This window comes from Macaca mulatta, chromosome 1 (assembly GCF_049350105.2).
Source record: "Macaca mulatta isolate MMU2019108-1 chromosome 1, T2T-MMU8v2.0, whole genome shotgun sequence".
In the NCBI taxonomy this organism is placed as follows: Eukaryota; Metazoa; Chordata; class Mammalia; order Primates; family Cercopithecidae; genus Macaca; species Macaca mulatta.
Window position 1 is genome coordinate 209,321,583 of NC_133406.1, and position 72,089 is coordinate 209,393,671.

The 72,089-nt window shown below is 45.1% G+C and overlaps 2 protein-coding genes, 1 long non-coding RNA gene and 1 pseudogene across 3 annotated transcripts; 1 reads left to right on the plus strand and 3 right to left on the minus strand.

The window, feature by feature from the left end:
• Positions 1–43,624: 43,624 nt before the first annotated feature.
• LOC144334611 (uncharacterized) lies at positions 43,625–49,037 on the minus strand. Its single transcript, XR_013404591.1, has 2 exons — positions 48,908–49,037; positions 43,625–43,872 (listed from the first exon to the last, which is right to left on the minus strand). It is a non-coding gene; the product is annotated as an uncharacterized LOC144334611 (long non-coding RNA).
• A 225-nt stretch (positions 49,038–49,262) lies between these two features.
• LOC705256 (antizyme inhibitor 2-like) lies at positions 49,263–55,082 on the minus strand. The gene is given in 8 exon segments (XM_077983268.1): positions 49,263–49,532; positions 50,753–50,853; positions 50,989–51,348; positions 52,003–52,042; positions 52,146–52,311; positions 52,955–53,089; positions 54,216–54,388; positions 55,068–55,082. Coding segments are annotated over 8 exon segments (1,260 nt in total).
• A 158-nt stretch (positions 55,083–55,240) lies between these two features.
• On the minus strand, positions 55,241–57,156 carry LOC144337595 (ornithine decarboxylase-like). The gene is made up of 2 exons (XM_077983275.1): positions 56,986–57,156; positions 55,241–55,492 (listed from the first exon to the last, which is right to left on the minus strand). Exons 1-2 carry the CDS (start codon positions 57,112–57,114, stop codon positions 55,241–55,243), a joined length of 381 nt encoding a protein of 126 aa, XP_077839401.1. The 5' UTR covers positions 57,115–57,156.
• Positions 57,157–63,890: 6,734 nt separating this feature from the next.
• Positions 63,891–67,308, plus strand: LOC705129 (elongation factor 1-alpha 1-like; annotated as a pseudogene).
• Positions 67,309–72,089: the final 4,781 nt, after the last annotated feature.

Consider the following 72,089-nt stretch of genomic DNA (forward strand, 5'->3'; position numbering starts at 1 on the left):
GCGCCCGCCACCACGCCCGGCTAATTTTTTGTATTTTTAGTAGAGACGGGGTTTCACCATGTTAGCCAGGATGGTCTCCATCTCCTGACCTCGTGATCCGCCCGCCTTGGCCTCCCAATGTGCTGGGATTACAAGCATGAGCCACCACGCCTGGCCTCTTTTCTTTTTTTTTAAATTTTACTTTAAGTCCTGGGATACATGTGCTGAACGTGCAGGTTTGTTACATAGGTATACATGTGCCATGGTGGTTTGCTGCACCTATCAGCCTGTCATCTAGGTTTTAAGCTTCACATGCATTAGATATTTGTTCTAATGCTCTCCCTCCTCTTTCCCCACACCCCCAACAGGCCCCGGTGTGTGATGTTCCCCTTCCTGTGTCCATGTGTTCTCATTGTTTAGCTCCCACTTATGAGTGAGAATATGCAGTGTTTGGTTTTCTGCTCCTGTGTTAGTTTGCTGAGGATGATGGTTTTCAGCTTCATCTGGGTCCCTGCAAAGGACATGAACTCATTCTTTTTTATGGCTGCATAGTATTCCATGGTGTATATGTGCCACATTTTCTTTATCCAGTCTATCATTGATGGGCATTTGGGTTGGTTCCAAGTCTTTGCTATTGTAAATAGTGCTGCAATAAACATATGTATGCATGTGTCTTTATAGTAGAATGATTGGTAATCCTTTGGGTATATACCCAGTAATGGGATTGCTGGGTCAAATGGTATTTCTAGTTCTAGATCTTTGAGGAGTTGTCACACTGTCTTCCACAATGGTTGAACTAATTTACACTCCCACCGACAGTATAAAATTGTTCCTATTTCTCCACATCCTCTTCAGCACCTGTTATTTCCAGACTTTTTAATGATTGCCATTCTAACTGGTGTGAGATGGTATCTCATTGTGGTTTTGATTTGCATTTCTCAGCTCACTGCAACCTCTGCCTCCCGGGTTCACGCGATTCTCCTGCCTCAGCCTCCAGAGTAGTTGGGATTACAGGTGCACGCCACCAAGCCCAGCTAGTTTTTGTATTTCTAGCAGAAACAGGGTTTTACCATGTTGACCAGGCTGGTCTCAAACTCCTGATCTCAAGTGATCCAGCCATCTCAGCCTCCCAAAGTGCTGGGATTATAGGCGTGAGCCACCACGCCTGGCCATTCTCCTATGTTTTCTTCTGGGGCTTTTATACTTTCATTTTTAAAAATCCATAGTTTCTTGGAGCTGGAGGCTTCCCTTGTCATTTTCTCATCAGCGAGTGCAAAGCAGGATCCCAAAAGGACTGTAGTCCAGAGTAGAGAAAGGAGCTGTCACAATGGAGTCTGTTCAGTGCTGGCTCTGACCTCCTTCAGCCCTGCCAGGAATCCCAGCTAGCAGATCTTCTTCCAGCTTCCCTTTCTCCAGCACTCTTGATCTTCTGGGCTGGCACAGGGGTCCAGGATTGATGGGGATCCTAGCTGCCTGAGGAGCTTCCAGTCTAGAGGGTGATACAAGCATGTGGCCAGACATGAATTCAAGCCATGAGAGAGATTCAGAGCCTGGGCTGGGAGTGCAGGGGAGGAGGGGGGTGCTGATGGGGGTGGATGGGAGGCTCCAGGGAGGAGGCCAGAAACCTGGCCTGGAGAGGTTTAGTGGACCATGGGTCCTCGAGGGTAGAGACGCGACATGACTTATCTCTGTGCCCCATCCTCTGTGCCAGAGGCGGCATCAACCAGAGTTGCACAAATGAAGCAGAAGGGACAGGGGACTTAGAATACTAGGCTGCATCATTTTCGTTTTACTCTGACAGTGAGAAGCAAAGACCTCCATGAAGAAATAAGCCCTTGGCTGTTCCATAATTTTAGAATCTGGGCACTTTCTGCACACCACTGCCCCCTTATGGGTGATCTAGGAATTCTCTCTAAATCCCAGACTGAAGGTGAGGAGGAGGCTGAGTGAGTCTTACAGATTTGAAAAGCCATGAAATCCTGATCGGAGAACATCTGAGTCCAAAGGGCCCTCAGAGACCATCTGACGTCTTCATTACATATGAAGAAATCAAGAGGGTGCTGCCAGAGAGTGGGGAAGAGAACACTGAATTTAGTGTCAAACGGCCCTCGGCTTGCAGCCTGGCTCTGTTTCTTACTGGCTGCAAGGCCCCAGGCCAGTGGCCTCACCTCTCTAAGCCATAGTTTCCATCTCTTTCAAATGGAGTCTGCCATCTGGCCGGCTTCCGTTTTCCGGGAATGCCATGCCAAGTTCCTCAGATCAATTCTCCTATTGAAAACAACTAAAGGCCAGGCGCGGTGACTCAGGCCAGTAATCCCAGCACTTTGTGAGACCAAGGTGGGCAGGTGACTTGAGGTCAGGAGTTCAAGATCAGCCTGTCCAACATGGGGAAAGCCAGTCTCTACTAGAAATACAAAAATTATCTGGGCATGGTGGCGAGTGCCTGTAATCCCGGCTACTCAGGAGGCCAAGGCACAAGAATCGCTTGAACCTGGGAGGCAGAGGTTGCAGTGAGTAATCAGGTCACTGCACTCCAGCCTGGGTGCCAGAGCAAGACTTGTCAAAAAAAAAAAAAAAAAAGAAAGAAAGAGAAAACAACTAAAAACACTAACATATTGGTACAACCACAGGGTAAGGCATTACCAGAACAAAGCTAAAGGGAAAACAGAAACTTAGGTAAACCATGCAGGAAACTCACATTTACTCTGGGGGCACTTCCTGATTTGGGGCAGTTTGAACTGCTGTTTGGATAACTCCTCTAGGCAAGGAACACAAATAAAAGTCCAGAGCACATGGTGGAAGATCAAATAGAAAATCCTCCCTCAAATTAGTTGGGATCCCAAAGAGCCATACTCTCAGAAGTAAACCAGCCCCAGTATGGACTTGTCAGAGGAGTTTGAATCAGAGGAAGAGCAACCGCATCTTGAATAGGGGCTGGGTAAGATAAGGCTGAGACCTACCGGGCTGCATTCCTGGGAAGTTAGGCATTCTTGGTCACAGTATGAGATAGGAGGTCAGCACAACACATGGGTCATAAAGCCCTTGCTGGTAAAACAGGTTGCAGTAAAAAAGCCGGCCAAAACCCACCAAAACCAACATGGCAATAAGAGTGACCTCTGGTCATCCTCACTACTCACTATATGATAATTATAATACATTAGCCTGCTTCTATTTCTTACTGGTTGTAAGGTGAGGAGGAGACTAAAAGACACCCCCATCAGCACCATGACAGCTTACAAATGCCATGGCAACATCTGGAAGTTACCCTATATGGTCTGAAAAGGGGAGGAACCCTCAGCTCCTGGGATTGTCCACACCTTTCCCTGGAAATTCATAAGTAATCTACCCCTTGTTTAGTGTATAATCAAGAAATAACCATAAAACCGGACAACCAGGGGCCATGCTACTGCTCTACCTGTGGAGCAGCCATTCTTTCATTCCTTTACTTTCCTTATAAACTTGCTTTCGCTTTACTCTCTGGACTCGCCCCGAATTTTTTCTTGCATGACCTCTAAAAACCCTCTCTTGGGGTCTGGATTGGGACTCCTTTCAGACTTGCAGCTCTCATTTGTATCTCCTGGGTAATCGGTAACCTCAAGCCTTGAACTTAGATTGAGGTGACCCCACACTATTTGTGCCAAAGGCTTCTGGAAGAAGCAAATGAAAATCTTCTGTGGAGGGAGATCCTTCAGTCAAGGCTCCAAATTAGTCACACAAAGAAATGTTTAAGTATGACGGCCAGCACATAGTAAGAGATAATCAGGTCTGGGTGTGGTGGCTCACACCTGTAATCTCAGCACTTTGGGAGGCCGAGGTGGATGGATCACTTGAGGTCAGGAGTTCGAGACCAGCCTGGCCAACATGGTGAAACCCCGTCTCTACTAAAAATACCAAAAAAATTAGCTGGGCGTGGTGGCAGGCACCTGTAGTTCTAGCTACTCAGGAGGCTGAGGCAGAAGAATTGCTTGAACCCAGGAGGTGGAGGCTGCAGTGAACCGAGATCGCGCCACTGAACTACAGCTTGGGTGACAGAGTGAGACTCCATCTCAAAAAAATAAAAATAAAAAGATAATCAGGCACATAAGGAAATGAGACTACACTGCAAGAACCAGAAGAAACAAGAAACAATAGAAACATATCCATAAATAATTTAAGCACTGGAATTATTTTACATAGAATATAAAACAACCACACTTAAGTAAACAATAGAGTAGCTTGAAAATATTTGCCTGGAACAGGATGGAAAGGGACAGTAGGTTTGAAAAGAGACAAATTGAACTTCTAGAAATGAATAATATGATTAACTAAAATTTAAAAATCAATAGCAAATTTAAAGCATTTTGGACATAGCAAAAAAGACAATTGGTGAATTGGAAGAAAGGTCAGAAGAAATCATCCAAAATGAGCATGGGGAGACATAAAGATTAAAAATAATAGCAAGAAATAGTAAAAGACACGAAGAATAAACGAGAAATGGATCTAATACTCATGTAATTGGAACTTCAGGAGAGAAGAGAGAGAGTAATGAAGATGTGATATTTGAAAAGTCAGTGGCTGAAAATTTCCCAGAACTGATCAAAGCCATTAATCTACAGATACAAAAAGCCCGACAAATCCCAGGTGAGATAAATTTTTTTTTTTTGAGACAGAGTCTCGCTCGGTTGCCCAGGCTGGAGTGCAGTGGCATGATCTCAAATCACTACAACCTCCGCCTCCTGGGTTCAAGCGATTCCCTCGCCTCAGCCTCCCAAGTAGCTGGGATTATAGGCACCCGCCATCATGCCCGGCTAATTTTTTTATTTTTGTAGAGAAGGGGTTTCACCATGTTGGCCAGGCTGGTCTTGAACTCCTGACCTCAGGTAATCAGCCCGCCTTGGCCTCCCAAAGTGCTGGGATTACAGGCATGAGCCACTGTGCCTGGCCAGATAAAAATTTTTTTAATTTGCCGGGCGCGGTGGCTCACGCCTGTAATCCCAGCACTTTGGGAAGCCAAGGTCGACAGATCACGAGGTCAGGAGATCGAGACCAGCCTGACCAACATGCAAAACCCTGTCTCTACTAAAAATACAAAAAGTAGCCAAGCATGGTGGTGCATGCCTGTAGCCCCAGCTACTTGGGAGGCTAAGGCAGAAGAATCACTTGAACCCAGAAGGTGGAGGTTGCAGTGAGCTGAGATCGTGCCATTGCACTCCAGCCTGGCGACAGGGCAAGACTGTCAAAAAAAAAAAAAAAAAAGAAAGAAAGAAAGAAAAAAGAAAAAAAAGAAACGAAAAAATTTTAATTTACACCTAGAAAAGCTTACATAGTGTAGGATTCCAACTATGTAACATTCTGGAAAAGACAAGGCCATGGAGACAGTAAAAAGATCAGTGGCTGCCAGGGGTTTGGGGTGAGAGAGGATGAATAGGTGAGAACAGAAAATTTTTAGAACAGTGAAACTGTTTTGTATGATGCTGTAATAATATATACATTTCATTATAAGTTTGTCAAAACCCATAGAATTTACGATACTGAGAGTGAATCCTAATGTAAACTATGGACTTCGATTGATAATGATAATGTTGGTTTATTGATTGTAACAAATGTACAACACCCATGGAGGATGTTAATGTTGAGGGGTGCTGTGTGTGGAAATGGAGGGAGGTGCATGTTGAAACTCTCTGTACTTTGATTTTTTAAATTTTTCTTTTTTCTTTTTTTTAATTTTGAGACAGGGTCTCACTCTGTCGCCCAGGATGGAGTGTAATGGTGCAATCACAGCTCACTGCAGCCTCGACCTCCTAAGCTCAAATATCCTTCTAATAGCTTTCCTAGTAGCTAGGACTATATACATGCACCACCACGCCTGGCTATTCATTTTTGTATTTTTTTGTAGAGATGGGGTTTGCCATGTTACCCAGGCTGATCTCAAATTCTGGGATCAAGTGATCCTTCTGCCTTGGCTGGAATTACAGGCATGGACCACTGCATCTGGCCAACTCTACTTTCTACTTGATTTTGCTGTGAACCTAAAACTGCTATAAAAAAATGAAGTCTATTAATTCAAAAAGGATTTGCACCTAGACCTATGTGGTGAAATAGCAGAATACCAAAGACAAAGAGAAAATCTTAAAAACTGCCAGGAAAAAATGTCAGATTATCTTCAACGGAGTAAGGTAAGCTGAGAGCTAACTTCTCAAAAGCAACATTAAAAGACAGAGGATAGCAGAAGGATCATCTTCAATGTGCTAAAAGAAAATAATTGCAGGCTAAGAATTCTATACCCAGTGAAAACATCCTTTAAGAATTAATATGAAATAAAGACATTTTCAGACAAACAAAAGCTGTAAGTGTATATCACCAATGGACTTCAAGTAGAAAGAAAAAAAAAGCTCAAATGGAAGGTCAAAAATGCTAGAAAGAATGAAGAAAATTCAAATGGCAAATACATGGCAAATCTAAACGAACTTCAACCATATAAAATGTTAATAATAGTCATTAAAATGAAATTAAACTGTTGTAAGTTCCTTACATTGTCTTGGAGTAAATGTATTAATTAACTCTAGACTTGAACAAGTTAAATGTTCAGATTATAACTTCTAGGTTACTGGATAATGAATAGGACAGTGTAATTTCCAAATTAGTTGAAGAAAGAAGTCTTTTTTGGATGAGATCTATTAAAAACAACAACAACAACAAAAATTAATATCAGACAAAATGGACTTTAAGGCAAGAAGTACTGTTAGGAATAGAGAAGATGACTGTATAATATAAATGGGGCTGAGCACAGTGGCTCATGCCTGGAATCCTAGCACTTTGGGAGGCACAGGCGAGCAGATCTCTTGAGCCCAAGAGTTTGAGACCAGCCTGGGCAACATGGCTAAATCTCATCTCTACAAAAAATACAAAAATTAGCTGGGTGTGGTGGTGCATGCCTGTAGCCCCAGCTACTCGGGAGGCTGAAGTGGGAGGATCACTGGAGCCCTGGAGGTGGAGGCTGCAGTGAACCATGGATCGCATTACTACACTGCAGCCAAGACAACAGAGTGAGACCCTGTTTCCAAAAAATAGTAATAATAATAAATGGATCAAGTCATCAGGAAGATATATCAATTTACATATACCTGAAAATCAATGAGAAAAAAGATAACCAAATCAAATGGTGGACAAATACTTGAACAGGCATTTAACAAAAAGGAAAACCAAATTATGAATAAACATATGAAAAGACGCTCAACCTCACTAGTAATCAGAGTACAAATTAAGACCACAATAAGATATCACTACACACTTACCATATTGGGATAATTTACAGTTTTAACCATATCATTGGAAATTTCTAGACCTACAGAAAAATGTGACTGTTAAGAGAAAAAATAGGTAGTAGTATCAGAACCACAGTGACCCACATAAATTTTTTGTTAGCAGACAAAAAATTTAAGATAACCAATTAATATGTTAAATAAAATAGATGAAAATATTGGCAAAGTAGATAAAAATTGTCAGCAGAGGAAGTGGGATATATTTCAAAAATAAAATGTTCTAGAACTGAGAAATACAACATCTGAAATTAAGAATTTATTGAATGTGTTTAGCAGAAGGACAAAGGACAGGGTTAGCAAATGAAGACAGGTCAACAAAAAATATTCAAGCCAGAAACACAGAAAAAAAAAAATAGAAGGAACAGAGCATACGATATGTGGGACACAGAAGATCTAACATTTGTGTAACTGTAATTCCAGAAGGCAAGAAAAAACTGGGGAAGAAGCAATATTTGAAGTAATGTGGCTGATAATTTCCCAAAACTGTTGAAATATATCAACCCTTAAATTTAAGAAGTTTAGTAAATCCAGGCAGAATAAAAACAAAGAAAAGCACACAAACATATCATTGTTAACAGCTGAAAACTAAGACAAAGAGAAAACCTTAAAAGCAGTTAGATAAGCTACGTGATGCCTACATTTCAACGGACACTATAGAATCCAAAAGGTAATTTTTTAAGTTCAGAAAGAAGAAAAAAACCAAAAATTCTGCTAACCTAGAATTCTATACTGAAAAAAAAAAAAAAGAAAAGAAAAGAAAAGCGTAAGAATTAAGGTAAAACAGGCCAGGCGCGGTGGCTCACACCTGTAATCCCAGAACTTTGGGAGGCGGAGGCGGGTGGATCACGAGATCAGGAGATAGAGACCACCCCAGCTAACATGGTAAAACCCCGTCTTTACTAAAAATACAAACAAACAAACAAAAAAATTAGCCGGGCATGTAGTCCCAGCTACTCGGGAGACTGAGGCAGGAGAATCGCTTGAACCTGGGAGATAGAGGTTGCAGTGAGCCGAGATTGCGCCACTGCACTCCAGCTTGGGCAACAGAGCTAGACTCCGTCTCAAAAAAAAAAAGAATAAAGGTAAAACAAAGACATTTTAATATTTTTATACAAAGAAAAGGCTGAGAAAGTGCATTGCTAACAAACCTTAATATTGTTACCAGAAATATTAAAGGAAATTCTTCATGCTGAAGTAAAATGATCTCAGATGAAAGCACAAACTTTACAAAGCCTGGCCAGCGTGGTGGCACACGCCTGTGATCCCAGCTACTTGTAGGGCTCAGGCCGGAGGATCGCTTGAGGCCAGGAACTCAAGACCAGTCTAAGCAACACAGCAAGAGCCCGGTCGCTTAAAAAAAAAAATTGTCAAAAAAGAGGGGAATAATTACTTTTTTAAAAGCACAGCCGGGCGCGGTGGCTCACGCCTGTAATCCCAGCACTTTGGGAGGCCGAGGCGGGCGGATCACAAGCTCAGGAGATCGAGACCACGGTGAAACCCCGTCTCTACTAAAAATACAAAAAATTAGCCGGGCGCGGTGGCGGGCGCCTGTAGTCCCAGCTACTCAGGAGGCTGAGGCAGGAGAATGGCGTAAACCCAGGAGGCGGAGCTTGCAGTGAGCCGAGATCGCGCCACTGCACTCCAGCCTGGGCGACAGAGCGAGACTCCGTCTCAAAAAAAAAACAAAAAAACAAAACAAAACAAAACAAAAAAAATAAAAGCACAAATCTTCTGGAAGTAATACAGGACACCAAAAAAGACAAATATACGGACAAAAAGGAAATAATTAACTAATAAAACAATAATAGGAATGCCTTGTAGAGCTTACAACAGGTATAGAAGTAAAATACACAATAATAGCATGTAGGGTGGAAGGCAGGTAAATGGAGTTGAACAGCTGTAAAGTTCTTGCATTGTTCTTTTCCTTCCTTCCTTCCTTCCTTCCTTCCTTCCTTCCTTCCTTCCTTCCTTCCTTCCTTTCTTTCTTTCTTTCTTTCTTTCTTTCTTTCTTTCTTTCTTTCTTTCTTTCTTTTCTTTCTTTCTTCCTTCCTTCCTTCCTTCCTTCCTTCCTTCCTTCCTTCCTTTTCCTCTTCTTCCTTTCCTAGACAAAGTCTCACTGTCAGCCAGACTGGTCTCAAACTTCTGACCTCAAGTGATATGCCCGCCTTAGCCTCCCAAAGTCCAAAGTGCTGGGATTACAGGTGTGAGGCACCACACCCAGCCAGTTCTTGCATGTTAAAACCATGGGAAACATTAATTTAATATGACAATATATCTGTAATAGGTCAAAGATGCATATTTAAATATCTAGAGTTAAAACTTTTTGTAAAAATGTATGAATAGAAATAGTGAAAGCAAATTGATTATCCAAAAGAAGAAAATAAGGAAGGAATAAATGAGCAAAGAACAAATGAGACAGAAAAACAAATAGCAAGATGGTAGCTCTAAATCCATCTATATCAGTAATTACATTAAATGTACATGATGTAAACAAACTGAACGACACATATTGTTAGAATGGATTTTTTAAAACCCCAATTACATTTTATTTTTAAGCAACACAATTTTAATGTAAAAACACAGACAGGTGAAACAAAAAGATGAAAAAGTATATGCCATTCAAATACTAATTTTTAGTAAGTTGGTATTACTACATTAATATCAAATAAAACAGGCTTAAGACAAACGGTATTACTAGAGGTAAGATGGACATTAAATAATGGTAACAGATCCTTCCAACAGGAAAATATAACAATTCTAAACTTGTGTGCACCAAATAACACAGCTTAAAAACATCCAAAGTAAGAATTATTGAGACTGAAAGGAAAAAATAGACAAATGTGCAGCCACCGCTGGAGATTTTAACACACTTTTTTTTTTTTTTTTGAGACGGAGTCTTGCCCTGTCGTCCAGGCTGGAGTGCAGCGGCAGTGGTGTGATCTTGGCTCACTGCAACCTCCGTTTCCTGGGTTCAAATGATTCTTCTGCCTCAGCCTCCTGAGTAGCTGGGATTACAGGTGCCCGCCACCACGCCCAGCTAATTGTTGTATTTTTAGTAGAGACAGGGTTTCATCATGTTGGCCGGGCTGGTTTAACACACTTTTTTAAAGAAACTCAAACAAAAAATCAGTGAGGAAATGTATTATTTGAATAAAGTGGTTAGCCAACTTAACTCAATTGACACATATAGAATATATATGGAGAATACACATAATTTTTAAGTTCATATGGATGATTTACAAAAATTGACCCTATGCTGGGCCATAAAGCAAGTTTCAACAAATTCCAAAGGATTGAAATCATACAGACTATGTTACTGATCACAATTAAACCAAAAAACAATAAAAGAGAGATACTAAAAAATCACTAAATGCTTGGAAATTAAGGAACATGCTGCTAAATAATCCACAAGTCAATGAAGTCAGAAGAGAAATTGGAAAATGTATTGAATTGAATAAGAGGAAATGTATTAAAATGTATGAATACAGCTAAAACAGAACTTGTAGAGAATTGTTTAGGTTTACATTATATTAGGAAACAATAAATATTTTAAAAATTAACGAAAAGGCTAAAGCAAAGAACAAATTAAAGAACAAATTAAACCCAGCGTAGGTAGTAAAAAGGAAGTAATAAAAATAGAAAACAAACAGTAGAGAATAATAAAAAGTCTAAAGGTGGTTCTTTAAAAAGATTAAGAAAATAAATACACCTCTAACAAGAATGAAGAGAGAGAAAACTATCACCAATATCTGGATGTACAAGAGAACATCACTTCAGATTCTGCACATAAAAAGGATAATAAATATTATGGGCTGGGCATGGTGGCTCATGCCTCTAATCCCATCACTTTGGGAGGCTGAGGTGGGTGGATCACTTGAGGCCAGGAGTTTGAGACCAGTCTGGCCAACATGGTGAAACCCTGTTGCTATTAAAAACACAACAATTAGCCGGGTGTGGTAGCGCATGCCTGTAATCCCAGCTACTTGGGAAACTGAGGCAGGAGACTCGCTTGAACCCAGGAGGTAGAGGTTGCAGTGAGCTGAGATCGTGCTACTGCACTCCAGCTTGGGCAACAAAGCGAGACTCTGTCTAAAAAAAAAAAAATAAAACAAAACAGAAGAAATATTATGAACTACTTTATGTTAACAGTTTCAACAACCTAGATAAAATGACCAAATTCCTTGAAATAAACAATTTAGCAAAACTAATGCAGAAAGAAATAGGAAATCTAAATAGCCCTGTATCAACAACAACAAAAAATCCAGAATATGAAGTAAAAAAAAAAAAAAAAAAGTTCTAACAAAGATTATTCCAGTTCAACTCAAATGGCTTTACTGGTAAATACTAGCTAACATTTAAGGAAAAAAATAACAACAGTCTTACACAAACTGTTTCAGGAAATGAAAGAAGAAAGACTTCCCAACATATTTTGTAAGGCGAGCATAAACTTAATACCGAAATCAGATAAAGACATTACCAAAAAACCACAGACCAATTAACATAGTCACAGAAATTCTTAACAAAATATTAGCAAATGGATGTAGCAACATATAAAAAAGATAAAACCTAATGACAAAATGAGGTTTATCCCAGAAATATAAGACTGATTTAACATTCAAAAATAAATTATGATTCACTATGTTAACAAAGAGAACTACAAAAATCACAAAATAACCTCAAGCAAATCCAGAAAAAAAATTTTACAAAAATTAACACCCATTCTTTATTTCAAAAGGAAAACCAAACAACACACACACACACACACACACACACACACACACACACAACCTTAGTCATCTAAGAATAGAAGATAACTTATTCATTAAAGGCATTTATAAAAAAAATCTACAGCTCACATCATACTTAATGGAGAAACATTTAATAGGTTTTTGTTAAGATTCTCTACAGCAAATATTTTGCTCTTACCACTTCTATTCAACATTGTACTAGAAAGTTCCAGCCAGTTCCATAAAGCAAGAAAGGGCATAAAGAGTTGGGGGGGGGTGGAGGGAGTAAAATTGTCATTGTTCCATACCACATGATTGTGTACATGGTGAACCCTATGGGATCTACCCTCTCCACCTCACCACCCCCTCCAAAATCCTACTAAAATTAAAAGTGAAGTTATCAAGGTTGCAGGCTATAAAATTAATAGGTGAAAGTTCATTTTTGATACATTAGTCACAATCAATTGGAAAATGAAATAAAAATACTATTTACAACAGTAAATATAGAGTCGATTTTTTTTTTCTAAGATGCGAAGTTAATTCAATGGAGGAAGAACAGACTTTTAATATATGGTGCTGAAACCACTGGCTATCCATATGGAAAACAATGAACCTCAATCCCTGTCCTTTTCCATAAATAGAAATTAATTTGTCATGGATGATAAACCCAAATGAAGAAAACTAGAACCATGAAGTCTAGGAGAAAATAGATAGAATATTTTTATGACAGAATATCTTTATAACCTTGGGGTTAGCAAAAGTTCATTAGAACACAAAAAGCACTACCCACAGAAGAGAAAAATACACATACTGGACTTCATCAAAATTAAACATTTCTTCTCCCAAGAGACACATTTAAGAAAACAAATAGGCAAGACATGGATTTGGAAAAAAAATTTCCACAACACTTGTGTCTAACAAAAGACTTGTATTCAGAGCATAAAGAGCTAAGGAAGGCCGGGTGCAGTAGCTCACGCCTGGAATCCCAACATTTTGGGAGACTGAGGTGGGCGGATCACCTGAGGTCAGGAGTTCAAGACCATCCTGGCCAATGTGGTGAAACACTGTCTCTACTAAAAAATACAAAAATTAGCCAGGCATGGAGGCAGGCTTCTGTAATCCCAGTTACTCAGGAGGCCAAGCCAAGAGAACTGCTTGAACCTGAGAGGCGGAGGTTGCCGTGAGTCGAGATCGTGCCATTACACTCTAGCCTGGGCTTTTTGTCTCAAAAAAAAACAAACAAAAACAAACAAACAAACAAACAAAAAAAAAAACAGGAAGAGCTAAAGCAATTTGGAAAAGACAGTGCAATTGGAAATGGACAAAAGATTGTGGTAAGCTTATGTGGGTGGTCCGCAATGAGCTATGCCTCCTAGTATTCATGCTTCTGTATGGTCCCTTCCCACCTTGCCTTTGGGCTCAGACATGTGATTTATCTCGGCCTGTGGAGCATTAGCTTGCATGATGCAAGAAGAGAAAGCGTTGCCATTGGGTATCATCCTCTTTGAAGGCTCTATTTTGGAACCCTGCACCACCGTGTAAAGTGACCTGGCTACCTTGATGGGGGACCATGAGGAGAGAGATGCCTGGCCAGCCTCCAGCTGCTTCAGCCATCCCAGCAGAGGCACCAGACGTGTGTGTTAGGCCATCTGGATGCTAAGTCACTGGAGCCACAGACCTTCCAGATGATCACAGTCAATATCACGTGGAGCAAAAGACCTGCCCAGATATGGCCCAGCCAGATCGTAGAAGAATGAGCAAATAAATGGTTTTGTCTTACGTCACTAATTTTTGTGGTGGTGTGTTACATAGTAATGGAGAATTTAAATAAGATATGGAAAACATTTCACAAAAGAAGATATGCAAACGGCCAATAAGCACATGAAAAGGTGTTCGACATCATTAGTTATTAGGAAATTTCAAATTAAATTCAAATTAAAAGCACAATGAAATAGCATTTCATGCCACTAGAATGGCTAAAATTTTTCTAAAAAAAAAGATTAACAATGCTAAATGTTGGTGAAGACTTGGAGCAGTTGGAACTTTTCTGCATTGCTGGTGGGAGTGTAAGTAAGTACACCACTCAGAAAACTGTTTAACAGATTCTTAGTAAGTTAAACATTTATCTGCCTTAGGAACTAGCAATTCTACTCCTAGGTATTTCCCCAAGAAATCTGAGCTGATTTTTGATCTGGTTTCACTAACGAATGAATTATAAGAGTGAAAAAGATGGAAAGGGAACCAAAGATAAAACAATATTTAAAGACACATCAAGACAAACAAAAAACAGGCAAAACAAAGCCATATGTAAAAAAACCATACAAAAAATAACAATAATAATAATACAGCCAAGCCCGGTGGCTCATGCCTGTAATCCCAGCACTTTGGGAGGCTGAGGCAGGAGGATTGCTTGAGCCCAGGAGTTTCAGACCAGCCTGGTGAAATCCCGTCTCTACAAAACCCACAAAAATTAGCCAGGCGGGGTGGCATGCACCTGTAGTCCCAGCTACTTGGGAGGCTGAGATGGGAGGATCACCTGAACCCCAGGAGATCGAGGCTGCCATGACCTGTGATTGAGCCACTGCACTCCAGCCTGGACAACAGAGTGAAATCCTTCCTGAACAGAAAGAAAAAAAAAAAAAAAAAGCCTAAAAGACACCAATCTTTGGGATTTGAGTACAAGAAATCAGAATCCCAGGAAATTCCAAGAATTCCTAAAAATTACACACTATTCTGTATTTTTCCCAGCAGCTTATGTGTTTTGAAAAGATAATGACTGACCATAAAAACAAATAGTGAACATTTTTCTGTGACAGGGATACACTAAAACTGTCAGAGGTTTTCTGTTTAGTGCATGGTTTTTATTTGTTTTATTATTTTGTTTTAATATACTATGACTCGATGATGTATTTCAAGGACATACAGAAATGAGCTCTACCTTATGCATTTAATAATAGAAAACATTAAAAGAAGGCGACACTAACTCAAAGTAAATGCCAAATAAAAGTTATTTTTAAAAATGGAACAATAGTATCACAAATGTTTACTTTTGTTGTTGTTGTTGTTTTTGAGACGGAGTCTCGCTGTTGTCACCCAGGCTGGAGTGCAATGGCGCGATCTTGGCTCACTGCAACATCCGCCTCCTGGGTTCAAGCGATTCTCCTGCCTCAGCCTCCCGTGTAGCTGGGATTACAGGCACCTGCCACCACATCCGGCTAATATTTCTATTTTTAGTAGGGACAGGGTTTCACCATGTTATCCAGGCTGGTCTCAAACTCCTGACCTCAGGTGATCACCCGCCCTGGCCTCCCAAAGTGCTGGGATTACAGGCGTGAGCCACCGCACCTGGCACTTTTTTTTTTTTTTTAAGTTACTCTTTTTTGAACACCTATCAGAAAAAAGTATTATTCTTGCAATGAAAATTTAAAACACTCAAAGTATTAACTGCCCCATCCAATAGTCTTGATCTTTGTTTTTATGACAAATAATTCAAACATAGGAAATTTTATTTCATTTTGCATTGATGTTAGTTGAATTCGTAAGACTGTGTCTAATCACAACTTCAGGGTACATGTTGCTTCATATAACTTTCTCTCTCTCTCTCTCCTTTTATTTTTTTTTGGAGACACGGTCATGCTCTGTTACCCAGGCTGGAGTGCAGTGGAGCAATCATGGCTCCCCCCAACCTCTGAACTTTCAGGATCACGATGTTGCTGCCTCAGCCTCCTGAGTAGTTGGGGTTACAGGCATGCGTGACTATGCCAGGCTAATTTTTTCTTATTTTTTGTACAAATGGGGTCTCACTATGTTGTCCAGGCTTAACTTTCTCCTTTTTAAAGATAAAAATATTTTGCATTACAAAGAACCATAGCCTATAGCAAATATTTACACACTGGAAAATACCAGCTAATTGCATAGCATTTGAGTAACATGTGGGAATTGCCAATGGACTTACTGAATCATAGACTTATTTTACTTTCACAACTTATTTCTTGAACACTACTCATAGGATTTGAACAAAGCATACTCCTACCATATCTATATATCTATATATCTATACACCGTATCTATAAACTTAAAAATAGTCACTTTATTTGCAAGAATGACTCACCACTAGCAGCAGACAGGGCCATCATCACGTTTATAACATGGCGACAGCTGCAAGCAAGACTGACTCTGTCCTGACCTACCTTCCCTGCCCCAGTCTGAGAAATGTTGACTTTGACCTTTGACACTGCATGCCACTGTTTTCTGCTCTAGCCTTTGACACAGTGTCAATGGCTTCCGTCAAATCAGTAACAGCTCTATGTTGATGGTTAAGTTTGAATTTTCACAAGAGAATAATAATAGTTTTTCCTGCCACCGGAGGTTGGTGTTGCACAAGCTGAGAGAGGAGAGAATTTCAAGGAGGGAGTGGTCAGCTGTCTGGGGACTGGCAGGAGGCTGTGGGCTGACTGACAGGTCAGTGGCATGGCCCTCTGAGAGAACGTTCTACACGGATCTACACGGATCGCTCCACGTTCTTCACGGGTAGCCGTGTGTTGAGGTGTGGGCTCCACCTCCCTGGCCGCCTGTGTTCCTGGAACCCGCCCAAACCTTTCAGCTTCTCAAGGCCTTTGTGACGCTGCTCCCTCTTCCCAGGGCGTCTTTCCCCGTTGCTCTCACCCTTCAGGTCTCCTCTCCACTGGCAACTCCTGACCACCCTCTCCAGTAGTTCTCTCCTTGTTCCTTTCCGGCACCCATCGCCATCGTTCATCCTCTCACGGATTTACTTGTTAATGGTGTGTCCCTCCCTCCCACTCCCCCACAGGGCATGTCAGCTATACAGAGCTGTGCTCTCTGCTGTCTCATTCCCTGCAGAGCCCCAGCGCCTAGCACATAGTAGGTTTCCAAGAAATATTTATTGAATGAATGAACAACTGAAGAGATGGCGTAAGCAAGTGCAAAAAAAGCTTAAAAAAAAAAAAAAGTGCAAAAAAAAAAAAAAGCTTAAAAAAAAAGCTTAAAAAAAAGCAAAAAAAAAAAAAAAAAAAAAAAAAAAAAAAAGCTTAAACTCGCCTCTGTGGACCTCTATTTCCTGGTTTGTCTGATTTGTCAAAGAGCTAAGAGCTCCCGTCCTCCCCTTTGAACCATGGTTAGACACAGACCGTGAGCAAATACTACGTGGGTGCAACACTGAGAATGGCCAGTAGGTGGCAGTAAGTCACTGTGGTCGAACCGGGACAAAGCCTGGCCCAACCAGGACGCAAAATACCTAAAGTTTAATCCACCAAAGTTTATTTCCACCACTAGGGATGCAAGTCTTTTTTCTTAAACACAGCACGCGTGCCCCTGCTGCCCTGAATGGAGAACAATGAACCTCCATTTGGATTCAAATCCCAGCTCTGCCACCGACTGCTAGGTGGCCAGGGTACATGGCCTCTATAAAGTGGGATCATTATGAGCACGCAGTGGGTAACGGATATGGAAGGACAGCATGCCGGGGCAGGCGAGGCTCCGAGGACAGCAGGAAGCTGGCCATAGGTAGAGCCTGGGCCCGCAGGGAGCCCACGGCCACCTTATACTCCAAGCCACGCCCCGCGCCCCCGTTGGCTCTTCCCCAAAGCCCTCCACCCACTCTGCTCCTGCACCCACGCAGCTGCATGTGGCTGAGGACAAGGTACATCAGATGACTGGCCTCACTCCAAGGTGACCCCGCAAACCTGGAATGGGCCCCTGTGCTTCCGGCAACCCAACCAGGCTTCACCGGCCCGTTAACTCTCCCACGCCCATGCCTCTTCTTCTCCAGTCATCACCAAGACCCCCTCCTGCCCCGTGGCTATTGGCTGTGATTGGTTCTTATCTCACTGAGAAAAGAGAATCAGACGAAAATGCCGCATTCTGACCATGCCAAATCTTCCACCAGCCAGCATCACTCAGGTACCATAGAGGCACCCACTGAGAGCATGCCCTCCCTCATGCAGAGGGTGCCAAGCCCTCTCACCACTCTGGGTTTTGCCCTGGCAATTCTCACCTCTCTGTTCTGCATCTTTTTTTTTTTTTTTTTTTTTTTAGATGGAGTCTCAATTTGTTGTCCAGGCTGGGGTGCAGTGGCACAATCTCAGCTTACTGAAGCCTCCGCCTTCAGGATTCAAGCGATTCTGTTACCTCAGCCTCCTGAGGAGCTGGGGCTACAGGTGCCCGCCACCACACCCGGCTAATTTTTTAATTTTTATTTTTAGTAGAGGCGTGGTTTCACCATGTTGGCCAGGCTGGTCTCGAACTCCTGTCCTCAAATAATCCACCCACCTCGGCCTCCCAAAATGCTGGGATTACAGGCATGAGCCACCACACCCAGCCTCTCTTCTGCATCTTAATTACTTTCCCCTCTATGGATCATTCCCATCAGCCTAAAAACAAACTGTGATCTCTCTCATTCAGAATAAACTCTCCCTTGGCCCTACGTTCCCTCCCTTTAGCTGCACTCCCGTGTGTCTGCCCTCTTTTACAGCACAACTCTCTGGGAGAGGGGCCCATGCTCCCCCGATCCCCACTGGGCCCCACTGCAGTCCACCTGCCCTTGCCACTGAAACCCTCAGGTTAAGATCACCAGTGACGTCGGTTCTTCCCAATTCCATTCTCAGCCCTCAGCTCACTTCTCAGTAACATTTGAGAGTTGAGTGTTCCCTCCTTCTTGCAACATTTCTTCTCTTAGTTTCTGTGACTTTGTCTCTTCTCTATCCCTGGTCACTTCCTAGCTGTCTCATCGGCCTAGGGAATATAAAGTCCACCCAATGCCAATCACTCCCACGGGTGTCTCTCTCATCCTGACCTCTCTCTGGAAACCAGATTCTTCTATCTGGCCCCAGTTGGAGGTCTAATAGGCTGCTCAAACTTAACTTGAACTCTTGATTTTAATCCCACCTAACCTGCTTCTCGCCCAGTGTCCCTGTCTGTTCTGGCCCCAAATCCTGAAGTTGCCCTTGACTCCTCTCTGCCTTACACCCCACATCTGATTCTGCAGCAAATTCTCTGGGTCCAACCTTTAAAATCTGTGCTGAACCTGACTGCTTTCACCATCTCCACCACAACCAGCCTACTCCTTGCCCCCTTATTTTTGCCAGGAGTGACATAAGTGGCACAGCCTCCTCCTTGGTCCGGCCACATTCTCTCTCTCTCTCTCTTGCATGCACCGCATTCACCTGCTTAGAATAAAGTTCAAGTCCTGACACCACAAGGCTTGACAGGAGCAGCGGGGACCCTTCTCCTGCCTCATCTCCTTACACTTCCCTCTGACTCACTCTGCTCACCCACTCAGGACTCTTGGACTCGCACCCCCCCTTTTTTGGGTACAGTCTCCATTCCAGCCTTGGAACTTGCTGTTTCAATGTCTGTAACTGCGACCCAGCCAACCGCACAGCCCCTCCCTCTTCCCTTCAAGTCTCTGCTCCTCAGAGAAGCCTCCCAGACCCCTCCACCTAAAGTAGCCCTGCCCTCTACCATTCACTATCCCCTCATCCTGTTTCATTTCTCTTCACAGCACCAATGCTTCCACTTCATTTCATCATTTTCTTACATGTTTTTTATGCCATCTTCTCCCAACTGGAAGGCAAGTTGCACACGTGTGAGTTCTCACCCATCTTGTTCACCATGTGTCACCTGTGTCTGGAACAGTGCCAGGAAGACTAGGACCTCACACTTTTATCGAGTAGATGGATGGATGGATGAATAGATGTATGCATGAATGGATGGATGGATGATGGATGGATTCACGGATGGATGGGTGGATGCATGGATGGATGGATGAATGCATGCATGGATGGATAGATGCATGGATGGATAAATGGATACATGGATGGATGGATGGATGGATGGATGGATGGATAGATAGATGAATGCATGCATGCACAGATGAATGGATAGATAGATGGATGCATGGATACGTGGATGAATGAATGGATGTATGGATGGACAGATAGATGGATGGATGCATGTATGGATGGATTGATGGATGCATGGATATATGTATGAATGGATGGATGGATGGATGGATGGATGCATGGATGGATAAATGGATGCATGAATGCATGGATGGATAAATGGATGCATGGATGGATAAATGAATGGATAAATGGATGCATGGCTGGCTGGCTGGCTGGCTGGCTGGATGGATGGATGGATGGATGCATGTGTGGATGGATGAATGGGTGGATGGATGCATGGGTGGATGGATGGATGCATGGATGGATAAATGGATGCATGGAGGTATGTATGTATGTGTGTATGGATGGATGGATGGATGGATGAATGCATGCATGGAGGTATGTATGTATGTGTGTATGGATGGATGGATGAATGCATGCATGCATAGATGAATGGATGGATGGATAAATGGATGGATGGATGGATGGGTGGATGCATGCAGACATGGATGGATGGATGGATGGATGGATGGATGGATGGATGGATAGATGAATGCATGCATGCATAGATGAATGGATAGATGGATGGATGCATGGATACATGGATGGATGAATGGATGCATGGATGGACAGATGGATGGATGGATGGATTGATGGATACATGGATATATGTATGAATGGATGGATGGATGGATGCATGGATGGATAAATGGATGCATGGATGGATAAATGAATGGATGGATGGATGGATGGATGGATGGATGGATGGATGCATGCATGCAAAGATGAATGGATAATGCATGGATCCACGGATGGATGCATGGATGTATGTGTGGATGGATAAATGGATGCATGGCTGGCTGGCTGGCTGGATGGATGGATGGATGAATGCATGCATGCATAGATGAATGGATGGATGGATAAATGGATGCATGGATGGATGGGTGGATGGATGGATGGATGGATGAATGAATGGATATCCACAGTCTCATAAGACAGTACCCATAGGGCAAACAAAACACACCAGAATCTCTTGCATCTGAATAAAACATTATGTTTTCCCTTGAGTCCACTCATATCTGTACTTCCAAACACTTCTGAGGGGGTAAGGGTGGATGTTTCTACCTGTAATTTGCAGGCTCTGGGAGGATACAGATGAGTAATTGACCTAAAGGCCCCTCTGGCTTCTATGGGTGGTATCTGCAGTTCACCCCTGCTCCTAAGATGTCTGAGGGAGAATTCTCTTCATCCCAAGGGTGCTGGATGATTCCTTCTGGCCTTGACTCAGCTAAGGAGGTAGCGGCAAGATTGGTGGGGCTGACTCTGGCAGATGGGGAGGACTGCTTGCAGAGGCTGTCATTCAGATAACTCCTTCAGCAGGTGAAGTTTATAAAGGGGACAGGTTGGAGGTGGTCTTGGCCTCCAGGGCCTACTGCCCTCCCCGCACTGCAGGGATGTGGCTGGTCATCCTAATGTGCACCTACCCCCATCTCTGTCAATGTCCATCCTTGTAGGACGTTCTCTTTCTGAGCTCAGAACTCACCAACATAGTGGTTTTGAAGTTTTAAAGCACCTGGGAGACATACAGTAGCATCTGCTCTATTTTAGAGTTGGCCGGATCCACACCTCATTCATGCCACCTTCCAACCTGGGGACTTCTCAAGGCCAAGGTGAGTTCTGAGGCACACTCTGCACCTGGCCCATTGGCTATGGCCAGATCCTGTGTGTGCTCTCTGAGGACAGCCAGACCATGGGGCAGTGGCGGCCAGGTCAGGCCAGGATCAGGACCAGCCAGAGGCAGGGCCCTGGACACGGACTGACGTTCAGCAAGGATTTGCATTATCTGCATTACCCTCTCAACAACCTGGGAGGGGGATACTCACATCATCCTCACTTCATGGGGGGGAAAAGTGAGGCTCTGACTGCACTGCTAGTTTGTGGCAGAGCCTGGATTTATTCCAGGTCTGTCTGACTACCAAAAGCCAGAGCTCTCACCACCAGAACAAGCACTGTTCAACAGATAACATACTTGGCAGAATTCCAGCAGTATCTGCAGACAACTAGAACTCATTCTTGGCACTTGGTGCTTGATATCAGCACAAACTGACTGTGTTCAAATGGACTCCGGAGGAGCCACTGAGTGCACGGCGTGAGTTACCTGGAGTCCAAAGCTCCCTCTCTTCTGTAGAGGTCCAGATCCACTGTATTCTGAGCTGTTTCTAGGACCACAAAAGGGAGAAATAAAGTCTGAGTTTGCTAGATTCTTCCTATGGTTGTTCTTGCCTGTTGTTCTCAACCGCTAGAAAGGAAGGAAAAGGTCAACCAAGCATTGCCATGGTTAGAGCGGTGGTTTCTTTCATCAGCTGAGTGTTTCTCTTTTTAAAAGCTTTTTTTGGGGCCCAGCACGGTGGCTCACGCCTATAATCCCAGCACTTTGGAGGCTGAGGCGGGCGGATCACGAGGTCAGGAGATCGAGGCCATCCTGGCTAACATGGTGAAACCCTGTCTCTACTAAAAATACAAAAAAATTAGCCGGGAGTGGGAGGCTGAGGCAGGAGAATGGCGTGAACCTGGGAGGCGGAGCTTGCAGTGAGCCGAGATGGCGCCACTGCACTGCAGCCTGTGCGGCAAAAAAGCTTTTTTGTCTGCAGCAACCCTTGACCTTCTATATGAGGGCAATTGAGATAGAATTGCTCCCTCCAGCCCAAATCTCAGGTATTCTTAGGTGACTCAGAACCTTGTGGAGGTGTTGGAGGAAATCCCTCATGGCTTGCAGCAGTCCCAAAGGACGTCACCATCAACACTCAAATTGCAATAGTTCCTCTGGGAACCTCTCATAAAGGTTAGTCACCTAGTGCTTGGAATAGCACGCGGCTTTAGCAGCAGAGCTTCTCCTGAGACATGCAAGAGAGCAGACCCCCTCGGGGGTAAGAGCCCGAAGAGTGAGGCTCATATGCAGCACCCTTTTATTTTTGAGACAGGGTCTCACTCTGCCACTCAGGCTGGAGTGCAGTGGTGTGATCATGGCTCACTCCAGCCTCAACCTCCTGGGCCCAAGTGATCCTCCCACCTCAGCCTCCTGAGTAGCTGGAACTACAAGCACACGCCACCATGCCCGGCTCATTTCTTTCTTCTTTTTTGTAGAGATAGGGTTTCACTATTTGTCTGTCTTCTTTCAGATTGGCCTTGAACTCCTGGGCTCAATTAATTCTCCTGACTCAGCCTCACGATGTGCTGGGATTACAGGCATGAACCACTGCACCCCAGCCCACAGCACACTTTTGACCCTGAATACAACCTTAGTTTGGTGCAGACAAGGGAGAAGTGGGAAGAAACAAGGGAAACAAGACATCTAAAGTTGACACAGGGTCACCACCTTCCAAGACACCAGTTGGATTTATAATTAAAAGTTATGGTGCCTTATTTTGTAAATTTCTGACTCATTAGACCAACATCACTAAAAACGAAATTAACTTAACTTGGCCAAAATGGGGCTCATTCAAGATTCTGAAGTTGGTTTATTTATATGCACAATTGGAAGGAGCCAGCTGAAAAATTAAACAGAAAGAATGAGATAGTTATTTCAAATGGTATTTAGATGCTTCTAAAAGAGGGAATGATAAAGTTGCTTCCTCTCAGGAGGTGAACCACAAGATCTTGGAAACTGTTTCTTGGCTGGAAACATCATCTGAAGTCTCTACCGTCTCACCACCTCCACTTACCACTCCTTCTCCTATTGCCCCAGAACCCTTGTACCCTTTGCTTTCAGAACTGCCTTCCCCAGATCTTCCTTTACTCCTTTCTCCACCACCCACAGAAGTTTTGACAGCATCTTTTTAAAATAAAAAGCCTAACCCAAGGGGAGAACCTTTAGTGGCTTATACTCCTGGACCAAGGCAGAACTTATAGCTCTTACTAAGAAATTTCCAGATCCTACCCAGGATCCTATAGGTTTCACTAAGGGGTTTAGTCTAAATTGTAAGAACTTATGAACCTGGCAATTCAGATGTGTATCAGCTGGTTCACATGTTAGTATCTGAAAAAAAAAAAAAAGTGAGGGAATCATTATCAAAGGCTGACTGGAAAGAGTCATCAAGCAATTTTCCATAAAGAAAAAGCCAAAGACCAAGAAAGAACTCAGGAACTAGCAAATCGTTTAGCACAAGTAATTTCCCAGATATTTCCTAAGACCACTGACTCGTCTAAAGACCAGCAATGTAAACAAAGAGCAAATGAGACTGTGCTAGACTATTCTGAAATATGTGAGAGGGATTTTAAATAATATTTGGGAATGAATAAAGAAGTCTAAGGGATTATCTGAATGATTCTTTCTTAAATTCAATCTTCTTTCATGGACTGGATGAGCAATTGGCCAAGATGATCAAATTGCATCAAATAAATTGGGATTCTGTGCACACTTCAGAACTAGTGAATCTTGCTGATAAGTTGGCCAGAGCTATACAGCAGAAGAAAGATTAGAAAGCCACTAAAATCACGAATTTACAGCATCAACAACTTACCGGTCAATTTATCCGATCTAAACAGAAGTCTCCCTTTCAAAAGGGAGTCCCATAGACCTCTAAAGATGTCTACTATTATTGCAAGAAAATAAGACGTCTAAAGAAAACTTGCAGAAAGTTGAAATGGGTACAGAAACAAAAAGAAAAAGAGAAAGGAGACGAGGAATAGGAGGGCTCTGAGGAGATAAAGAGGGCTTTCCCCTGTCTTTTAAGCAGCACTCTGGGGGAAGTGGAGCTACACGTAAATGGAGAAAAAACAGAGGCATTAGTTGACACAGGATCTACCCTTTCTGTTCTAAACCCTACCTTTGTAAAGAGCCCTCTTCCTTGGAGTAATCAAACCGTTCAAATGATAGGGGTATCTAATCAACCAATGACTATATACGAATAAAAACTTTTCCCTTTCCAATTACGTCATATAGATGGACATTCTTTACCTTTCTTTCTTTCTTTCTTTTTTTTTTTTTTTTTTTGTGACAGAGTCTCACTCTGTGGCCCAGGCTGGAGTGCAGTGGCACAATCTCGGCTCACTGCAAGCTCCGCCTCCCAGGTTTACGTCATTCTCTTGCCTCAGCCTCCCGAGTTAGCTGGGACTACAGGTGCCCGCCACCACGCCCGGCTAATTTTTTGAATTTTTAGTACAGACAGGGTTTCACCTGGTTAGCCAGGACGGTATCAATCTGACCTCGTGATCCACCCGCCTCGGTCTCTCAAAGTGCTGGGATTACAGGCGTGAGCCACTGCACCTGGTTGGACATTCTTTTCTTTTGGTGCCTTCTGCACCAGTACATCTTATAGGGAGAGATTTTCTGGAGCTTTATAATGTTCATATTTCCTTCTCAAAAAGAGGATAAATGTTTTTGAAAATGGCTGAAAGAGCATTGACTGAAAATGATAAATCATGAAGTTTAGATCAAATGATCATCAAAATTCAATAAAGCAGTAAGACAAAAAAGAACTTGATGCTTTATTACACCAAATCCCTGACTGTTTATGATCCCAGCTGTCTACTGACATAGGGAAAAATTTAACAGCGACTCCAATATGGATACAGGTGGATCCGAATAAGCCACTTCCCAATATTAAATCATATTCATTAAAACAGGAAACCATAATAGGAATAAAACCAATAATCAAAGACTTCATTGATTAAAAAAATGATTATTCTTTGAACCAGTCCTTCTTTGCACTCCCATCCTTCTAGTGCCAAAACCTAATGGGAAAGGATGGAGATTCATACAAGATTTGAGAGCCATTAAAAATATTGTCATTCCTTGTCACCCAGTAGTTGCAAACCCCCACACTCTTTTATCTAATATATGTGTAAGCAGTAAATATTTCACTGCAATTGATTTATGCAGTGCTTTTAAAAATATCAGTTGATCCTGACAGTCAATATTTTTTTGCCTTTACCTGGGACACCAGTACATCTAGACTGTTATGCCTCAAGGTGATACTAAAAGCCCAACTTACTTTCCACAAATGTTAAGGGCTGGCCTGGATGAGCTAAATGTTTAAGGAAATGCCACTCTCCTTCAGTGTGTGGATAAGCTCTTGTTATGCTCCTCTAGTCTGCATGATTGTAAAAACAACTCCCTTCACTCGCTGAAACAATTCGCAAACAGAGAACACAAGGTGTGTACAGAAAAGCTCCACTTGTGCTTAATGGAAGTAAAATGTTTGGGACATTTAATTTCTAAAGAGGGACAACATATAAATCTGGATTGAGTTACTGGAATTCTTGCATACCTCCCTCCAAAAACTAAAAGGTAGCTCTGGGATTCTTAAGCTTAACTGGCTACTGCTGTAGGTGGATCCCCAATTTTTCTCTCATGGCACAGCCTTTGTATACATTGTTAAAAGAAGACCAACTTGATTCTATACAGTGGACATCAGAAGGAGAAATAGCAATTCAAGAAATAAAGGAAAATTTTACAAGGGCCCCTGCTTTGAGCCATCCAAATTATCAGCTGTCATTTTTCCTTTTTGTTTATAAAAAACATGATAGCACCCTGGGTATTCTGACCCCAAAACACAAGATATTCTATCTTGTCTATCTGACAAGATAGACCTATTGACCACTCTAGTCAGCAGTGACACACCGTAGCGCATGTGCTGCCCCCTTGTCTGAGGTCTATTTCCGTAGCTGCCAGCTCCTGAAGGCCACTCAGGCAATTGTAATGCAGGCTCCTTTGACTGTATATGTACCTCATTCTGTAGAACCTCTTTTAAATTCACAATATATGCAACACTTTTCTGTTAACAGGTTAGCTTCTTATAAAGTACTTTTACTCTCTGCTCCACATATTATCCTCCCTTACTGTAATACTCTTAATCTCACAACATTACTTCCTGAAACAACTGATGAGATGCCTCATGACTGTATTTTACTAACAGAATAGCTTTTGATGCCCAGACAGGATTTACAGGAGACACTGCTGTAAAATGCTGATGTTATCTTGTTCACAGATGGATTGTATCTAAAGGATGAATTTGGAAAATAATGAGCAGGCTGGGCCACTGTGTCTCTTGTGGACATTATAGACAGCAATCCCTTGCCTAAAGTAGAATCAGCACAGTTAGCTGAGTTAATAGTGCTTGCCAGAGCTTGTCAAGTGGCCAAAAATCAAATGGCTAATGTTTACATTGACAGCTATTCCGCTTTGGGTGTAGCTCATGATTTTGGAATGTTGTGGAAATAGTAACCTCCTCCAGACATCCATATTAACATGACTCTCAAGTTTCTGATCATTTAGAAGCCATCCAATTAATAACAACAACAAAAATAATGGACTATTATCAAGCCCTTTTACAATAGCCCTGGACATTTCCAACTTCACTCTCCGGAGAGTAAAGGAAATCGTTTTGCTGCTTCAACAGCAAAAAAGTCTGCATTAACACTGATATCAAATAAAACTAGAGAGGTGGCTATATTTAAAATGCACTCCATTGAAAAGGAACTCCAAGGGGCTCAAGAAAAGGCTTCAGAGAGGGAAAAGCAAATATAACTAACAAAAATGGGGGTGCCTTTTCTCCACTTGCAAATTATGGTATGGACCCAAGGACAGACCAGTTTTGCCTTTGGGATTTCAGTTTTCTATGTCACAACATGTCTATGAGGTCACTCACTGGGGGACTGAAAACATGATTGCCCAGGAAAAACAATTATCATTGGGAATTCTCACCCACAGTAGCTCATAGACTTTATGGTTGAATGTCCAGTTTATCCTAAACCTAATCCAGGAAAGTGTCCTCACAGATTTCAAGGGCATTTCCCTTTGCCCACTGGCAATACTTGGCAAATGAATTTTATCCAATTACCTCCAGCACAGGGTTATAAATATGTGCTGGTTATGATTTGTATGTTCACTCATCAGATTGAAGCATTTCCTTGCAGAAGAGTCATGGCACAAGCAGTAGAAAAATATGTGTTGCAGTGGATAATTCCCTCTTGGGAAATTCCTTCCAAATTACATCACAATAGGGGAACTCATTTTACTGGAAAGAGAGTCCACTCCATTTGTAAAATCTGGCTCATTTTTCAACATTTTCATTTTGCATACCCTCCATAGTCTTCTGAATTGGTGGAATGAAGAAATGAAATAATAATAACCCAGATGGCAAAATTAATGAAAGCTTTTCATATTATGTGGCCCAAGGCTCTTCCATTGGTTTCACTCAACCTAAAAGCAACTCCTTTCAGAAAACATCAATTATCTCATAAAATAATTACAGGGTGACCTATGAAATTGGATGGTGGTTTATATAAACCAACTTTACTGAAAGGAGATATACTTCATTATTGTCAAGGCTTAACTAAACGTCTTTTCAAAAAAAAAAAAAATCAATAAAACTTATTTTAACAGTGTGCTCTCAGGTGCTGAAGATCTCAAATACCACCATCTCCAGCCAGGTGACTCTGTTTATTGAAAAAGACATCAACTAAAAGTCTCACTTCAACTTCATTGGAAAGGAGCTTATCAGGTATTGTTGACTAATCACTGTGAAGCTAAACTTGAAGGAGTTAACTCCTGGATTCACATTTCTCAGTTAAGAAAAGCTCCAACAGCTAAATGGACTTCTAAGTCCACCAGAGACTTCCAATTAAAGATCTCTAAGATTTCCGACTCCTCCAAAGGTGGGAAGGAGACGACATCTGAATAGACAGCATTTCCCAAGATACCAGACCAGGTCTGTGTTCACGATGATTTTCCTCTGCATATACCTTTTGTTTCTGCATTTTCCTGTCATGATGATGAGTATCTAGTAACATCCTCTCCTTTGTTTGATCCCTATTTCTCTTACTGGGAAATCACTCATCTAACTTATATGGAAGTAGAACAAACCTTTCTTTTTTAACATCAGGAGGATATTGGAATGCTGATATTGACTTCTTGGAATCAGATCCTATAGTCTATGGCACCTTCTTTTCAGGCATAATATACTATTAGGAACCCTATTTAAAGTAATACTTCCAGAAAATTCTTCTCAATTCGATGCCTGGTTGGACAGTTTTTAATACTTTACTAATAGCTCACTGTATGACTATGAATCTAGATGATCAATTACTACCCGACGTCCTTGAGATAATTGAAAACAGCTGCAGCTTGTGTGCCTTGCCGCAGTATCTCTTGCCCTAGAGGTCAGAGGCTTTGTTTTTGTGGCTGTACGTCTATGAAACATTCTAATGAAACTGGGAATCATACAATGGGAATTACTCGGTGATATGGTTTGGCCTGTGTCCCCACCCCAATCTCATCTTGAACAGTAATCCCCACCTGTGGAGGGAGGGACCTGATGGGAGGTGATTGGATCATGGCAGTGGTTTCCCCATGCTGTTCTCGTGATAGTGAGGGAGTTCTCAAGATTGCTAATGGGTTTAAGTGTGGCACTTCCTCACTCTTTCTCTCTCTCTGTCTCCTACCACCATGTAAGATGTGCCTTGCTTTCCCTTTGGCTTCTGTCATGATTACAAGTTTCCCGAGGCCTCCACAGTCATGTGGAACCATGAGTCAATTAAACCTCTTTTCTTTATAAGTTACCCAGTCTCAGGTATTCTTTATAGCACTGTGGAAATGGTATTCTCCAGTGGTATCCTCACCCAATTGGAGGATAATTTGGGAATTCAACCAGGGAAAATGTGAAAAGCCTTATGGTATATCCAAACTAAACTATATCTAGGGGTAACTGCTACCTATCTCACCCTAACTTGGAACACCCAACATATTTGGGTTCACAACCTGTACCTAAAATGCACTTCTGCTATAATTGTTCCATAGCAACAACATGTTTGGTGGATAAAACAGCACTGGCCAACTAAGGTAAAAGAAACTTAGGTGCAACAGGGGAATGACTTGTGATATTAAGACAAGTTAAAAATGTATTTTATGAAAAAAGATATTCACAAGAAAAGTTGATACTTACCAATCAAAATAGATTAGAAGAAATACTCTTTCATGAGGAAAGTAAGGATCAGGAAGCTGCATGGAAAGATAATGACACTGTTGTTAAGTGGATAAGTCAAACTGCTCAACTAATGAGGGACCACACCAAAAACTAGCGATGAGAAAGAGCATGCATCCAAACTCAGCAAGGTTTATTGACCATGTTAATCCAAATGGAAGCAAAAGCCTCTAAAACATGGCCAACCATTTCGGATACAGAAACACGAGGTGTGCATTTGTGGAAAAAACAAATCCTCTTCTTCCTGGAAAATTACTACCAGGGTGTGTAGCCTAAACTGCTGCACTCTACAGCTTTAGCACCAGATATGGCTTGGCTGTGTCCCCACCCAAATCTCATCCTGAATTGTCATTCCCATAATCCTCACAGGTCCTGAGACGGAGCTAGTGAGAGGTAATTCAATCACGAGTATTGGGGAAACCAGCCCCTGGGTAGGTTTCCCCCGTACTGTTCTCGTGATAGTGAATAAGTCTCATGAGATCTGATGGCTTTATAAATGGGAGTTCCCCTGCACAAGCCCTCTTGCCTGCCACCACGTGAGATGTCACTTTGCTCTTCCTTTGTCTTCTGCCATGATTATGAGGTCTCCCCAGCCATGTGGAACTGTGAGTCCATTAAACCACTTTTTCTTTATAAATTACCCAGTCTTGGGTATGTCTTTATTAGCAACATGAGAACAGACTAATACAGCACCCCATATATATAGTCACCAGACATATTACATAGTACACCTAGTACGAATAGGGATTATTTTAACAATACTTACATTCTCCCAATGGGCAATTCATGGATCATATTAAATAATAATACTTGGAATCCAATTTCAGTTCTAGATTGTAAACACATTCAGAGAGACTAGTGCTGTCCTGTTAGATTTGGAATCCCTAAATCATGGAAACATGACCTCTAATCTCTACCCCTGTTCAAAATAATATATGGAGCCCAGGTGACATAATAAGACCTCATCTCTAAAAAAAAAAAAAAAAAAAAAAATTAGCTGGGGATGGTGGTCCATGCCTGTAGTCTTAGCTACTCGGGAAGCTGAGACCTGAGGTGGTAGGATCACTTGAGCCTGGGAGGTCGAGGCTGCAGTAAGCTGTGATCACACCACTGCACTCCAGCCTGGGCAACAGAGCAAGACCCTGTCTCAAAAACAAAACAAAATAATATGTGGTATATGGGAAAATAATGCTTTTTTCTGGGAAAGGAAAAAAATGAGATTGTAACCATTCTCATTTTTACCTTAGTTGGCCAGTGCTGTTTTATCCACTAAACACGTTGTTGCCATTAAACAATTATAGCAGGAGTGCAATTTAGGTACAGGTTGTGAATCCAAATATGTTGGGTGTTCCAAGTTAGGGTGAGATAGGTAGCAGCAAATGAGTTTGCAACCAAACAATATTTGATTTAAATTATGCTACCATTTGGTGCAATATGAGGTTCATAGAGAAGTTACTTTTAGGATCATGATGTGTGACATTATTATGATGTTGATAATAAAAAATTTTGAAAATTGAAACTCAGTTCACCTCAAGTTTATTTCCAGCAAAAGAAAAAAAAAAAAAGAATGGCTAGAAGAGCAATTAGATAAATCATCAATTAATTACAGTCCTAAGTGAATACACCAAAAAAATCATTAAGTACAAATACAAAAAAACAAAGGGGGGAGGAAAATTATTAGATTAGTCATAAGACTATCAAAATAGAAGTTCCAGGTTTTTTTCTATGATGGATTGTTGCCTTTCTTCATTGTTGTTACCTGAAAGGACTCTCAGTTGTTCACACTATTATTAATTATTTTTCCAGTATGTCTATGTTACAAATGTTATAAATGCTGCAAAAATTGCAAATGTCACTGAAAGAACAGAACTCCAGCCCAAATTAAGTTAGTTCATTGATCTGAACTAATGGCTGTAGCATGTATGTAAGAGTGGTCTTCTGATGACTGTCCAACACATTATTTCCCTTTTTCTGATCAACTGAGGAAGGGCTTTCTATTTTAAATTTTTTCTTTCTTTCTTTCTTTCTTTTTTTTTATTGAGACAGAGTTTCGTTCTTGTTGTGCAGGCTGGAGTGCAGTGGTGTGATCTTGGCCCACTGCAACCTCCACCTCCTGGGTTCAAGTGATTCTCCTGCCTCAGCCTCCTAAGTAACTGGGATTACAGACGCCCACCACCACGCCCAGCTAATTTTTGTATTTTTAGTAGCTACAGGGTTTCACCATATTGACCAGGCTGGTCTTGAACTCCTGACCTCGTGATCCACCCGCCTCTGCCTCCCAAAGTGCTGGGATTACAGGCATGAGCCACTACGCCGGGTCTTATTTTAAATTTTTTCCATCCTGAACTCCCCAGGTTTTAAAAACACATCAAATTGCATATTCTTCCTCCCAACTCCTCAAGGCTCTTCAGCAATATGGTTGACCATGCAACACATCATTGCATCTGAGGAGCATTCTAAGGAAATAATTCTAATTGCAATGATCACCTCTTCTCTCCATAACATGAGGAGATATTAGCATGACAGGAGAGCCTCTCGCATTCTGAAAGGAAATACAGGAATTTTCGCATCCCCACTGACAAACCAAATGACAGAACTTCATATAGGAGTGAAAAACAGAACAAGGGCATTTAAAAATTCCAATTTGATCCCCTATGCTCTAAAATTCCAAGCAAAGGGGACCTGTCCTCTTCAAATCCTTCACATATATTACTTGGTTTTCAAAGTCCTCTTTTGGAGAATTTTAACCAGAAGGGAAAAATTGTCAGAAAAAAGAAAATATGAAAGAAAAAGCTTTAAAACACAGCCCAAGATGGCTGCAGGTTGGACAAATGGGTACTAATATAAGGCCTGTGAACTAAAGCTGAAGTCTCATCTGCTAGGGTGGAGTCTGACAAATATTTCACTGGCATTACTGATTGTAACCTTGCCTATCAGATGAAGCACAAAGGCAGGGTAGAATCAATCACCCCTCTCCAGACCCTAAGACCCCTACGTACTCCACAACTTTTTACCCTATATATGTTAACTGCATATTTCTTTATTTATGCATAATGTCACTAAGCACCAATCAGAATTGTGTCACCTTTCCTTCAAGGCCCCTGTGGAGACAGGAAGTGACTCCATCTTGGATGTGAATGTGCCATGTTGTATTCTAATTAGCTCCAGTCTTGCAAATGCCTTCTGATTCTTAAGTTATTTACTATCCCTAGTGTAAGAAGATGACAACCTTGATGTCATCACACAAATCATAGGCTATGATGCATACAACATTCTTGCCTGTTCTGGAGGCTGCCTGTTATTGTCTTGCTGGGCACACACGCCCTTTCCCTACCGTACATAAGCCCTGGGTCTGGGGAGTAGCAGTGTGGAGATCTATCTTTTGTCTTGCAGCTAAAATCCCAAGACCAGGCTTCTGCCTGTAAGTTCTTCCCCCAGTAAAACACACTAAACCAAACTGAATTTGTCTCCCTGCTTTTCTGGTTTCCAGCTCCTTTGGCATTTGGGGGTCGTTTTGGATATAAGGCCCTTTCATGGAACAGACCCTTCTCTCATTTTCTTTCTTTCTTTGTTTTGTTTTGTTTGTTTTGCTTTGTTTTGAGACAGGGTCTCATTCTGTCGCCCAGGCTGGAGTGCAGTGGCACAATCTTGGCTTACTGCAACCTCCGCCTCCCAGTTCAAGCAATTCTTCTGCCTCAGCCTCCTGAGTAGCTGTGATTACAGGCATATGCCAACTATCCCAAATAATTTTTTTTTTTTTTTGTAGGGATGGGGTTTCACCATGTTGGCCAGGCTGGTCTCAAACTCTTGATCTCAGGTGATCTGCCCGCCCCGGCCTCCCAAAGGGATAGGATTACAGGCATGAGCCACCACATCCAGCCTAAATTTTTAAAACATATATTGGGAGAACTGAAAAGAGGAAGCAGGGAGATATAACAGAAACAAGGACCATCCCTCATATGGAAAGTCAATACATGACGTTTGAAGCAAGGGTTGTGAAATCGCATCACAAGCTTGTTATTTGGAACTATTGAGATAAATGCCAGAAGAAATGCCTAACGGAATTCAAAGTATTGGCCTCAGACGTCAGGAGTCTGGGAGCCGGGAGCTGAGGAGACGCACTCGTGAGTCCGTTTCTGAGAAACCTCAACTGTGCCACGCCTCCTTTAAATTTGAAATTTTTGAAAAGTTAAAGGTTAAAACAAATCAAAAGGGCCTTGCGGAGCTGTGTTCTCCTCACCAGTCCCCACGGTAGCCCCTTGGCAATTCACAGATAGGGCTCCCACTACCCTGGGTTAGCTCAGGCCACAAGCCCGGGTGCCCCCTCCTTCTCACGTGGGAGGTTATGTAACCCATCCAACGTCACAAAGGCAGCGGGTGTCAGTCCACAGTCACGGCTCAGGGCTTCTGTCAGAACAGGGATCTCCTTAGGGTGGGGCCTGTGAGTGCCCTTGTGCTGTGACTCAACCCAGTTCCCCGTGTGACTCCACAGGGAGCTCAGAGAAAGTCAGCCCACACTCACTTTCACCTGAGGACACCCCAGTGGGGCAGAGCGGGCCTTCCCTGCTCCACCCCAAGCAGGACTCATGCCCTGGCCTTTCTGGGGCACATTGCTGCATCTTTCAAAATGAGCAAATAAGTACTTTTATGAACATGGCCAGTGGGAGTAAAGATTATTGCCCTCGTTTTGTGGATGAGAAAACTGAAGTTAAAAGAGGGTAATGGGCCGGGTGTGGTGCTCACACCTGTAATCCTAGTGCTTTGGGAGGCGGAGGCAGGTGGATCACCTGAGCTCAGGAGTTCAAGACCAGCCTAGGCAACATGGTGAAACCCCGTCTCTACAAAAACACAAAAATTAGCCGAGCGTGGTGGCATGCACCTGTAGTCCCAGCTACTTGGGAGGCTGAGGCAGGAGGATCACTTGAACCCGGGAGAGAGAGGTTGCTGTGAGCTGAGACTACACCACTGCACTGCAGCCTGGGTGACAGAGTGAGACTCCGTCTCCAAAAAATAAAACAAAAAAGAGGATAACGACTTGTTTAGGGCACACCACTGATCCCAACCCTGATATGGATGCAGGCCTGACTCTAGCACCTGGGTTCTTGGGTCACTGACGTAAAGCACACTGACTCAGGTTTGTAAAACGAGGGCCAAATAGCAGCTGAGTCCCTGGGTTGCTGTGAAGGTCAAATGAGGGACTCTCGGGAAGGTTGTTGGTACATCCCAATGACCTCACACTTTCAGCCACTAATGGTGATGATGATGTCAGAGCTGGGAGGGCTGGAGACATGCCCCAAACCTGGGGTTCAGGTGTAGCCTGTTGAGGCTGCCTTGAGAATCTAATGAAAGCAGATGACCCTCTGTTCTGCAGGCAGCCCCAAGACAGTGTTTTGCACGTTAAGCCCCTCCTAGGTGCTCTAACATCTTCCATTTCCACAGATGATAAAATGCAGCCTCGGGCTGATATTTCCTTGGATCTGTTTCCCAGCTCGGGAAGGTGTTCTTGAATCTGAAGCAGACATCTGGAGCCTGCGACTGAGCAGCAGCCCCCCTAGGAAAGGGGAAAGACCTCTGGTTACCTTCCAGAAAGAAGAGAGAAGGTGCCTGTCTCCTCCATGACCTAACTGTACACAGCAGGATAAAGTTACCTCTAGAAGCCACCGAGGAAGCAGAGAGTAAACTGGACATCCATCTGTCCTAAGGCATACAAATATTTGCAGGCACGAAAATACTTGCAGGCACCTCCCCTGTCTGGATTCAGACTGGGCCCCTCCACCACACCAGTCCCCACAGCTAGGTGGAAGCCTAGAGGTCAGGAAAGAGGAGCGCTGGTTGCTTTCAACAGTTTCATGGTGAAACCATGCAGAGAAGCACTTCTCATGTTAATTCATCTCACATACATTCCAAGAGCACCTACTATGTGTAAGGCACACAGTGGAACAAGCAGATGAACAAACAGAATCTCTATCGAAAGTGGTGAGTGATGTTCTAGCAGTTCTCATACGATGCTGCAGGACAGAAAACACACTCTAACTGGGGGAACTGACCAGGAAGGAACACTGGGGCTTGTTGAAACACATGATATTGGAAGTGCCTATATCACGGTGCCCCAAAGTCAACTCATGATTTTTACCACCAACCTGACCTTTCACCGCCCAGCGAAACTTGCCATCATCCGAATCAGTTACATGTCACACTTCCCACACTCTCACTCTCCATAGACACCTCGGGTCTTGCTGACCTTTCCTCCTCTATGTCCCTGCCGTCCACTTCTCTCCATCTTTAACATCTACTTCAGCAGCTTCTCCTTTGGTCCACTCTCCAATCCAACTTCCGGTCTGGATGACCTCATCTAAGAACAGATGTGATCATGGTTAATCCCTTTTGAAAATCTTTCAATGGGCCAGGCACGGTAGCTCACGCCTGCAATCCCAGCACTTTGGGAGGACGAGGTGGGTGGATCACCTGAGGCCAAGAGTTCAAGACCAGCCTGGCCAACATGGTGAAACCCCATCTCTAGAAAAATACAAAAATTAGCTGGGTGTGTTGGCACGCACCTGTAATCCCAGCTACTCAGGAGGCTGAGGCAGGAGAATTGCTTGAACCCAGGAGGCAGAGGTTGCAGTGAGCCAAGACCATGCCATTCCACTCCAGTCTGGGAGAATGAGACTCCGTCTTAAAAAAAAAAAAAATATATATATATATATATGATATATATAAATATAAATATATGATATATATCTCATATATATATATCAATGGCGCTTCTATTGTTATCTGTTTGTTTGTCTGTTTGAGATGGAGTCTCACTCTGTTGCCAGGCTGGAGTGCAGTGGTACGATCTTGGCTCACTGCAAGCTCCACCTCCTGGGTTCAAGCAATTCCCCTGCCTCAGCCTCCTGAGTAGCTGGGACTACAGGCATGCACCACCAAGCTTGGCTAATTTTTTTTTTTTTTTTTTTTTTTGTATTTTAGTAGAGACAGGGTTCACCATGTTAGCCAGGATGGTCTCGATCTCCTGACCTTGTGATCCACCCACCCTGGCCTCCCAAAGTGCTGGGATTACAGGCGTAAGCCACCGGGTCTGGCCTATTATCTGTTTTAACAAGTCCCAGTCTTCCTTCCAGGCCTGGTTCAAGAGGAACTTCTCTCCAGTTTCCCAGTACGGTGTGTTCTCTCTCCCGCAGTATTTCATGAGAACTTCAAGAACAGGGCCTAGGATGCCCTGCTTAGTCTGGCCTGGATCTTTCTTTCTGCCTTACCTTGCATCGTAGCCCTCCTCATTAACCACCCCTCTGCAGAGCTGCTCTGCGTGTAATAAGTCATATTCCCCAGGCTCCCTCTCGTCGCACCTTTTTGCATACATTCTTCCCCTCTCTGGCCAAGTCCGTTTTTCTTCCCTCTTTGCCTGGATGATCCCCTTCATTATTTATTTTTTGGCTGCCCAGGTGCTCATTCATAAGAGGTGCTAAAACCTGAGAAAATAAAGGAAGTGTTGGAAGGATTGTTTGATAAGCTACTTGGAACATGAGTGAGTTCTCTAATCGCATGCCTCAATCACAATGGCTGGAAGTCCATTGCCTTCCTAGAAGATTGCCTCTGGGTAAATACTAGGCTCTTGCTTTGCTAGTAATTAGGGTGAGCAAATGTGGGCCACAGCTGAATTGTTTAGGACAGGAAAGAGAAACCAAGGACTGTCAAAAGAAACCTTCCATTTTCTAAACCTTCCTCCACGTAATGCTGTTTCTCCTCCAAATAAATGTTAAACTAGTTTTAGTTGAAATTGAGAGCAAAACCCACAAACAATAAAAAGGAAGTCAGGAGAGGCAGAAAAAATGCACAGAACATAAGAATGTGTCATTAAGAGTTAAATATCATCAGAAAAAGAAGAGATAAGCATGCAACAAGAACACTATGCTATGGAAAAGAAACAATCAGAGAACAAGATAGAGCTCTTAGAAATTAAAAATGTAGGCCGGGCACAGTGGTTCACGTGTAATCTCAGAACTTTGGGAGGCCAAGGCAGGTGGATCACCTGAGGCCAGGAGTTCAAGACTAGCCTGGACAACATGGTGAAACCCCGTCTCTACTAAAAATACAAAAAATTAGTTGGGCTTGGTGGTGGGCGCCTGTAATCCCAGCTATTTGGGAGGCTGAGGCAGAAGAATTGCTTGAACCTGGGAAGCTGAGGTTGCAGTGAGCTGAGATCATACCATTGCACTCCAGCCTGGGCAACAAGAGGGAAACTCTGTCTCAAAAAAAACTAAAAATGTAATAGCTGTTTGGTCAGGATAGGGTCAATGCTGTAACAAACCATCACAATCTCAGTGGGTTGTGACTATGAAAGCTTATTTCTTGTTCCCAGGACAGTCTCATTCTTCCCCAAGTCACAGGAACGAATCAGCTCCATGTAGTCATTCAGGGACCCAGGGAACTTCCTTCATGAGGTCTTACCATCTCCTAGGGTATTAAAGTACCCTGCTTCTAACCAGCAGGTGAAAGAGAGCAGGAAAAGAAAAGAAGATAAAGAGAGAAAACAAAAGTTATTGGGCACCACTGGGGAAGTTGGGGCACCAGCTTATTTCTCTAAAAATAGTTAATTAAAGGAGAATAATTAAGCATTTTTTATCCCTAACTGCATTTTCTGGTAATTAAATAGTCAAAATGAATGAAAGAAAGCTCTTCTATGCAGAGGAATTTCAGCTACTCATGCAGGAAAAAATAGAATTAGAAAATTATCATTTTTTAAGCCCCTAATAAAATAACTGATTCAAGCAATGGTTTTCAATGGATGCCAAAATCACTCAGTGAAAGGTTGATGGAGAACTTTTCAGTGAAGGGTAAGGTTGCCATTGCCTGAAACTAAAGATAGATCTTAGCATCATTAAAAGCAAGATCACCGGACATGATATGCCTCCAGGTGTGATGCACTGGAGACTTACAAGGTACCCCATGAAGTATAAAGAAGCAAGTGACTGTATCCCTAGTGTAAAAACTCTACACGAGAATTGACCCAGTTTCTTCAGGAAGTCAATAGCACTGAGGAAAAATACAGGGAGAAGAATTAATTTATGTTAAAAGAGTTAGAGGCTGGGCACAGTGGCTCATGCCTGTAATCCCAGCACTTTGGGAGGCTAAGACAGCTAGATCATTTGAGGTCAGGAGTTTGAGACCAGCCTGGTCAACATGGTGAAACCCCATCTCTATTAAAAATACAAAAATTAGCCAGGCATGGTAGCCCACACCTGTTGTCCCAGCTACTCAGGAGGCTAAGGGGATAAGGGAACTTTTCCCATTTCACTTGCGCTGTGATTCAGCTCCCTTGGTGACCCTGCAGGGAGGCTGGAGGGAGAGAGTTCTCCCAGAGGGACCATCCCACACCCACTTCCACCTAAGAACACCCCAGTGGAGCAGAGCAGGCCCTCCCTGCTCCACCCCAAGCAGGGCTTGTGCCCTGGCCTTTCTGGGGTGTGCTCCTGCATACTTCAAGCTCAGCCAACATGAGATACTCTGACTCAGGTGTAGGGTCAGGTGAGGAGAAATGAATGAGACCGGATCAAACCTACCCAAGCCTATGCACCGCGTTAAGGGTATACACACTCACTGGGCAATGGGGCAGGGTATTATCGTCCCCATTTTACAGATGAGGATATTAAAGTTCTCAGAGGGGTTGGGGCCAAGCCCTGGGGCCTTGAATGGCAGAGGGAGGCAGACAGAGTCCTGGGCAGAAGGGAGCAGGTCCCCAGTAAGACCCCACTTTCAGGTCAGGGAAGGCCTGAAGGCTCCGGGCCAGGCTGCCAGTGGGGACTCATGGTGCCTCTTCCAGCCCGCCCATGGCCACCCATGGACCAATTGGCACGGACTTCCTCCCCCATAAAAGGTCCATAAAAGCCCTGGGTTCAGCCAGAGCAGATGAGAGGATGGCCAGAGGATGAGGAGAGCAGAGAGACGATGGGACAACCAGTTGCAGAGAGGCGTACTCTCTGCTGATAGCTGGAGACGATGGGATGGCTAGCTGCAGAGAGGAGCTACCTTCTCCACTGACATCTACAGAGACAACCTGCTGGCAGGGAGAAGCCACCCTCTCCAGGGCCTCCTCTCCACTGAGAACTGAACACTGGACAGATGACCTGCCTACAAAGAGGAGCTACCCACTGCCAGTCTCTGAGCTGTTGTAACACTAAATAAAACTCTTCTTCATCTTGTTCACTCTTCACTTGTCTGCATACCTCGTTCTTCCTGGACACAGGACAAGAACTTGGGCAAAGGTGCTGTGGCCACAGACGCTTCCAGTCAAAAATTTGACACCCCAAAGATCCCATAACACTAGGGCACTTGGACTTTATCCTGCGCATATGGGCTGCCACGAATAGTATTACACAGTGGGCAGCAGGTTCAGGAGAGCACGTTGGAAGGGGCTCTGTGGTGGCCAAGTGTGGTGGCTCATGCCTGTAATCCCAGCACTTTGGGAGGCCAAGGCAGGCCGATCACCTGAGGTCAGGAGTTTGAGACTAGCCTGGCTAACATGGTGAAACCCCGTTCTACTAAAAATACAAAAATTAGCCAGGCATGGTGGCGCATGCCTATAGTCCCTGCTACTCAGGAAGCTGAGGCATGGGAATCACTTGAACCCAGGAAGCAGAGGTTGCAGTGAGCCAAGATCATGCCACTGCACTCCAGCCTGGGGAATAGAGCAAGACTGTCTCCAAAAAAAAAGAAAAAAGAAGGGGCTCTGTGAGGTCGTGTGGTCAGTGGATTAGAGAAAATGAGACCACAACAGGGAAGTCACTAGGCTGTTATGCTGGCTCTGGAAAGAACCAGTGAGGGGCTGGAACCTGGCAGTGACCTGGGAGAGAGGGAAGAAGAGAGGGGCTGTGTGCATGAGACATTCTGGGGGTAGAACAGGAAGGATTTAAAAAAAAAAAAAAAAGATGTTAGCACACAGTAGGCTTTCTCTACCATCTCCAGTGTGAATGATGAGGGAGGTGATGAAGAAGTTCAAAATGGAGGACAAAGCCCAGATTTCTAGCTGAGGAGTGAGGTGCACTCTGGCTAAGGGAAGCAGCCCTTCCCCTAGGTGGGGGCCCACAGGGGGCTCCCTTTGGGATGTGTTGAATCTGAGTGATCTGTGGTACATCCTTGGGTCGGTGATCAAGAGGCTGTGAGATTTTCAGGTCTGGAGTGTGGGAGAGAGGTCACAGCTGGAGAGAGAACCTGGGAACCACCAGCAGAGGTGTATCCTGCTGCTATGGAAAGTAGACACAGATGACCCTGGGCTGAGAAGTGAGCTCCAGCCTCAAGACTTGGAGGCCATAAGGGCCAAAGGGTGACCTGTGGCAGGGGGTTGGAGGTTGAAGTTAAATCGTGCCCCCACAAAATTTGTGTCCACTGGACGACTGGTGTCCTTATGAGAAGATGAGAGGTCACAGAGACAAAGAGAAGAATGTTGTGAGGCAGAGACTGGAGTTATGCTGCCAGAAGCCAGAAAAGGCCTGGAGCTACTGGAAGATGCAAGAGGCAAGGAAACATTCTTCCCTGAAGCCTTCAGAGGGAGCATGACCTTGCCAACACCTTGACTTCAGACTTCTAACCTCCAAAACTATGAGAGAATACATTTCTGTCATTTTTAAAATTTTATTTTTAAAAATAAGACAGGGTCTTCTATGTTGCCCAGGCTAGCCTTAAACTCCTGGGCTCAAGTGATCCTCCTGTTGGATACAATGAGTTCTAAATTTCTCTTCAAAGAATCAGTAAGTCAATATGTTCAGTTCTTTGTCCTCCATTTTAAAGTTTGACTTCCTTGTAGTTTCAGTAAACAACCTTTCTCACCAGTTTTAATCAGTAGTTCACATCTGTTCCCCTGGTTACCTGCTCTGTGTCCTGACTCATCCTGGTCATCTGCTTTGATCTGAATCACCCCTAGTCACTTGCTCTGACCTAAGTCACCTTTAGTTACCTGTTCCTAACTGTCCTTCCCACAAAACTACTCACCCTGCCACTCTGGCTCATACCCCTGCTCTCTTTAAAATAGCCAATTGGAATTAGCTTAGACTGTGTGGTCCAACCCTAGCCAATAGGGCAATGACACAGCAGTAGGGGGTACCTGTGTCAGGAATAAGAACCCCTTCCCCTCCCTCATTCAGGTGTGCTTTCACCATTACTCCATTCGTGAGTCACACCCTTCTATAGAAGTAAAAATTGCCTTGCTGAGAAAATTAATGTTCGAGTGCTATTTCTCTGTGGCACCAAGGAACAAGCATTTTGTTTCTAACACTCCCACCTCAGCCTCCCAAAGTGCTGGGAATGCAGGCATGAGTTTGTCATTTTTAAGCCACCAGTTTGTGGCAGTTTTTTGCAGAAGCCTTTGGAAACTAACACAGGGTACTTGAAGCTGCAGGTCTCTACCTACAAAATGTACAAGATGTTCTTTCTGTGCTCTGCTTGCTGTGCCATTGTGACACACATCCCATCCCCCACCACCATTCTGACCCAAGCAACCCTCACCTCTCAACTGCACTGCAGCAGTAGCCTCCCCAGCACACAGACCAAGCCAGTTTTTCAGTCATCTTTCTACCACACTCTGTGCTTCTCCTTCACACTTCTGTGCAATTAAATTACTGATTTTTATGCATTCTATTATCTAAGGGTTTCTGCAAGGTTGAGTTGTCTGTATCTTGTCATTTGCATTGCATTGTTTCTGTGTGTTTTGTAATTTGGGATTGTGAGCTCATCTTTATCTGTGGGTTGAGGGTGTGACTATGCAGAGCAGATCTCATTTGCTTCTACCAGGCATCCCTGGGGTATTACCAGCCACAGACCACTTTGTAAATTAATTTCTCAGCTTCACGGTTCCTCAGACTACAAAGAAAATGTAAGCACAAATTCTCAACCTTTGGAAGGGTTGGCCTATAGTTATAAATTCTCAAAGGAGAACTTTTTTCTTTTCCAATCCAAAGCATAAGTCAAGACAAACAAGCTTCACTATTATCTTTCTATGCCAGTGGGCAAGGGGATGGATGTTTTTTCTAGTCCACTCTTTTACTGAAAGTGTAACTTTATAATGGTTTTGGATTTGTGTGTGTTTGGGGTGATTAGATCCAAACACCTATTTCTCTTTTGCCAGGCCTCTCATATCTTGTCCCTAGATGGCTATTTAAAGCCAACCCCCTTAGTTACCCCTAGGACATCCCAAAGATCAGCTCCACACTTACCGTTCCTTTTTGTTTTTGGTTCCTGAATTTTTTTTTTCTTTTTTGAGACGAAGTCTCATTCTGTTGCCCAGGCTAGAGTGCAGTGGCACAATCTCAGCTCACTGCAACCTCTGTGTCCCGGGTTCAAGTGATTCTACTGCCTCAGTCTCCTGAGTAGCTGGATTTACAGGCACCCACCACCAGGCCTGGCTAATTTTTGTATTTTTAGTAGAAACAGGGTTTCACCATGTTGCCCAGGCTGGTCTCAAACTCCTGACCTCAGGTGATCTGCCCACCTTGGCCTCCCAAAGTGCTAGGATTACAGGTGTGAGCCACCGTGCCTGGCCTATTTGTCTTTCTTATGAGTCCAACTATGCATCTAAAAGGAAGTTGGTTATACATTATCTGACAAATCTAGGTGTTTTGTTGAGAAGGTTTTCAGGTTATCTTCTCTGTCATTGTACGGAAACTGTTACCAAAACACTGGGAGTTCTGTTAGATCTTACTGCTCGCTGCACAGAAAGCTAATCACTGAGATGAGTATTGCCAGGGAAGGTTTTAATTGGGTGCTGTAGCCAAGGAGATGGGAGATTAGTATCAAATCAAATAAAATCAGGGGTTTACATAGCAAGGAAGAAATGTAACCATGTGTGGGAAAACAGGAATTTGGAAGGGATAAGGAAGAAAAGTTGGTCAACAGGAAGCAGGTGGTCAGTTAGGCCATCAACAGGTGACAGGTCTGGTCAGTTTCAGCTTCTTGATACTATCTGGGAGCCTGGTTGGTTGGTTTCCTGAGAAAGGAACTCAGATAAGACAACTGTAACCTTCTCATTTCAAGACTGGGAGGGTCAATTTCTATGTTTATTCAAAATAAACCAGAAACATTAGTTCTATGGGACAATTGGGCCAGTTTAAAAACCATGAATCCTAATGATTTCTTTCTTGTCCATCTCCCTCTGCCAGATATTGTCTATTGTATTGAGCCCCACACTCACTCTTGCTTGCCTTTCCTTAACCTCCTCTTTGCCACCAGGCTGGAAGCTTACAAACTACATTTCCCAGATTCCCTTGCCAGTTGGGTTTCTGTGATGGTCTGCCAATGGGAGGTACTCATGCCAGAAAAGAAGATGGGAGGAAGACAGCAGCCATTTAGCTCCTGGCATTGGTTCCTACGGTGGCCATAAAGGAGCTCCTGCGAAGGAGCAGTGGTGGTAGGGGGTGGCCCTGGGCTCCTGTCTGGGAACTGGTGAATCATGCAGAGACAGCAGAGGGGCCAGGCAGCCAGCCATTCTGATAGTGACCGTGTCAGCCTCAGGGGAGTGTATCTTCCCACAGAGTGGTGGCCTTAGGAACAGTTGCATGATAGTGCAGGACAAAGGAATGTAGGCTCAGATGAGCAGCGGTTTCTACAGACAGTAGAGGCTTCCCCTGGTTCCCAATCGCTTCATATCGAGGATGCTCTCAGAGGTCCACCCAGAGCCCTCTGACTTGGTTACTTCAGAGTACACCTGCCCACTTCCAACTGCCAGTATCTGCATCCCTGTTCCTAGGGGCAGACATAGGCTCTGTGCTCAAGGGTGGCCATAAATGCTCACAGAATGAAGCTCCTCCCCCAGGAGATCCCAAGCAGTGACCCCTGAGATTTGGTGTGAAATACTCCAGTTCCCTTACTCCTCATGTGCGGTGACTGAGGCAAATGTTTCATATCCCTGTGTTTCCCAGGGAATGAAGCTCTAGGCAGCCACTGTGGTGAACCAGATGTTTGCCCTTGTTGGGTGCTCTCCCTTCCCAGTCTCCCTTTTCCGTTTTCCCGTTCCCCGCAGCTCCAAAAGTAACAACATGTGCTCAAATCCTTGTCTCAGGGTCAGCTCCTGGGGGAGCTGAAACCCTGAGTAACATCTCTTCCCTACTTCTTTGCACTTCCAGCCTTCTCTTTTTATTTTTGAGACAGCGTCTTGCTCTGTCACCCAGGCTGGAGTTCAGTGGCGGATCTCAACTCACTGCAGCATCGCCTCCTGGGTTCAAGCAATTCTCGTACTTTAGCCACCCCAGTAGCTGGGATTGCAGGCATATGCCATCACGCCCAGCTACATTTTGTATTTTTAGTAGAGATAGGGTTTTGGCATGTTGGCCAGGCTGGTCTCAAACTCCTGACATCAGGTGATCTGCCTGCCTTGGCCTCCCAAAGTGTTGGGATTACAGGTGTGAGCCATCATGCCTGGCCACTTCTAGTCTTCTCTATGCTGACTTCCTCTATTGGATCCCTCACTGTGAAATCCCTGGAGTCCTTTCTCTTTTCCTGATCAGATCCCAACTGATGCACTTCTTAAACAGACTATAAACTGGAAAAGGGAAGCCTTAGTCACCACTCTATCTCAATGCTCAGCACAGGGCCCAGCACACAGTAGGTGCATAATAAACACTAGTTGACTGACATGCATGTGGAATGAAGTGCCTTTTTTTTTTTTTTTTTTTTTTTTGAGACGGAGTCTCACATTGTTGCCCAGGCTGGAGTGCAGTGGCGCGATCTCGGCTCACCGCAACCTCCACCTGGCGAGTTCAAGCAATTCTCCTGCCTCAGCCTCCTGAGTAGCTGAGATTATAGACGCTTGCAACCAGGCCCAGCTAATTTTTGTATTTTTAGTAGAGACGGGGTTTCATTATGTTAGCCAGGATGGTCTCAATCTCTTGACCTCGTGATCCGCACACCTCAGCCTCCCAAAGTACTGGGATTACAGGCATGAGCCACTGCGCTCGGCCGAAGTGCTCTGACGCTTACTGAGTGCTCATTACACTTGCTGTGCATGCTCTCATTTGTTTCTCACGTCCTCCTGATGAGGAAGGAACCGGCATTGCTTTCATTTTGCAGATGAAGAAACAGAAGCTCAGAAAAATTGAGCGCCTTGCCTGCGAAACCTAATGTAAGTTTTCATCTCTATGTTGTAATTCCGTTTATCACCAAACTTTCAGAAAAGGCCTGTGAGACACCATAGTGTGGTCTGAGCATCACTCTGGATATTAGAGAAAGGCTCAGAGTGGTGGAATTCAGGAAACCGGAGCAGCCTGGAGGGAGCAGTTAGGAGATGGGGACTAAGGGATGCCCTTGCAGTGCCTAGAGCCGCAGCAGTCCAGCGGCCGAGGGCTGGCAGAGACAAGAGATGACAATGGATGTGTGACACTGATCCTAGATTCCCAGTATTTTCTAGTTTTTTTTTTTTTTTTTTTTTTAATGTCCCATGATTCAAGTGATGGAGGCTTCTTATGTATCATAAACAGCAAACATCGGCCGGGCGTGGTGACTCATGCCTATAATCCCAGCACTTTAGGAGGCCAAGGTGGGTGAATCACGAGGTCAGGAGTTTGAAACCAGCCTGGCCAACATGGTGAAAGCCCGTCTCTACTAAAGATGCAAAAAATTAGCTGGGCATGGTGGCACGCACCTGTAATCCCAGCTACTCAGGAGGCTGAGGCAGGAGAATCACTTGAACCTGGGAAGCAGAGGTTGCAGTGAGCCAAGATCGTGCCATTGCACCACTCCAACCTGGGTGACAGGGAGAGACTCTATCTCAAAAACAAACAAATAAACAAACCCAGCAAACATCATCTTGTTTATGGTCTGTCACTGATGGGTTAGACCTGGAGACCTGTGCTTACATACCCAGACCCACTCACCCTCTCCCACCCGCCAGGGGCAAAGAAAACTCACTGGAATGTCTTCCATCTGGATAGAGTTCACATTTCCCAAAGCCTGCTCACACCGCTAAGTATCATACCCATAATCCGTGCCTCTTACATCCTGAGTGTTTGGGCATAAGCAAGACCATTTTGCAGGCGGGGAATTTGATATTCTGGGATGCCCGCGTGAGATGCACCTGATTGGATGGGCTGTTGAGCTCCTCTAGCTTCTCTGAGTGGCCTCTGTTACCCCAATCTGCTCTTTGCATCCTACGTGTCAGGGGAAATTCCTCTTCAGCTCCAGGGACTCTGGGATCCCTGAGGACCTGGCTGAGTTGAGTGGTAGCAGAGAGGGTGGGAGAGGTCCTGCTGAAGGCAGGGAGACACTTTCCTTGGCTGAGCCAGAAGCTGAGAAATCAGTGGCTGTACCCACTATAGCTGCAGGAATGTGGCCTTGGGGTATGACGACCTTCTCCCCTCCCTCCCCAACCATCTGGTTTGCCTAAGACTCAGGAGCTTCCTAGGACTCAGGATTTACAGTGCTAGCACCAGGAATGTTCCAGACAAACCCAGGCAAACTGGTCACCCTGTGTCCTGAGGCTCTGCCATCTCTGTTTCTCATCTCCAATCCTGGTCACTCACTGTTCTCTGAGCAGAGGCTCATTCCCATGCCTGGGCCAAGTTGTCCCACACCTGAGCCACGCTTCTTGCCTGCTTTACCTACTGATTCTGCTCTGCCTCCAGGTGCCACCACTCTCCTTCCAAGAAGCCACTCACTCCTCCGAATGGATGGCTTCCACCTGAACTGTCCTCAGAGTATGTCCCATGGTCCTCCCTGTGCTGCAGCCAGCTGCGCCTGCCTTTAGCTTTCCACGGGCCTCAGGACTTCTCAAGGACTGGGTCTGCGCCTGCCTCACCTGTCCCCCTAGCATCAGGCACACACCCTGGCTTGGCCTGAGTGGGACACCCTACCAACACTCTATGAAAAGACCCAGGATGCAAGATGGGGTCTCTGTGACATCTGGACTCCAGGAGGAGAGCCAGCAAGAACAGGGTGGCCGAAGGAAAAGCTGGCCCTAAATGATACATTCATCCCTCTCTTAATCCCATCAACCCTACGGGGAAGTTATTATTCTTACCACCATTTTACAAGGAAAACTAGAGTTCAACTAAGTTAGTTGACCTGCCCAAGTTCACAGCTAGTATCAGTGGTGCCTAAATTTGAGCCCAGTTCTCACTTATTCCAGTGACATGCTCTTAACCACTATGATACGTTGATGCATTTTATAGAAACCCTTTCTGGGACAAGGCAAGGGCATGAGTAAATAAAAAGCAGGGAGGAGCGGCAGGATGAATTTAAGGTTGTAAACTGACACGTTAGGTATGAATTGAGCAGGTGTGTGGGCTGCATTATTTAACATAAAAGGTCAATAGCCCATTTTTTGTAGTCACTCTGAGAAGAAGTAGCTTCTAATGTGTCCCCTTCAGCCACCGTTCAAGAGGGTGGGAAAGGAGGGATGGCGAGGCAGATGACAAGGAGGATGGGCAGGGCAGTCTGCTGCTAAGAAAAGTCAGTGTAAGACCTGACTGAAGACACAGGCATGTGGTGGCTCACACCTGTAATGCCAGCACTTTGGGAGGCTGAGGCAGGCGGATTGCTCGAGCCCAGAAGCTCGAGACTAGCCTGAGCAACATGGCAAAACCCCATCTCTACCAAAAATACAAAAATTAGCTGAGTGTGGTGGTATACACCTATAACCCCAGCTACTCAGGAGGCTGAGATCACCTGAGCCCTGAGAGGTCGAGGCTGCAGTGAGCTGAGATCATGCCACTGCACTCCGCCTGGGGGACAGAGTAAGACTCTGTCTCAAAAAGGAAGGAAAGAAAGAAAAAGGGAAGGAAAGAGAAGGGAGGGAGGAAAGAAAGAAAAGAAAGGAAAATGAAAATGAAAGAAAGAAAAGAAAAAAGAAAAGAAAAGAAAGAGAAGAAAATAAAAGAAAAGAGAAGAAAAGAAAAAAGACAAAAGGAAAGAACTGACCCAAAATGATAGCAAGATGTTTTTGGAAGGTTCGCATAGGATTTCATAGTTACCCAAACCTCTGCCTCCTCCCTGCCATCCCAACTCCCAACAGTTCCCAGGGGCCTACCTACCAGAGTGTTTTAAAGTCCTCCAGCCTAGCCGACTCTGGGTTCAGGCTCTGCCTCCAGAAGGCTCCTGGGGAAAGGGCATGGGATGCAGGGTGGGTATCAAGGCCTTTGTCTACAGCCCTGAGGCTGCACACACAGCAGCAGAGCTGGGGCCTGGAGGCAGAGCTGGGGCAGTGGGCGTCTGAAGCAGGAGTGGGGTCAGACAGTGGCTAGAGGGCCTGGGGATCTCTTTGCAATTCTCCACCTCCCTGGGAGGGGGGCCAGAGGCAGATCAGAGCCCAAAGGTCAGATGGACACTTTGACTTCAGTGAGTCAACAGGGAAAGGGAGATTCCCTGGGACCAGTTCCCACCCCAAACTCAAATGAGTGTGAGGTTTCCTGCTTCCTCTTCAACCCCAACCCCCAGGCACCTGAGCTGGGGGCCCATGGTGTAGCAGATGGTAGCGGGCAGGAAGCCATTGAAGCTGCAGCTCATGGAGGATGTGTAGGCACCCATGGAGGGGAAGACCAGCCAATCGCCTACATCAAGCTCGGGCAGCCGCACATCCTCCAAGAAGAGCCTGTCAGAGGCATCGCATGTGGGACCATAGAGTGTGCAGGGGAAGAGGGGCGGCTCTGAGCAGAACTCCTGTGTGACATAGGAAAGGGGGTCAGAAAAGACAGCAGGCTGGCCTATCCCACCCCTTACCTGGAAGCCACTGAAAGACCCGGAAGGGCACTCCCAGGGGCACACGGATGTACACTGGCTGGGACCCATCCCTCTGTGGCCGCTGCCCAGCCTGGCCAGGTCTGATGTGCCTACAGGTAAGGGCTCGGATTCCTCCTCTGTAAATGGGGCTGTTGTCTTCATTCATTGCTATAAGGCAGCAGTTGAAAACTCAGTTACCTAGAGGTCCAGCAGGTAACACAAATGAGTGAAATGTACCAGGTAAGTCTGACAACAAACTGGAAAGTCACTGTCTGTCTAAAGGGGAAAGCCACTGCTGGAAGTCCGTTCCAGCAGATCACAGCCCCTGACGTGCTAGACTAATTTGTTGAATTATTTGTTGCCTTGTTTTTCTGCAGGCCATGTATCATCAGATCTCTCAAATGTTTGAGAGGAGCTGAGAAAATCCAGGCTTTTATGAAATATGTCTTGATTTTTTAATATGGGCAACTAAAATTGAAAACTATTGTGCGAACCAAACAAACACAGGGTCTCCTACTGATTCCTCCATATCCAGTACTCACTCCACCCAATGGGAAGAGAGGCAAATACACACATGAAGACACACACCCAGAAACACTTCACACTCATACGCACTCGCACATGCATGCAGACACACATCATATACATGACCAAATGTGTGCACACACCAAGACGTTCACTGGCCAGGAGAAACAGTCAAGATATTTACAAAGCAGCGTGGCCCGGATACCAACCCATCACATCAGGAGACAACTGCCCTGGAGCTGGAGGAAGATCCTGTTGGCCCTACAGGGTCAGGTATCCCAGCTTTGTTGCCAGATCATGGGTGGGACTGAGCAGCAAGGGCGTCGGCAGGGAGGCCCCTGGTGGACTCGGGGGAATAGCTCTTTAACCACCAGGGAGAAGAACGTCAATATTTTGGAAAACATCCCACGCCTTTGTGTTCTGGTGACTGTCCCTTTGCCTGACAAGGCCCCCATAGCCAGCTGCTGCCCATGCTCTGACCTGTGAGCACGCATCATGTACGTGTCCATGTGTGCTCTAAGCAGCAGGCCAGGACCTGCCTCAGGGGTCCAGCACAGCCACTGTTCCCAATGGGGGAGGCACAAGGCACCTCAAGGTAAGGGACTAGACTCTTGGGGCTGGAGTGGCCCCCTTACCTTCACCACGATGGGAACCCTTGGGACAGGCTCTCAGTGGCCAAGGCGGAAGGAGCCATAGTGGCCATCATTGAGATAATACATCAGCTTCCGGCTGCCTCCTGGGGAGAGCTCAGTCACTACTCTGACCCCCAGCTCCTGGGACAGAGCCCCAACCCTCTGCCCTTCCTCTCTTCCAGGGCCTGGGGATGCCTGGACAGTGGCCTCCCCACCCAGTGCCATCCTGGCCCACCCACCGGGCTCCAGCACAGCCTTCTTGGCAATGATGTTGACAGCAGCCGTGCAGACAGACTCCATATAGAAGCGGCCTGGCTCTGCGATGACCTTGACACCACGCTCCTCAGGGAAGTCCTGGGCCAGGGCCGCACTGATCACTCTCGCCATCTGGAATGGGGTGGAGGGACAGCAGGAAGAGGTTAACTCATCCAACACTTGTTGATGTGCCAGTGCCTGTGCCAGCGCCTTACCTGCGTCAGTCCTTTCATCCCCAAGGCACCCTGCAGGGTAGGCATTAGAATTATCCCTGTTTACCAAAGAGGAAACAGAAGCTGAGAGACAGGAGGTCACTTGTGTGGGGTTGCTAGCCACCAGGCTCCCTGAGAAGTCCCAAGATGCAGCGATTTAATCCGATGCAAAGAAAGAAGATGAGTGTCTTGTGGACCCAGGGAATGTAAACTCCCAACTATAACTGTATTGGTGATGCTAACAAGAATTCTACAAGGAAACATACACACATACAGACACACAGAGAGGCATAGCCCCCAGAACCCTTGCTGCAGCTGCAGTGGACACCCTGTGCCACCTTCCCGCAGCCTATCTTAGCTCATCTGCCCTGTGCAAGATGATTTCCAGCCTCCAGTGCCTGCCCCCCTTTGCTTCTCGCTCTGTGGGCTTTCTCCAGCACCCTCAGAAACTAGCTGCAATGTGGGGAAATTAACACCCCCAGACCACAGCCTTCAACCAAAGAGGGACAGGAGTTGGTGAATAAAGGACCCAGCCCCTTGTCATCTAGTGGGATGATTCTGAGGTTCTACATTGTCCCCAGGGGGACAGGTGCAGGGGCCCACAGTGGTAACCAGCTCATAGATGAATTCTCTTTGACTTTTCTCCCTTCTGTCTCACTTTCCTGACTTCCTCACTGGCGCTTCCATGGATCATCTCCAAAAAAGCTACTTGTATCTAAGTGTTTGTCTCAGAGTCTGCTTTTGGGGGATATCAAAGCCAAGACATGCACGTACACAGTTACCCACCTGTGCACACAGAGCACACCCAGAGACACACCAGAGAGACCTAAACACAGAGGTACATGGATGAACACAGACTCCCCCACACACACATGCCTGGGCACACACACGGACCTCCCTGAACACCCCCAGCGCCCCTGCCAGCTCACCTCCTCAAACTTGGGCCCGGAGTCCTCCGTTCCGGGGAAGCCCCCTCCGATGTCCAGGCAGCTCATATCATGCCCAGCCCCGCGGCCCTTTTCAAACACGCACCGGCAGTCAGCGATGGCCTGTGTGAAGCTCTGGGGTGTCTGGCAGTTGGAGCCCACGTGGAAGCTAGCACAGCCAGTGCATGTGACATGGTGAGAGATACGTACAGAAACACATGAAACACAGTTCCGAACCACAAAGCCACACGGACTGTGGATAACTGCGACAGAGACAGAGAGACACAGTCACACATAAGGCACAAAACCACCGGGGCCAAATGCAGAAACAAACAGCTGGAAACATAACTGATTACACGGGCGTAAGTGTGTGCTTTTAGACACCTGCACACTCAGGCCAACGAGGCACCCACGAAGAGGCACTCACCCGAGTGTTCACACGCACACACACTCAGACACACACTGCCGTGGAGCCCGTGATCCCAGCACTGCCACGTGGGCTCCCCTTCCCCTCATGGATCCTTCACAACAAGACCCCAAACCCCCCAGGGCCTCAGAGCAGGGAGGCCCTGAGTAACCTTCACATTACATCCTGCCCCTTTAGACAGATGGGGTCTCACAGGCCCCAGAGAGGGGCCACAGCTTGCCATGGGCCCCAACTGATGACACTTACGCCAGTGTAATCAGTTATGTTTCCAGCTGTTTGTTTCTGCGTTTGGCCCCAGTGGCTTATGTGTGACTGTGTCTCTCTGTCTCTGTCGTAGTTATCCACAGCAAGGGAAGGGCTCCTGGAGTCCTCAGGCATCGCTCACCTGGCTCCGACCACGGCCAACCCCAGGTCTCTGGCAGACGTTAGCAGGTGCCCACATGCCTCCAGGCTGGCCCCGAACTTGGTACTCAGAGGGAAGGTGCTCTGGCTGTCCTGAGTCCTCAGCCGGAGGAGCAGTCTGGAGGAGGGACACCGAGGATAGGGAAGAGGGAGAGAGCACTCAGCCAGAGACGCCAAGGGCTGCTTATACCACCCCCACCTGTGCCCAGCTGATTCCCAGATCTGGGATGTTTTCCAATGCCACCAAATCCATGTGGCCATCACCCCAGCCCAACACACTTGTGTATACATCTACTTTTCCCTAGGTACACCCAGAGAAGGGAGTGTAGAAAACTGATAGTACTGGTAAGCACCTACTATGTGACAGGCAACATGCCCCCATGTTGTAAATGAAGGAACCAAGTTTTAGAAATGTTAAAAGAGACTTGCCTAGGCTGGACGCAGTGGCTCACGCATGTAATTCCAGAATATTCAGAGGCTGAGGCAGGTGGATCACCTGTGGTCAGGAATTCGAGACCAGCCTGGCCAACACAGTGAAACCCCATCTCTACTAAAAATACAAAAATCAGCCAGATGTGGTTGCGGGCGCCTGTAATCCCAGCTACTCTGGAGGCTGAGACAGGAGAATCACTTGAACTCAGGAGGCAGAGGTTGTGGTGAGTTGAGATTGCACCACTGCGCTCCAGCCTGAGCAACAAGAGCAAAACTCTGTCTCAAAAAAAAAGAGACTTGACTGGGCACGGTGGCTCACACCTGTAATCCCAGTACTTTGGGAGGCCAAGGCAGGCGGATCACAAGGTTAGAGTTCAAGACCAGCCTGACCAACATGGTGAAGCCCTGTCTTTACTAAATACACAAAAATTAGCTGGGCATGGTGGCACGAGCCTGTAATCCCAGTTACTCAGGAGGCTGAGGCAGGAGAATGGTGTGAACCTGGGAGGCAGAGGTTTCAGTGAGCTGAGATCGGGCCACTGCACTCCAGCCTGGGCAACAGAGCAAGACTCCGTCTCAAAAAAAAAAGAGACGTGCCCAATGCATACATCAGGTAAGCAACAATGCCAGGATTTGAACCTGGGTTGTCTCACTCCAAAGGCAGCTGCCAGACCGTCTTAAAATGGCTGGGCTTTGAGGGTCCTCCCCTTCACTTGTCTCAGGCCAGCGTTTGTCAGGGGTGTGCTGTGTTGGGTGATACGTTCTTTACTGCTGACTCTCACCCTACCTGCCTGCACCCCTGCTGGTCTCACCTGGCCCCAGGATGGCGCTGGGCCACCTTGGTGAGCTCCTCCTCGCTGTCGAAGGTCAGGAGTTGCACCCCGTGCCGGGCAGCATACCAGATGTGGGAGGCAGGCTTGCAGGGGTTGGCATAGATGATGCGCGAGGGGGCCACGCCCAGGCCCAGCACCTGCTCCAGTTCCACCTGGAGTGGCCAAGAGCCAGGGTTGGGGGCTGCCTCACTGCCCCCCTCCAACTATGTGGGGACAGGAACTCTGTGCATGAGCCAAAGAGGTTGCCCTGATGGAACCCTTGGTTTGGGTCCCATCTCCGGCTCCCCCACTTTTAGGCAGGAGCCCTGGGTGGGGTTGACAGGGTGCTCATTATGGAGTCCCTGCCAGGCAGGGCAGGGTGGGGCTCATAGTCTCAACGTGCCCTGTGCTCTAGGTGCTCATAGTCTCAGCTTAGAACCAACCCCCCTCCCATCAATTTCAGCCCCATAGAGAGGAGTGGGCTGGCTTCCTAGAGGCAGCTGGTGCACTTAATCCTGCTTAGTGGAGGGTTCCTCAGAAAGGGAGGAAGGGCTGGTCCGAAAGTGGTGAGTTATCTCAATTGATTGTAACAGTCAGTTACAGATGAACTCCTTGTTCTACTCTTCCCCACTTCTCACTACTACATTTGACTAGTCTTAAAAAGAAAGGAAGGAAGGAAAGAGGCTCAGCAAAATACTCCCATCCTGGGTTCTCCCCCTTCCCACCCTTGGGCTTTGGCTCTAACCTCCCTCAACGTTGCTGAATCCCCTTCTGCTAAAAACCCCTTGGAATGTTGCACCCCTGGTGTAAGAAAAAAATGCCAGCTTTGGATGGATCATCTCTGTCTCTTACCATATGTTGGCCCATGGGCAAGTGATTCCCCCTAAGGCTGTCTCCTCCTCTATGAAATGCAGATCCCCTGGCTGCCTTGCAGAGCGGATGGGAGGATCAAGGAGAATGCATGTTAGGCCCCCTGCAGTGTGCTTAGCGCATTTCAAGTGCTCCTTGGGACAGGGGACACGTATTCATGACCTCAGCAGCAGCAGCCTGGGACTCCCCAGGATTAGCTGGCCTGGCCTAATCCTCGGCGGGCACAGGCTCACCTGGCTGGCACAGTCAAAGCCGGTGCCCAGGGCGGCCAGGACACGCAGCACCCAAGGGCTACTGTTGCACTTCACTGCATAGAAGGGTGAGACCTGTGGCAGGGCTTGGCAGAAGGCCTGATGGCGACTGGCCAGCATGTCCAGGTCAGCCAGCATGAAGGGGTCTTGCTGGTCCTACGGGATAGGGAGACAGGGAGGAAAGGCTGAGGGGGTGGATTATCTCATTTAATCCTCATAACAGCTCTATGAAGTAAGGGCTGCTGTTATCCCCATTTTGGAGATGGGGAAGCAAAGGCTCAAAAAGGTGGTCACTGGCTCAAGGTCCTACAGCAAAAGCATGGCAAAGACAGGGTCTAAACCCAGGTCTCCTAAGTCTAGGGAGACCACCCTTGACACTGTTCCATTCTGCCTTGTGACGTGTGCCACGGTCCTGGGTAGGAGAGAGGAGCCTGCTGGGCTGGGGCAGCTCCAGGCTCTTTGTTCTACAGTCATTCAACAGAGTTCTCCAGCACCTACTCTGTACCAGGCTCTAATCTGGGTACTGGGGAAAGAGCAGTGAAGAAAACAGATCAAAAATCCCTGTCCCTGTGGAGCTTCCATCCAACTGAGCCACAGAGAAAAAGGCGTGGACTCAGGCAGCATGAGCTGATCAATCAACTCTCAGGAGCCACACACTGTGCTGGGGGAAGGGACGGAGATACTCTATAAATAATTCCATTGCACAGATGCAGTCACTGAGGTGCAGAGGACTGGAGTGCCTCACCCACGTTCTTACTGCCAGACAGCAGCACAGTTGACATTCAATCCCAAAAAGAAATGGGTTCAGGGACACCTGTAGGCCAGGATATTTTGAGATATCTATTTTTTTCCCTTCTGATTTTCTCTCTTCTTCTCCCCCTCATTGATGCCAGTGTCTGGCTCTATAATGTCCCTGGGAAGAGATGTGGCCAGGCAGGAGGCGGCTGTAAGACTTTCTGGCCTTCTTAGGGAAGCTTAGCCCTTGGGAGAAAAGGATGCCAGGGCGCAAGAAAAATGTCATAGTGACACCGATAGAAGGCCTTCCCTCAGACCAGGAAAAGGGTCCGCTGACTGGCAGGGATGGGGTGGTGAAGAAGGTAAGAGAGCTGAGACTTTGTGTCCTAAGTGAGTCTGAGGGGAGGTAGGATGGAGTCCCTGGAAGCCAGTGGGGAAATGGGAAGTCACCGGGTGAGTCTAGAGCAGGTCTTCCCAGCCTTCATGTGCAGGTAAATCCCCCAGATCCTGTCAACTCTATGCTCCGTGCAGTCAGTCTAGGGTGGACAAAGAGTCTGCACTGCCAACAGCTTCTCCAGTGATGGTGACAATCAGGTCCAGACGAGATTATGCACGGAGGCAGCATAGCCCTAAAAACCCAGGGAGCTGGGGAAGCCAGGAGGACAAGCAGGCAATCGTCTTTGTAGACCAAAGCTGGAGGACCCCACAGCTTGGCACTGGGTAAAACCCCAAGTGGTGGAAACAGGCATGGCAGGAAGAACAAAAGTCAAGCTTTCCCATTAGCCCCAGCACAAGAGAGCCTTGAGAGAGACGGCCTAACGGCGTTACAGAACAGTGAAACAGAAAGCCTTATTTCTTGCCACTAAGGAAGACCTTAGTCTTCCCAGCTCCCCGTCTTTCCCCTCCCTCCATACCGAATCAGAAAGTTCCTGGATCCTCCGCAGGACCGTCTGCTGGGCAGATTCTTCCGGCCCCAGGGCGATGAGCTCCTTTGGCCATGGCCTTCCATGGGCTTCCTTCAGGCCCTCCAGGCAGGTGCTCATCCCTGAAACTCCAACTGAGCCCTCTACCGGGTGTGGTCCTGGCATCCTGGAAAAGACTTGCTCTTGTGACCCAGCCTCCTCCTAGCTCCCAGCTCCCCACTCCCCACAGGCCCTGGGAGCCAGAGCTCCCAAGTAAGTTTTTTTTTGGTGTGTTTTTGTTTGTTTGTTTTTTTGTTTTTGAGATGGAGTCTTGCTCTGTTGCCCAGGCTGGAGTGCAGTGGTGCAATCTCGGCTCACTGCAACCTCCACCTCCTGGGTTCTAGCAATTCTTCTGCCTCAGCCTCCCTCGTAGCTAGGACTACAGGTACCTGCCACCACACCTGGCTAATTTTTATATTTTTACTAGGAACAAGGTTTCGCCATGTTGGCCAGGCTGGTCTCCAACTCCTGACCTCAAGTGATCTGCCCGCCTTGGCCTCCCAAAGTCCTGGGATTATTATAGGCATGAACCACCATGCGCAGCCTGGAGGCCAGTATTCTAAGTGAGGTAACACGGAAGTGGAAAACCCAAAACCGTATGTTCTCACGTGTAAGTGGGAGCTAAGCTATGAATATACAAAGACAAACAGAGTAATATAATGGATTTCAGAGACTTAGAAAGTGGAGGCTGGAGGGGTGCTAGGGATAAAAAAAAAAACTACACATTAGGTACAATTAACCCTACTCAGATGATGGGTGCACTAAAATCTCAGAATTCACCACTGTATAATTCATCCATATAACAAAAAACAAAACAAAACAAAGCAAAAAACAAACAAACAAAAAAAAACCACTTGTACACCAAAAGCTAATTTTTTTTTTTAAAGCAGCAGGATGGAGTCAGCTGTGTTAGATTTCTCTCAGTGTTTTAATTTTGCAAAGGCAGTTTCAGGAGTCAGATCTACGGTGTTCCTGGGCTTCAGGTAAATCCCTATGGGAAGAGCGGAGTCCAGCCCAGATCTTAAGGGATAGGGGAAGTACTTCCCTAGCTGTCCCCTCTAAACCTCGGCCACCCTGGACTGCTCAGCCCAAATCTCCCAAGCCAGGAAAATGTACCTTCTTAGGTCTGTCCGCAGGACAGGTGCACAGAGAGGAGTCCGACCCCTGTTATAAGCGAATGCCGGCAATGATGAGAAGTGGAGGGAACCTAGAAACCTCCCATCCACTCTTTCCACTCTGCAGATGGAAAGCTGTGAGACCCAGAGGTCTCCAGATCATTCAGCAAACCAGGAGTGAAACTGGGAATAGGACCAAGGCCTCAGACTCCAACAGGGAGCTGGTTCCAGTGCCTCGGAGCACCAGTTGCTGTCTCCTGGGGTCATGTCTCTTACCCTCCACTGCAGATTTAAGCATCTCACTGGAAGTGTCTTCGAATGGAAGTGGGAGCCTGTGTGCGTCACTCAGGGTCTAGTCATCTCCCCACCCTCTCCCCATCCTCCCTCTCCACGTGGACTGCTGAGGTCTCGCCTGAGCTCCGCCCTCCCTCTCCACGTGGACTGCTGAGGTCTCGCCTGAGCTCCGCCCTCCCTCTCCACGTGGACTGCTGAGGTCTCGCCTGAGCTCCGCCCTCCCTCTCCACGTGGACTGCTGAGGTCTCGCCTGAGCTCCGCCCTCCCTCTCCACGTGGACTGCTGAGGTCTCGCCTGAGCTCCGCCCTCCCTCTCCACGTGGACTGCTGAGGTCTCGCCTGAGCTCCGCCCTCCCTCTCCACACGGACTGCTGAGGTCTCGCCTGAGCTCCTCTGGCCCTCCCAGGCTGAAGCCACCACCTTGGGGCAGGCCCACCTCAGGGATCAGCTGTAATCTCCTGCAGGCTTACAGCCCACCTCTGTGTTGTGACCCAGAACCTCCTCTGCCTGTTCCAGTGAAGGACAATCAGCAGGGAGTGGGCTGCTCTCCAGGTTTTTGTCTACCAGCCATGCCCAGGGCAGGAGGTGGGGAGGAGGGCAGAGATGGCAGGGCTGTGAACCCCAAATATCTGAGACAGATCTCAGTCAATGTAGAAAGTTTATTTTGCCAAACTTAAGGATGCACCCATCACACAGCCTCAGGAGGTCCGGACGTGTGCCTGAGGTGGTCAGGGCACAGCTTGCTTTTATTCACAGGGAGCCAGGAGACATCAATCAATGTGTGTAAGATGTACATTGGTTCAGTCTGGCAATGTGGGACAACTTGAAGGCAGCAGGGGTGCTTCCAGGTCATAAGAGACAGAAGGTTGATAAGAGATGAAAGATTGCATTGAGTCCTTGATGAGCCTTTCACTGAACACACAATTTAGTCTGACTCAGTGAATCTGCATTTTTACATAAACAATAGGGCAGAGGAAACAATCAGATATGCATGTGTCTCAGGTGAGCAGAAGGATGACTTTCTGTCCGCACCCCTGAAGACCAGTTATTGGTTTACACTGCCAGAGTGAAATTCAACAGAACTCTTTTAGGATAAAGATCTTGAGGCCCACAATGACTTTTCTTGTGGGCAGTTTGTGAGGGAGGTATGTAGCTATTTAGGAATAAAATGGGAGGTAGGTTTGCCTGACATAGTTCCCAGCTTGATTTTTCCCTTGGCTTAGTGATTTGGGGATCCCGAAGTTTTATTTTCCTTTCAAAGGGCCCAAGTCTTCCTCTGCCTGGGGGAAGCAGAGATAGGGGCCTTTCCCCAGAAACGAACCTGCTCTGAGACCTTGGACCAGCTGTTCTTCCTTTCTCCCGGCCTGCCTCTCACTCGCTGGCCCTCCATAGCCCTTTCTCCTTGATATAGCAGAGGGCTTAATCCCAAGGGCTTGACATCGGCCTGATTTACCACTTACCAAGCCTGGTGTGCCACTTGCAACGAATTTGCTATGGGAAAGTTAGTTGACTGCTTTGAACCTCAGTTTTTTCAACTGGAAAATGGGGCTTTGAGGCCAGTTATAAGATTAAGATATAAAAAGAAAAGATATACAAAGTGCCTCACTCTCACCGCTGCTGTTTATGTCTGTATTTTTATCCATAGGAACTTTCCCTGCCAGATTGTGTTGGTCCCTCTGCTTAAAACAGGGACCAAATCTGCATTTCTTGGGTCCCCAGTGCCTAGGATAAGACTTGGGCTGGGGCGTGGTGACTCACACCTGTAATCCCAACACTTCGGGAGGCCAAGGTGGGTGGATAGATTGAGCCCAGCAGTTGGAGACCAGCCTAGGCAACATGACAAAATCCTGTCTCTACGAAAAAATACAAAAGTTAGGCGGCTGTGGTGGCACACACCTGTGGTCCCAGCTACTTGGGAGACTGAGCAGGAGGATGGCTCGAGCCCAGGAGGTTGGGGCTACAGTGAGCTGTGATCATGTTACTTCATTCCAGCACTCCAGCCTGGGCAATAGAGACCCTGTCCAAAAAAAAAAAAAAAAAAAAGACTTGGCACAGAATTCAGTAAATATTTGTAGGATAAATTAATAAATGGATGTCACAGCTAACATATGAGATCTGGGATTTAGATCAGCTCCCATCTGACTTCACATCCTATAGGGATCCTGAACAGAAACATCAATGAGGCAGAATTGAGGGCTCAGAAACAAAGCTGATAGCAAAGACTGGAACATGTCACCAATCACCAAAGAAGGTGAAAGGGACAGAGAAGTGGTGCTGGGACAACAGGTAAACAGTTTGGAAAGTAAAGTCTGTTTGGAACCTCACTTAACAGAATAAAGGTGAAATGGTTTAAAAAATTAAATAAATAAATGTATATATGATCATATGATTCCGTTTATATAAAATATCCAGAACACACAAATCCACACAGATAGAGAATAGATCTGTGGTTGCCTATGGCTGGGGAAAGGGGAGAGAGGAATGGGGAGGGCCTGCTAATGGGGACAGGGTTTCCTTTTGCGTTGGTAAAAATAGTCTGCAATTAGATAGAGATGATGGTTGCTCAACTTGGCAAACATGCTAAAAACCACTGAATTGTATGCTTTGAAAGGTCAAATTTTATGGTATATGAATCATATCTCAACAAAGTTGTTTAAAAAACACAGATTATCCAATCTCTGCATCCATCCAGGGAGGTCCAGGATCACCAGTTATTCTCTTATTAAAAAGTTAAATATATATATTTATATAAAAATATATATGTATTATATATAATATATATAAAACATTAGTTTTATATATATATATATATATATATTTTTTTTTTTTTTTTCTTTTGAGACAGAGTCTTGCTCAGTCGCCCAGGCTGGAGTGCAATGGCATGATCTCGGCTCACCATAACCTCCGCCTCCTTGGTTCAAGCGATTCTCCTGTCTCAGCCTCCTGAGTACCTGGGATTATAGGCACCCGCCACCACACCCAGCTAATTTTTTGTATTTTAGTAGAGACAGGGTTTCACCGTATTGCCCAGGCTGATCTCGAACTCCTGAGCTCAGGCAATCTACCTACCTCCGCCTCCTGAAGGGCTAGGATTCCAGGCGTGAGCCACTGCACCAGGCCAAAAAGTTAAACATATATATTTTTAAACAAGCCTTTTAAAAATCTTTTAAAAATCAGCCGGGCGCAGTGGCACATGCCTGTAATCCCAGCACCTTGGGAAGCCGAGGAGGGCAGATCACTTGAGGCCAGGAGTTTGAGACCAGCCTGTCCAACATGGCGAAATCCCATCTCTACTAAAAATACAAAAAATTAGCCAGGCATGGTGGCACACGCCTATAGTCCCAACTACTCGAGGAGCTAAGGCAGAAGAATTGCTTGAACCCAGGGAACAGAGGTGGCAGTGAGCAGAGATCACGCCACCACATTCCAGCCTGGGTGACAGAACAAGACATTGTCTCAAAGAAAACAAAAATCTTTAAAAAAGAGAATTGACGGCTGGGCGCGGTGGCTTATGCCTGTAATTCCACCACTTTGGGAGGCCAAGGTGAGTGGATCACATTGTCAGGAGATTGAGACCATCCTGCTAACACAGTGAAACCCCGTCTCTACTAAAAATACAAAAAATTAACCGGGCATAGTGGCACGTGCCTGTAGTCCCAGCTACTCGGGAGGCTGAGGCTGGAGAATTGCTTAAACCCAGGAGGCGGAGGTTGCAGTGAGCCAAGATCCCGCCTGCACTCCAGACTGGGTGACAGAGCAATACTCCGTCTCAAAAAAAGAGAGAATCTACTAAAGTATATTTAAAAGAGTTACTTTCTAAGCTTGGATGTGACACAAGAGATCACACTTGTGAAAGATCAACAGGCTTGGGGGCACCTGATTTATAACTTGTGTATATTCATAAATATAAACCTCAGCTCTTCCTGGGAGTTAAAACACCTGGGGATTAACTAACAGGATAGTGTGGCCTGAATAAGTCATTCAGGTTTTTGTTCCCTTGACTATAAAACCTTAATAAGTAATTTAATGCAGTGATTATGTTCTTCTTCTGAATCCCAGCTTCTAATAAAATTTTGTCACCTTTCCTGATCCTCCATTTCCTTATCTGAAAAATGGAATTAATATATTAGTATTTGATACCAGCATTGTTTTGAGGATTAAATGAGATAATCTAAGTAAACAGCTTAACCCCTGTTAATTGAAATCCCTGGGGTTAGAGGACTGTTCCTGGCCTCTGATACACATGTTAGCAGGAAGTTCTTAGCAAATGGCTCTGACAGCTGTCTTTCTCAGAGGGCTGTGACCAGCCTGTGCAGAGCTCTGGTGGGTAGCTTTCAGCTCAGTCTTCCTGATTATATTTTCATTTCTTCTGGAACATCACTACAAACAAAGCAACAAGTTTGATCCTATGAACTAAGCATGGAGTTGGAATTCAAGGGTGACTAGCCAACAATGGGGGTTAGACCCTTTAGACCCTGGGATGGCCATGCGAATAAAGTAAAAAATACTTCAGTTTCTCTTTAACTATGCTATTAAAGATATTTATGTGCAATATCTGAAGCTTCACCTTAAGGGAGATATTTCACATAAAGAAGATGCCAATATTATTTTGCCTTAAATGTATAAAAACTATCATCTGTTTTGTAGCAAGAATCAGAAGAAAGATAAACCAAGCCCAAGAAAGATAAACCAAGACAGCAAACATTCTGGCAATAATAAGGTCTATTATACTCCTCCCCCTTGAAATGGGATATGGCCATGTGGCTTGCTTTGGCTGATGAAATGTGAGTAAAGTGATGTTACCGCCAGTAGGAAGCTTTAAGAGCCAGTGTTAATTCACCACACACTCTGTCCCTTTGCAGAAGCAGTCAGCAGCCGGTGGCTACTCTATCAGCCTGGTTCCTAGAGTGAGGATAGCATAGAGCAGGGCCCCCAGCTCTCCCTTCATAGGGATATAGTTTGAGGCAATCACAACCTTATAAGTTTAAGTACTGAAATATGAGGGTTGTTTGTTACTGCAGCATCAGTTAACCCATTCAGCTCAATACATGCCTCCTTTGGAAAAGTTCACTTTACTTACAGAGGACAGTGGGAAGTGATCAGAACTAGACCCAGTAGCCAGGCATGGTGGCGCACACCTGTAATCCCAGCTACTCTGGAGGATGAGGCAGGAGAATCACTTGAACCTGGGAGGTGGAGACTGCAGTGAGCCAAGGTCGCGCGACTACACTCCAGCCTGGGAAATAGAGCAAGACTCCATCTCGAAAAAAATAAATAAATAAAATAACTGGACCCAGGCATTTTGTCAGTCAGGAAGCTGCCTGAAGCACTGAGTTTTAAGGAGGATTAAAGCATCATAGGGTGGGGAAAATCTTCAGGACATTATTCTGGGCAAAAATTTCTTGAGCAATACCCCACAAGCCCAGGCAACCAAAGCAAAAATGGGCAAATGGGAAAACAGGTTAAAAAGCTTCTGCACAGCAAAGGATACAATCAGCAAGGTGCAGAGACAACCCACAGAATGGGAAAAATATTTACAAACTATGCATCTGACAAGAGATTAATAACCAGAATACATAAGGATCTCAAACAACTCTATAGGAAAAAAAAATCAAATCTAGTCAAAAAGGGCGAAAGATCTGAATAGACATTTCTCAAAAGATGACATACAAATGGCAAACAGACATATGAAAAGGTGCTCAACGTCACTGGTCATCAGAGAAATGCAAATCAAAACTACAATGAGATATCCTCTCACCCCAGTTAAGATGGCTTATATCCAAAAGACAGGCAACAACAAATGCTGACACGGATGTAGAGAAAAGAGAGCCCTGGTACACTGTTGGTGGGAATGTAAACTTATGCAATTACTATGAAGAACAGTTTGGAGGTTCCTCAAAAAACTAAAAATTGAGCTATCACGATCCAGCAATCCCACTGTGGGATATATACCCAAAAGAAAGGAAGTCAGTATATTATTGTATAGCTATCTGCACTCCCACGTTTATTGCAGCATTGTTCACAACAGCCAAGATTTGGAAACAACCTAAGTGTCCAACAGATGAAAGGAAAAAGAAAATGTGGTACATATACACAATGGAGTACTATTTAGCCATAAAAAAGAATGAGATTGTGTCATTTGCAACAACATAGATGGAACTGAAGATCATTATGTTAAGTGAAATAAGCTAGGCACAGAAAGACAAACTCCTCATGTTCTCACTTATTTGTGAGATCTAAACAAAAATAAAAAACAATTGAACTCATGGACATAGAGAGTAAAAGGATGGTTACCAGAGACTGATAAGGGTAATGGAGGACTGGCGGGGGAGGTGGGTATGGTTGATGGGTATAAAAAAATAGTTAGACAAACAACCCCATCAAAAAGTGGGCAAAGGATATGAACGGACGCTTCTCAAAAGAAGACATCTATGCGGCCAAGAAACATGAATAAAAGCTCAACATCACTGATTGTTAGAGAAATGCAAATCAAAACCACAACGAGATACCATCTCACACCAGTCAGAATGGCAATTATTAAAAAGTCAAGAAACAACAGATGCTAGTGAGGCTGTGGAGAAATAGGAATGCTTGTACACTGTTGGTGGGAACGTAAGTTAGTTCAAACATTGAGGAAGATGAATGAGGAGCAAAGTCACATCTTACATGGCAGCAGGCAAGACAGCATGTGCAGGGTAATGCCCCTTTATAAAACCATCAGGTCTCATGAGACTTATTTACTATCATGAGAACAGCATAGGAAAGACCCGCCCCCATGATTCAATTACCTCCCACTGGATCCCTCCCGTGACACGTGGGAATTATGGAATCTATAATTCAAGATGACATTTGGGTGGGGATACAGCCAAATCATATCATAAAGGAAACATTGAAAAGTCACTTGGAGGTAGAGTGGGTCCCTTGAGGGCCTACTTGAGTGATGGCAATGCAGGCTTTCACTCTACTAAATGGGATGTGCAAGGGTGGGGGGGAGCTGGACTGTTCTGAACAGGGGAGGAAGGGCTTCCAGGAACCCCAGAGAAGGCAGAGAACAAGAACACCTAGTGTCACAAATAGTCTCCATGCACTAGATATGTAGAGAACAATAATAAAAGGAAAAAATAAAGACAAAGATCTGCTTCTGAAGTTTTCTCTAAAAGTTTCCTTCAGTTCTAGCCCCATGGAGAGGCTGAAAATACCTGTCTAGCTTTCTTTATCTCAGTCCCACTATTTGAACTACTTGAAGCTTATGTTTATAAATTTCCTTTTAATAATGCCATTATTTATTCTTTTGTTATAAGTCATTTCAGAGGTGAACTCTAGTCTTCTAGAGGCTTCAGAAACACACAATATGCGTTACCTCGGTGTTGTAAAGCCCTACCCACCTGAAACCACTCAAGAATGTCAGAGAAGAACTTTCTTGCAATGGGTGTACTGCCAGAACACAGGTATCATGAAAACCGCTCCTAAAAGCCAAAATGGGAAAGGAAGAAGATGCATGTCAACATTGTCATCATTGGACACACAGATTCAGGGAAGTCCACCACTACTGGCCATCTGATCTCCAAATGTGGCAGAGTTGATAAAAGAACGGTAGAAAAACTTATGTCTTCTCTTGGTCACAGAGGAGGCTGCTGAGATGGAAAAAGGCTCCTTAAAGTAAGCCTGGGTCTTGGACACACTGAAAGCTAAGCAAGAGTGTGATGTCACCATTGATGTCACCATCTCTCCATGGAAAGTTGAGACCAGCGAGTCTACGTGACTACCATTGATGCCCCAAGAGACACAGACTTTATCAAAAATGTCATTACAGGCACATCTTAGGCTGACTGTGCTGTCCTGATTGTTGCTGCCGGTGTTGGTGAATTTGAAGCTGGTGTCTCCAAGAATGAGCAGACTCATGAGTGTGCCCTTCTAACTTACACCCTGGGTGTGAAACAACTAATTGTTGGTGTTAAAACGGATTCCATTGAGCCACCCTACAGCCAGAAAAGACACAAGGAAGTCATTAAGAAAATCAGCACTCACATTAAGAAAATTGACTACAATCCCTATCCCCTAAGTAGTAGCATTTGCGTCAATTTCTGTTTGGAACAGTGAGAGCATGCTGGTGCCAAGGGTTCAGATGCCTGGGTTAAAGGGATGGAAAGTCACCCGTAATGATGGCAATGGCAGTGGAACCATGCTGCCTGAAGCTCTGAATTACATCCTGCCACCAGCTCGTCCTACTGACAAGTCCTTGCATCTGCCTCTCCAGGATGTCTACAGCATTGGTGGTATCGATACCATCCCTAAGGGCTGAGCAGAGGCTGGTGTTCTCAAGCCTGGCACAGTAGTCACCTTTGCTCCAGTCAACAATTGGTTACAATTGAAGGAAAGTTTGTTGAAATGCATCATGAAGCTTTGAGTGAAGCTCTTCCTGAGGACAATGTGGGCTTCAATGTCAAGAATGTGTCTGTCAAAGATGTTCATTGTGGCAATGTTGCTGGTGACAGCATAAATGATCCACCTGTGGAAGCAGTTGACTTCACTGCTCAGGTGATTATCCTGAACCACTCAGGCCAGATCAGTACTGATTGTGGCCCTGTTCTGAATTGTCAGACAGCTCACATTGCTTTTAAGTTTGCTGGACTGAAGAAGACTGATTGCTGTTCTGGTAAGAAGCTGGAAGATTTAAATTCTTAAAATCAGGTGATGCTTCCACCATGGATATGGTTTCTAGCAACTCCATGTGTGTTGAAAGCTTTTCTGACCAGCTCCCCTGAGTCCTTTTGCTGTTTGTTGGTTTCATCAAAGCAGTGGACAAGAAGGGTGCTGGAGCTGGCAAGGTCACCAAGTCTACCCAGAAAGCTTGGAAGGCTAAATGAATATTATCCCTAGTACCTGCCACCCCAGCCTTAATCAGTCATGGAAGAACTGTCTAGAACTGTTTGTTTCAATTGGCCATTTAAGTTTAATAGTACAAGACTAGTTAATGATAATAATGCATCATAAAAGATTCAGAAGGAAAGCAGAATATTTTGTGAATCGTTCTTGTTTTGTATTCGTGTGACAATTTTCAGTAATCAGATGTTTTTGTTTTGGTTTTGGTTTTTTGTTTTGTTCTGTTTTTTGTTTTTTGAGACACAGTTTCACTCTGTTGCCCAGGCTGGAGTACAGTGGCACCATCTCGGCTCACTGCAACCTCCGCCTCCTGGGTTCAAGCAATTCTCCCACCTCAACCTTCTGAGTACCTGGAATTACAGGCACGCCGCTGCACCTGGCAAGTCATTAGTTTTCAAAATCAGTAATTTTTAATGGAGACAACTTGACCAAAAATCTGTCACAGAATTTCGAGACTCATTAAGACAAAGTTTAATGAGAAACCTGTGTCTTATTTTGGTCAACACTGAAACTTTTATAGAAGTGCTTAGGCAAAAGGCTTCATAATCTATTTCTGGTGTTGAGCAGCTGTGAAACCTTATGAGAATATAATTCTGAGTTACCATTTTTTTTCTGGGTTAATTTGAGGATTTTTCCCCCCACCTATTTATTTATTTTTTATTTTTTATTTTTTTGAGACGGAATCTTGCTCTGTTATCCAGGCTGGAGTGCAGTGGTGTGATTGCGGCTCACTGCAACCTCTGCCTGCAAGGTTCAAGCTATTCTTCTCCCTCAGGCTCCTGAGTAGCTGGGATTACAGGCGCACACCAACACGCCCCGCTAATTTTTGTATTTTTAGTAGAAACGGGGTTTTACCATGTTGGCCAAGCTGGTCTCAAACTCCTGACCTCAGGTGATCTGCCCACCTCGACTTCCCAAAGTGCTGGAGTTACAGGCATGAGCCACCATGCCCAGCCTCCACCTATTTCTAAGCAGGAGGAATCTTGCTTCAGGTACCTAGTGAAAAGCTAAGGAAGGGCTCTGTTGAATTGTGTATTAGTTCGTTGTTATATTGCTATAAAGATTTACAAACAAAGGAGGTTTAATTGACTCACAGTTCCGCATGGCTGAGAAGGCCTCAGGAAACTTACAATCATGGTAGAAGGGGAAGCAGGCACCTTCTTTACAAGACCTCAGGAGAGAGTGTGAGCAGAGAGGAAAGAGCCCCTTATGAAACCATCAGATCTCGTGCAAACTCACTCACTATCATGAGAACGCATGAGGGAACTGCTTCCATGATCCAATCACCTCCCTCTCTCGACACAGATTACAATTGAAGATGAGATTTGGGTGGGAACACAGAGCCAAGCCATATTAGATTGCAACACTGTTGGTTAGTACAGAAATGCAGCATGCTTTTGTTTACCTGTGATTTACTTCAGAAGGCCAAATCCTGTGATACTAAAGGCCATGTGTTACATATAAAATTTCATGTATTTACATCAATATTGAGTAAATTTGTTGAAATCTCAAAAAAAGGAAATGACAGAAAAGAGAGCCAATATTCAAAATTATTTTTAAAATATTGTTATAATGTGATATCACATTATATGATATCAAATTCCACCTTGAAAATTTATGTGAAACTCTTTCTATAGTTTGTCATTTTCACAGTACTACTTGGATGTTATTTAAATATACAATTTTAAAGTCGCCTAGAGCCCTTCTCCTTTTTCTCTTTCAAGATTTCCACATTCTCCAGTAACAATTGTCCTTAGTGTTTTCATTGAAGAATCTCTCATTTTATTTTAGTTTTTGGTGTTGACCTGCTCTAACACCTCAAGGAAAAACCTTTTCTGAAGAAGAACTGTGTAACACAATTCTTACAATACAAAACATGTGATTTTAAAACACTTGCATTTCTAATAACATGAATTATTTGGAGTCATTTTGCATTGTCCTACTTGGGAACCCCCGCCCAGGGCACACAGAGGCGCCACATTCCACTTTTCCAAGGGGTAGTCATGTTTCAAGGTGAAGTTCATCGCCACCCATGGAGTATTTATTCTTGCCAAGGCTGTTCTGCTTAAATCAAATCAAGCTTACAGACATTTATCTCAGTTTGTAGAAGATACGGGAGATGAAGGAACATCAAGTGGAAATAATTAGACCAATTCAGAAAGTGGGATGTTATGCAATTTAACCCTCCCAGCCTCGTAGAAGCAAGCAGAAGGGGAAACCATTCAAGAGAATTCAGACACATGACTAATAACTACAATGTGTGGTTAGTGATTAGAGCATAGTTTGAAAACATCAGCTATACAAGACATTTGGGGGGAAATTGAGGAAATTTGCATTGGAATTTATATGACATTAGGGAATTGCTGTTACTTTTCTGGGGGGGATAATAACCATGTGGTTATGAAGGACAGCGTCCTTTTTTTTAAAGAGATGCTTGCTGAAATAATTAGAGGTTGTGTGACAGGATGTCCTTACTCTGAAATGTTCTTTTTATTTATTTATTTGAGACAAAGTCTCCCCCGTCACCCAGGTTGGAGTGTAATGGTGCGATCTCAGCTCACTGCAACCTTCGCCTTCCGGGTTCAAGCGATTCTCCTGCTTCATCCTCCAGAGTAGCTGGGATTACAGGTACTCACCCCCACACCTGGCTAATTTTTAGTAGAGATGAGGTTTTGCCATGTTGGTGAGGCTGGTCTGGAACTCCTGACCTCACGTGATCCACCCACCTCGGCCTCCCAAAGTGCTGGAATTACAGGCATGAGCCACCACGCCCCAAATAATTCAGACCAGGAGCAGTGGCTCACACCTGTAATCCCAGCACTTTGGGAGGCTGAGGTGGGCGGATCACAAGGTCAGGAGATCGAGACCATCCTGGTGAAACCCCGTCACTACTGAAAATACAAAAAAAAATTAGCTGGGTGTGGTGGCAGGCGCCTGTAGTCCTAGCTACTCGGGAGGCTGAGGCACGAGAATGGCGTGAACCCAGGAGGCGGAGCTTGCAGTGAGCCGAGATCATGCCACTGCACAACAGCCTGGGCGACAGAGCAAGATTCCATCTCAAAAAAAAAAAAAAAAAAAATTCTGTTGATGGGTAGTGGTGATGGGTGCACAACAACATGAATGTACTTAATACCACATAGTAATACACTCAAAAAGGGTTAAAATGGTAAATTTTATGTTATGTATATTTTACCACAGTAAAAAACAAAATACTTGTCCACTTGGGGCTGCTGGGCAGAGACAAGATCTTACTGAGGACAGCCTCTTGTGGACCAGTGACTTGCTGCCTCTGCCTGCCGGACTCGGGTTCTTCTTCCCCAACACCAGCCTCAGTTGTTGGTGACAGCAGAAAGGGATTGGGGGAGCCCCATTCCCCATGCATCAAGCCTAGCATGCCATCAAGAATCTGAGTTTGGTGGCTTCCCACCCCATGGTTCAAAATCTCTTGGGATCCCAGATCCAGCAAATCTAATTGCAAATGTTTTGGGGTCAACCAAACAGGGACTGACTCTCCCTCAGTACTAGACCTTACTTTGTTTTCAATTCCAGTGAACCAGAAATCATGAAGCACTTAGAGTCTTTTATTCCCTACTAATTACAATGCAAACTGCTACACACATTTTCTTGCTTTTGTCTGAGGGTGGGATCTGTCAGTTATCAGAGCTGATGTGTAGTCAGTCTGTTTGGCAGTAGGAGCCAACAGGGATTCATTAACCACCACCCATAGCCAACCCCCTACCCTGCAGCAACCAGGCAGCTGGGGAAGATGAGAGTATGGTCACCCCTTTTCATTGTTTCACTCAAGGTAGAAATTCAGGGTCTATGGGGACATTGCAAATTCCTTTAACCTGGACAGGGATACTGATGTGCAAGTTCCTAGAAAGCAGCATGGACATTAACAGAACATTAAGCAAGCATGATGACTAAACCAAAGGGACTTGACGCAGAGCATTTCAACACCACGTAATTAATTACCCAGCAGAAAGACATTTCAGCAAAGGGCCTGGAGACCACATGATTCTACTTCCTCATCATAGGTCTGCAACTGACTTCACAGATGGTGTGCAGCAGCCGTTGCATGAGGTGCTTAAGAATAATCACAATGTTTTAATTCCATCTGCTTCCCCTGGGGAGAGAAATTCTTGACAGTGAAGCCACACAGTACAAGGCAGTCTAGATTATCTTTCCCATTTGCTTCTGACAATGTGAATGTTGACACAGTTCGCCATTCTCCAGGGCAAATATCTTTAGTTCGTTTCACAGATGGGTTGACCAAGGTCCAGACATTGTGGGTTGTGCCCAAGATCACAAGCTCAAATTCATGTGTGACGGACAGCAGAGTAAGGGTTGCCTCGGAATCTGATTAACACCCTGTGGCTACTCCCAACTAGGTGTGAAGGAATCTTCCCACTCTCAGTACCCAGTCCTGATTAGGGTTAGAGTGGCATTAGCGGTCCCATGGGCAGGAGTCCTTCCTTTATCCCTTATTCCCCACAGGAAAAATGTTTAATTGATGAGTATCATTGCCATACATGGGTTTGTATTTCTACCACCTATGTAGGTGTCCATAGACAAAGTATTATTTTGTAAAGGGGTGGCCTGCCCCTCCACACCTGTGGGTATATCACGTCAGGTGGTATGAGAGACTGAGAAAAGAAATAAGACACAGAGACAAAGTATAGAGAAACAACAGTGGGCCCAGGAGACTGGTACTCAGCATACCAAGGACCTGCACCGGCACCAGTCTCTGAGTTCCCTCAGTTTT

Coding starts and splice junctions, on each gene's coding strand:
- LOC144337595 (XM_077983275.1), bottom strand. CDS start 57,114: ATGAGCACCTGCCTGGAGGGCCTGAAGGAAGCCCATGGAAGGCCATGG. Junction 55,493..56,985: donor TCCAGGAACTTTCTGATTCG/GTATGGAGGGAG, acceptor CCTATCCCGTAG/GACCAGCAAGACCCCTTCAT.